The sequence below is a fragment of the Carassius auratus genome, unplaced genomic scaffold, assembly GCF_003368295.1.
Source record: "Carassius auratus strain Wakin unplaced genomic scaffold, ASM336829v1 scaf_tig00025066, whole genome shotgun sequence".
NCBI lineage: Eukaryota > Metazoa > Chordata > Actinopteri > Cypriniformes > Cyprinidae > Carassius > Carassius auratus.
Genome location: NW_020525392.1, coordinates 27540 through 99628, shown reverse-complemented (window position 1 = coordinate 99628; position 72089 = coordinate 27540). Strand labels below are relative to the sequence as shown.

Here is a 72089-nt window from a genome sequence, read left to right as displayed (position 1 = left end):
TTAATGGCTATAATCAACTGTCTGGCTACCAACCTTTCTCAAAATATCTTCTTTATGTTCAACAGCTGAGAGAAATTCATCTCCCACTATGAAAAAAGTAGCTATTTTAAGAATTGTCTACTTGAAGGTTCTTTGAGGGTAAATGGAGGTTCTTCATTGGCGTTGATGGTTCCATCAAGAACCTTTCACTTCCATTGAAACTCTCCATTCACAACAGCTTCTTTACACTGAAAAAGTTATTAAAATGTTCTTCACACAAGAAAAGTAGTTCCTTAAATAATAGTATAGTGTAAGGTTCTTGGGCAACCATAAATGTTTCTTCTACATTCTTAAGAATTGTGGTTTTTTATTGCAATTTATGGAACCGTTAGCATCCATGAAAACTTCCATTCCACAAAATGTTCTTTAAAGAGAAAAAAACCCTGATAGTTCACCCTCATGTTGTTTCAGACCTCTACCAGTTTCCATCTTCAGTTGAACATAAAAGAAGATACTTTAAATAATGTTGGTAACACAAGTAGCCATTGACTTCCATGGTATTTTCTTCCCTTTCTTCAACGTCTACCAACATTCCTCAAAATATCTTCTTTTAATGCGAGAACTTCATCTTCAGACTAAGATTTTTTTTTAAGAAGTATTCACTAGAAGGTTCTTTCAGGAAAGCAATATGCGTGTGGTGTGTGGTGTGTGTGTGTGTGTGTGTGTTCAGAAGCTCCATCGGTTCATGTTCGAACGATAAAGATCCCAGTGAGAAGTGGCCAGGTTAAGAAGTGCATGAGAAAGTCATCCGCTCTGGAGCAGCACGCGGCCGACACTGAAAAAGTGCAGCACCCCTCAGCGCCGTTCGCCCAGATGTGAAAACAAATGTTATCACCTAAAGACTAATAGATGCGAGGAGCTTCACGGAAACTCTGCAGCCGTGCCGAAGCCCTGGGGAATAGAGCTCGGAGAAGCTGGTAAACGCGGCTCTTGAACTCTCCAGAGCGATTCTCTTTTGTTCTCTGCGTTGCAGGGGAAACAATGGAGATGTCGGCATGATCGAATAATCCTGCCCGCTCCTCTGGTGACGGGGGCCCTCGAACTCGGCGCTCTACAGAACGGGTTGCGAACGGGGTGGGTTTGTGCTGACATGAAAGATGTGACGGCTGGAAATAACAGTGGTAATGTGGATAATTGAGGGCGGGCACAGATGAATGAGGCTGTGGGGTAACGTGTCGTTTTAATGACAGGGACCAAAGCTGGTTCGCGTTCTCTGCCGTCTCATTTCGTTCCGGAGTGTTTACGGAGCTACAAACGTTGTGTATTTTTCATGCTTCCAATTACCCTAGTTTGTGTCTTTCCCCTGTTTTATTTTTGCATCTCCTCCTCCTCTAAAGTCGTGATTAAAGCACAAATTCGGCCTTAACCGGACCGGTCTGATTAGGATTCATGCGGTGGTCTGTGAGTTCAGCGCGGGAGAATTCCTTCAGTGGCTTCGTCATGTTTCGCTGTCCCACTCAACTCCTGCTCTTTGTCCTCGACCTCTCTTCCCATCAGCCCCTGCAATAATTCACCCGCTGCATTAGTAATGGTGCATTAACTGCGTCTGGTCGCTGAATGCACCCTCCTCGTAGCGTTTACAGACCATCTCATGCAGAGATTCTCTCGCTAGTAAAAAAATAAATAGACTTTAATATATTCTAAATGCATTTATTTAATGCTAAGTATATTGCTCAAATACTTTTTTATATTTATGTACTCAATAAAATGTCATGCAATTGAATTTTAGTGTAACTTGTAAACATAAAGTCTGCTAAATTGAAAAAAAAAAAATTATGCACTTCAATTGTGAGGAAGTAGTGCTGAAATACAATTAAAGATATACAGCACTGTGCTAAAGTGGAATTATTGCAATTATACTTTTAAATATTTTGCATTTAAAGTCTTATTTTTTTCAAAGATCAAACAATCCTCATCAAAAGTGACATTAAAAACATTTTATATTTAATATTTAGAAAAGTGCATTGTGCACAAGTAGTATCCCGAGTAAAGTTATAATGATATATTTTTAATCAAAAAGAGTCGAGTAATCTGTCAGTAAATGTGTTAATAGATTTGAACCATACTTAGTATAAAATAAATGCATTTAAAATATATTAGTTTTTAACTGGAGCCATTCCTCTGCTATCTACATTCTTAAAAATAAAGATAATTTTTTTTATTATAATAATAATAAAAATTAAAGGGGGTTTTCACATTAATGACATAGAAGAACCCTTAAGTTACCCTTAAGTTCTTAAAATAAGCATTTTTTTCTGAGTGTGAAGTACATTTTAATAATCTGAAGAACCTTTAGAACTACTGTAAAGTAAATTTTTTCAAACTAAGTATGTTTTAAATATATTAACTCATTTACTGACCGAAAACTCGAGAATTACTGATATAAAAATTACAATTAAACTTTACTTGGCATACTGCTTGTGAACTATGCACTTTTCTTAATACAAAGTATAAAATGTGTTTTAATGTCACTTTTGATGAGGACTGATATACTTGCATATATATATATAAATATACTTGCAATTGTTCCACTTTAGCAAAATAAAATAGTATATCTTTAATTATACTTTAGCACTATTTCTGCATTAAGTACAAATTTCATTTTTCCAATTTAGCACATTTTAATATACCACTTTAGTACACTAAAAGTACAATTGCAGGAAATTTGATTAAGCACATAAATATAAAAATGTTTTTGTAGTAGTTTGATAAAGGTTCATTGTGGAAGCATTAAGGACCCTTAGTTTTTTCAGTGTAAAGGTCGTGCCGGAGCTTTGTGCTCCAGTTGCGTGTTTTAGACCGCTGTTGTGTTTTCGACAGCTGTGTGGCATTACTGTTGTGCATGTCAGGTGTGTTTTTTATGGTGTTTTTTCATCAATTAAAGGCAACCTGAGGCATTTTCCATGACAAAAACTTTAAAGGGAGCTCATGACTCCGGCTAGTCACGCAGCTGATTTGATTGTGCTAAAAACATGCAGAATACGCAGACTGTATAAGTAAAGATGTACTGGATTTAAGCACAAGCCCTTAGATCTCAGCATTTCAGTGTCTCCTTTGGTAAATTTGTGATTCTGCAGACAAACTTTAAGATAAACAGACCTGAAATAAAAACTCTGTCATCTAATTATCTTTGTGTTGTTTCTTTTTTCTTCTTCTTTAGATCACAAAATGAGACGTTTAGCAGAATGCTCAGACTGTTAGGATCTATAAAACAACATAAAAATGGGAATTTATTTATTTATTTTTATAAATGAGGATTATGTCATTATTGATTGAAAAATCTTTGTAAACCAAGGTGAACTTTCCTTTTAGGTTTCCATCTTTTGTTGAACAAAAAAGAAGATATTTGAGAAATGTTGCTGATTGCCAAACAGTTGCCGGTAGCCATCGGACTTCCAATATATTTTTTGTTACCAACATTTCCTCAAAATATCTTTTATATTTTCTTCATACAGTACTGGTTTGGAACAACATAAGAGTGAGTAAATGATGAAAAATATTCATTTTGAGTTGAACTATCCCTTAAAAAGCTTTAAAACACCATAAAAGTATAATAAAATTATGTTTTAAGGAAGATTTTGACTTTATTGACTGAAAAATCCTCTCTTTTCAACGACATTCTGCAAAATATCTCCATTTGTGTTCTGCTGACAGTTTGATAAAGAAGAAAAAACACGACTTACAGTTTTGTATTTTTGGTGCGCTGTCCCTTTAAGTTTAACATTATGTAAATGTGAAGTGAAAGAGAGAGACAGGAAAAGCAGCGGGTCATTTCCTGTCCTTTGGGACGCTCTTCTCTGCCATTCTGAAGGGTATGAACAACTTGACAGAGAAGCGGAGCGAGGGAGAGACTGCTGACTCACACCGCCTCTGTTTGAGTGTGTGAATCCTCTGGAGAAGCTTCTGTGAACACCAGGTGTGGATAATGACCCGTGACCTCTGACCTCCCAGGGTCACCCCTCACCCTCCCAGTGCTGCCACCCTAAAGAATGTTAATACAGTCCAGAGTTCAGCCGATTCACTTACCCTCTTCTCATTCCTGCTAAGTCAAGCATTACTAGTACTAGTGCTAATATTTAGTTTGCACATAGAAACACCAGTCATTAGTAGCTGGGTAGATTACGTACAAATTGTAATTCATTACTGATTACAGATGACACGATGGGAACTGTAGTTAGTAACATTTTTAGGTAATGTAATCTGACTACTTTTTAGATTACTTTTAGATTACTTTGTTTTAAATGTACCATTAATCGTACCATAATGATTTAAAAAAGCAAATATGTCAACATCATTAAATGCATTAAACCATACACCAGCAGTAATTAGTTGTGTGCATAATTATTTGTTTCATGCATGGTTTGATTGCTTAAGAATTGGGGGGGGGGGTTTCACTCAAATTCCGAAGCATGGCTTTAAAATGTATTTACAAGACAATTTTATGTTGTGAGTATAGTCAAATCTAAATGATGGTATGACACACACAGCAGGAGTTTTAGAAAGGAAAATCTGTGAATTATAAATGGTTTACTGTATGTAATCCATAAAAAGTAACTGTAATCTGATTACGATCTTTATAAAATGTAATCCGATTACGTTATCCAAATGACATGTAATCAGTTACTAAAATGTGAAAGCTTAGAGAACAGGAAAGCTTTTAAATCTGCTTTCATTTCGACCCGTTTCTGTTTTATCCGTTTATTTTCGCAGGGCATGCATGAAAAGATTGAAGGAGCTCCAGGAGCGAACGACTAATTAGAAGGGAAAGCTAGTTAAAACTTAACCACTGCAAACAGCTCTTTGCATATGGCAAAGAAGCCGCCAAATGTGGTTTCCCGTTATCATAACTTCTAATGAATCTCTGTTGGCCTTTAAACGGGACGTCCCAAGCCAACAAAGGCTTTATTACAGCAAAGTGCTGATTCTAATTCTCTTCGGGCTCAAATAAAATGATCCAGCCAAACGAGGTATGATGAAAAGGAATGCCAGCCAATGTATACAGCAGACTGTAAAACGCTGCAACAGCTTTTAGTTAAAAAAAAAACCTCTCTCGTTAGTTTTGATTTCAAAGCCCTGACCTCTTATGATTTCACATCAACCTGGCATCTTCGTTTCGGACTCGTTTCGGAGCCAGTAATGTGTCAGGGACGTGGTTGGTTTGGGAGATGCTCCGATTGGCACGGGCCAGTATGAGGCAACGATGCCTGGACGAGGAATATTCTCTCCCCGCGCTGTCAGCCCTAGTTTACGTCCCGGATGGTTTTTTCCTTCACAACGTCCATCATCTGTACGAGTTCAAAGAGCGTCTAGCTGCAGGTCTTTGTCAAAAGCCCAGTTGGATATCTTTTATGTTGGGGATGTAGGATTTCTTATGATACTTTGATTATTTATTTATTCCCTTACTCTTGTGTGATAGTGCCAATATTTTACACGATACTGCTCAGCGCGTTCTGAAATTCCTTTTTTGAAAGTCTTGGCTCTTTCCCAACTCTCTCTCTCTCTCTCTCTTTCTCTCTTGCAGGCCCTCATCACATCTTCCCGAATTTCCATTCTCCGATCCCCGTCGACGTGCGTCACCACGAGGGGAGATACCACTACGAGCCCCATGCGCTCCACGCTCTACACGGGTGAGCCTCCAGCCCTATCCATCTCTGGCTCTTGTTCTCAGCGTTTCTGAATATAAATAATCTCTGCGCTCGCAAAGAAAGCATCTACTTTGTTTATCCCCGCGGTCAATCAGTGCAGTGCAATCAGGTGATCCTGAAATGAGATGCTTCATAAAAAGCATACGACTGAAATGGATGTCCAGATTGAAAACAAAATCTGAGCTACGTCATTCGGTTCTTGATTTAACCGTTTAGAAAACATATTAACTTGCAGATGCAAAACTCAAGGCCGGGTAAATCTCAAAATCCCGGAAAGAGATTACTGCAGCTCACTGGATCGAACATCTGGAGAGGAGAATATAAACTTTTCTTCTCTCATCTTCGTCTCGTTTAATTCTTTGAATTACCTTTAAGGCATTGAGCAGATACTCTTTCCAGTGCAACTTAGTTCATAAGTTTTTGTGTGGGACATCCCATGTCTTCAAGTATGTTGTGTGTTGATAGAACCTTGGGAGAATTTGATGAGAAATGTTTGAGCTTATGTTGAGATCGCTGACTTATAAATAGACTTTAGTACGAAATGTTGTGCTCGTTTGAGAATTTCATGAGAAATTATTGAGCTCACATTGAGATCTCGGACTGAGATCTCTTCTGAAACTAGTGGAGACGTGAAGACAAAGGAAAAATGTGAGATTCAGGACGCTTCATTGTGTTTTGTTTTGTTAAAGTTTAAATTTTTCTTAGTTGTTTCTCCACAAATTCCTCAAAGCCTTAAACCATTCATTGAAATTATGCGTTCAGTCTGATAAAATTTGCCTGTTGGTAGAAGCTCGGATCATTTGATCTTGGGAGAATTTGATGATAAATGTTTGAGCTCGTTTTGAGATCTTTGTCTTTTTAACAGATTTTGGTAGAAAACGCTGAGCACATTGGAGAATTTTTTATCAGAAATGATTGAGTTGATATTGAGATCTCTAACTTTTGATTGAAGACTTTTTTGGAAAAAGCTGAGCAACTTGGTGGGATCTCTTCTGAAACTCTTGAAGAGGCACATGTGAAATTACAAGGAGACACAAGAAAAATTGGGTTTTCAGCTCAACTTTATCTCTTTTGTTTATCCTCAAAATCTTCAACAAGACAACCCTTGATATAAACTACATGTGTGGACCTTACCTTACCTAGGTAAGATCATTTGATCTTGATGAAAAGATGATGAGAAATAATCTCTTATTATGTTCTTAGTGAGTATCAATTTTATCTCCAGCGACTGAATTGATTGAGTTCATACTGAGATCTCTGACTTTTGATAGTAGACTTTGATGGAAAGAGCAATGTACATTTCTGAGATCTCTTCTGAATGTCTCTAGGCGAAAGATTTGAGAATGAGGCAACTTTGATTTCATTGGTGTCTAGGACAAACAGTTGAGATTTTTCTTTCATGAAGATTTAGTCGTGGCTCTCCAAACAAATATCTTCCTTACCCGTCCAGCCCAAAGGTCTTCGGTTTTCCCAGCATCCTCCAGTTCAGGTGTGCCGAGCAACGGCGGTAATATCGGTTAACTTCCAGACCTTCAGAGCTTCGCACGTCCCACGTGAATTTCCAGCAGATCGGCTGCGGCGGTGTTGTACAAAACAGAACATAAACTGGGCCGTGCTAGTTTTTGAAGTTACACTTTCTTGTTATTCCTTAAATACAACACCACAGAGCTTTTTTTCCCTCCTCGTCTTTTTTGAAACGGGGTCTGGAGGCTCGTAGGAAGGTTTATCTTAAAAGAGCAGAATAAATCGATAGAATCCTCGAAGTAGCGTTGTTACATTTAAATTCACAGATTTTGATGGTGATACATTCGGGCGGCCCGCTAGCAGCTAGCCTATTCATCACACATAGAGCCGTGTTGGGTGGAGACTAGCTGTCTCAACACTCGCTCGCTTTGATTAATGTGATTTGATCTTGACAGTGGACCCCTAATTCATCAAGACCTTGATCTGGCTGTCTTTTCCTCTGCCTGAGCCAAATTCATCTAATTACAGGCACATTGTGCAGCAAATTAAGCGAGGTGTCGCCTGTGGCAAGCAGGGACACTTTGTTACAGTCGCCGGGCGACATGTCAAGGGTCTACGAGCTGATTGTCTAACATGACATCTCCATACAGTTCGTTTTATCATTGTTTGCATATAAAATAATGAGGGTGCTGGTTATTTTGTCAGAGCTGTCAGCCAAGCGGCCGTAGGAAGCTTCCCCTATGGATATCTTGCTTTCGTTCTTCATTTTTTTCCCTGCCTTTGACAAAGCGAGGAGGAGAAAAGGTAGCTTTTTTTTTCGGAGCTGGCTCGAATGACAACGGACGGTGCGATATATCTGCGTAGAGGACAGGAGCGCCGTGGGAATTCTCCCAGGCGGAGGGAAGACTCTTCCCAACGAACCTCCCACTTGTCAGCGTTGGTTCTCGTCCAAGAGAGTGTCGGAAAGCTTCCGGCGAGGCGTCAGGATGCTTCCACTGCTCCAACACTGCGGGGAAAAGTGTCATTGGGTTGAAAAAATACTTTGCATCTGAGGCTTAGTCCAGTTGTCTTTAACTTTTAAAAACGAACAAGAAACATGTTGGCTGTAATGTACTTACAATGGAAGTTTAACTGGAAGGTGTGCAGCACTGTGAAAATGGTTTTAAATGCTGTTGAAAATGAAATTTATGTGTTTTTTCTTCTTTTCTGTACAGGGGTAAGTTGAAGCTATTTTCTGTGTTAATTGACCTAAAGCTTGTAGAGAAAAGTTGGACTAATATATTCATTTACCATATTAAAATATAAATAATACTAATAATATTGATAATAAAAATAATGTATATTTAATTTAATAATGTTCTGCCCTATGAGCAGAACTTAGGAAATTTATGAAATTTGGCACACTTGTAAAGATGGCCATTAATAGTGATCTGACCAATTTTGGGGTCTCTAGAACCAACTCTATAGCACCACCACCAGTTCAAAAATTCAACATTGAAATGTTAATAACTCTTGAACCCCAATTCTAGAAAAAAATTTACATAGTACACCTGATCACTCACCTCATGCTGATCACATTGAATATTTTACATTAAGTGGACCGAGCTGCAAAAATGACTACATTTTTTGACCTACTAGTCCCAAAAAAAAAAAAAAACGTTATGATGCTGTGAGCTTAACCAAGGTAGATCGGAAATTGGTTCAGAGGCTGTATCTCAGCCAAACTTTGATCAATCAAAATGAAACTTGATGCACTTCACCAACAGCAAGGTATGTGGGTCCATGCCAGAGTTGGGAACAGCGCCACCTATGGATCATGAGATATGAAAAATTGCTCTTTTGGTTTATAACTTTTAAGCGGTTAGTCAGAAAATCATGGGGTTTGTGTCTTTGGATTCCTTGGGTCATGCTGAATAGGTGGATATCAATTTTGGATATCCACAGGACCAGCTTAACCATGTGTTCACCATTTTGTCATGAATTGCAACGTCTTTTAAACCATTTGACATATAACCACAAAAATCAGTAGCATGCTAACCAGTTTCCTTTATCTCAAAAGTGGCTCTTCAGCTATCAGGTTAACCGTAAGCTAAGTTTAGCATGCTAATCTGTCTAACATGCTAAGCCATGCTTTTGTGAGCTCCTTCTCACACCTAAACTTCTCCTCTGTTGAATGTGTGGTGGGTTTGAGTCTCGTGTGGTGCAACGTAAAAAAAAACGTACTATGTTGTGCTGTTTTGATTATCATCCAGATCCGCATTGTTCAAATATATATTGCTTCTAGATAATAAATAAATGTGTTCATTTCCTTTTGAACTTCTGTTCATTCTGAGTTAGTTTTCAGCTACACTTCTGAACCAGCTTGTTGGTTGGTTTAGATTTTTGTTCTTCCTGTTCTACACTGCGCTACAGCCCCAGTATCACTGTTTGCAGATATATTTATGTCTGATTTCTGATTTACACGTTTCTAAACATCATGAGCTGGGGTTGATTGGTTTAGGTGTCAGTCAGATGGTGTAAGACTGAAATCTGGAGTCAGGTTTTCTCTGTTGAGGTTTGTCGTGAAGCATCAGTCATCTGAAGCAGTATTAGTATGTAGGCCGCTGTCCTCTGCTTGTGTTTGTACGAGAGGAAGTATGAAAGCATTGTTTGTTCTGTGTGTGTGTGTGTGTGTGTGTGTGCTGTGTCTCTGTGGCAGAAATGTGATTTATCTAAATCAGAGTATCAGCCCCCAGGTAGAGACGAGTTCCTGTCATAGAGCAATTCATCACTGGCACCGCACACACACACACACACACACACACACACACACACAGATACAGCCACTAGTACATCAGTGTACAGTAGTTTTCAGATGCATACTGTATGGAGTAGGTTTAAGGGATAGAAGATATTGTATGGTCAGTATAAAAGTAATAAAAGTCTATGGGAACTCACAGAAAAAAATTAAATATGAAAATAATATTTTATGCTGAAATATTTAACACATTTTATATATAATTAATATTTACACAGATTTTCTCAAAATACCATGTATTAATTTATTCATTAATTAATAATTTATGAAGTCCTTTAAATGCTTAACGTATATTATTTGTATTATTTAGACACATTTTATACCATATTTCACACCGCATATATGCATATTTTATAGTGCTTATTTTCAATGCATTTTTTATTTAATAATAACTTAAGTTATTTAAATGTTTTATGTATATTATTCTTGTTACCATACATGTATCACAAATACCATATAATGATAACAAATTAAATAATTCGATTGTGGAAAAAATAATAATAATAATAATTTGTGGAAAAAATAATAATAAATATGGCATTTGCTATGTAAAAAAAGAGTAAAAAATAAAAAGACATAAAAAAGATAGGAAAACAATTTGGTTTGGGTTTTTAAGACAACCTTGATGAAAAGTTTTGATCCAAAAGTTTTGATTTAAAAAAAAAAAAAAAATCATTTTTTTTTACATAGCAAATGCCATATTTATTATTATTTTTTCCAAATAAAAATGTAGAGCTATAAAATGAATGCAGAGCAGCTCAGAGGATTGCGTTCGCATGCTTTGAGCAGACTCTGAGACACCTGAGAGATTTCTGAGCCCTGTTTCTCAGGACTGAATGTGGAGAAGCGTTTGAGATGTTGGAGAGTGAGTGTGTACTGTATGTGAAGCTCTGGAGCCCCGCGGCGCGTGTGAATGGGTGTTAAAGCAAACTAAAGCGCTCAGTAATCCCAGCGCATGGGCACCTGACAGCCTGGCACGCTCTGGAAACAGGTGCTCTGCCCATCTGCTGCTCCACACCAACAACGACCTCGTGATGAACAATAGACGCAGAAACACTGGACTCATGCAATGCTTTTATTACTCAGGACAATACGACGGCAGATTAATAGAGGGCATGAGTGTGTATTTATGTGCTGTGATTGTGCTTTCTCGCTGTTATGGCAGGAAGATAACAGGTATTTGCTGTCATCTTTATGCAAAGGTGCTAATCAAATCACAGCCAAAAAAGTGAATGTGCCACACCATAAATATTAGGACGGCGCTCCAGTGCTGTGTCCAAAATCACTCCCCGGCGATAATCAAGTGCACATTTTATTTAGTATTGTCAAAAATGAATGTTTGGAAATGTAAACAGTACATACAAAATATAAATGTCTTTTTTCAAGTGTTTTAATTATAATAATAAAAGAAAAGCTTTAAAATATTTCATAAAATGTACATTTCAGGGGGGAAATCTGGTCATCTAAAAAAAAAAAATTTGAATTTTGTGTTAGTTAAAATTTAAATAGCTATTAAAATATTTCCAAAATGTGTAGCATTAATTTTATCAATATGACTTTTTCAAGTGTAACATTAAGTGTAATTGCAATTTATATTACATTATATATTATATTGTAAGTATTTAGTATAAGTATATATAATATACATAATACATATACATAAGTTTGCTTATTTAAAATTTTTTGTTAGAATATTACACTTTTTAATCAAATGTTATATTTTATTATATAATTTATGACTTTTAAATGTAAAAAAAGTAATATTATAAGAGCACAAATAATTTTTTTGTGGATAATAAACTTTTATATATTTTATTATATATTCAGTTTATTTGTAACACTTTCATAAAAAAAAAAAAATATATATATATATATATATATATATATATATATATATATATGGTTCTTAATGTCGTCCTCCTCAAACATTTGGTATGTGGTTGAATTTGAGCGAGACTTTTTCTTTATTTTCCCGTCTGGGAATCATCAGAAATCATCAAAAGCTTAAAGTGAAATGATCCTGAACTTGAAGGAGGGATGGAAAAGAGGTAAATGAAAGTGTGTCTGGATTGTGTTTGAGAGTTTTTCCCATCACACCTCGAGTCAGACGAGTCCAGCACCAAACCTGAGGAATATTAGTTATGGCAAACTCTCATAAACGAGACGCTGTGTGTCAAACATTGAATCATGTGACAAACAATCCCTCTTAAAGATCTGCTGAGTGAATACAGTAGATGAGATGTTAAGCAAACACAGAGGATCATGGTTCTGCAGCTGATCGATGCACCATCTGTGCAAACAAAACCGAAATCACAATGTGGCTCAGTGCAGGTCTCAGATCAGAAAAGACTGGTGTAATTAAAGAAATATATGCTTTGCATCTTTTTAAAAGCATGCAACACTCATCTTTCCAAAGAAGCTGTTGAGAAGCATTTATAAACAAAACAAAAAAAGGAACTTTGTAAAGTTTTCTGTCAAAATACTTTTAAAAATGAAGAAATAAATATTTTTTATTGTAATTTTTACTGTAAAATTAGTAGTAGTAGTAGTAGTAATGCTCAATTTATATATATGGTTTTATTTTACAGTCAAATATTATGATATCATATTATTTAGTAATATTTATTTAGTAATTTGTATATATATATTTATTTCTGATAACATTTTTAATTGCAATTAAAATCTTAGAGTGATTTCTCTGATAAAAAATGTGATTAGGATTTGAAGGTTTAGGAGAATAATCGAATCCTCTAAAAAAAACTAAAATCTAATTTTTGTCTGAGGTGTTTCACTTAAAATAAAATATTATAATAATAGTAAGTATTAGAATGTGCAATTTATTCATTATTGTGTGTGTATGTGTATATAATTTAATCATTGTTATTTAGTTTTTATTTATTATTTTGTAAATTTGTAAGTAATAATAATTAATAAATATAAATAAAAAATAATTTCCTTTTTTTTTTTTTTTTTGCAAATTGCTATTTCTTTTATTATAAAAATTGTTCACCATTTAAAATCTTAGGAAATTTTATTTTCCCAAAAAAAAAAAGAAAAGAAAAAAGAATTGTGTCTCAATTAAAATAAAATAAGTACTAAATTATTTTGAAAACGTTTAGTTAATTTTTATTGCAATTTTTTATTATTGTATTTTTATACATTAGCAGGAAATTTAAACGACTACAGTGAATTTACCATTTTAATATATTTTTTGTAATTTTAATAGACTTTATTATTAATTTTATTATTAACATTTTTATTACACTTTATTACAAATTTTTTAATTGCAATTAAAATCTAAGTGTGATTTATCGAATAAAAACTGTAATTTTTATTGTAAAATTATTAATAGTAGTAGTATTTTAATGCTAAATTTTTTATATTTTGTTTTATTTTACAGTCAAATATTATGATATAATATTATTTAGCAATTTATATATATATATTTATTTATGATAAAAAAAATTAATTGCAATTAAAATCTAAGTGTGATTTCTCTGATAAAAATTGTGATTACGATTTGAAGGTTTAGGAGAATAATCCGATCCTCTTAAAAAAATCTTTTTTTTTTCACTTAAAATAAAACATTATAAGTATTAGAATGTGCAATTTATTCATTATTGTGTGTGTATGTGTATATAATTTAATGTAATTCAATGCAAATACAATTAAAATGCAAAATATTGTGATTATGTATCAATATGGCGAAAAAGAAAATGACCATCGTAATCAAAATTTGATAAAATCCAATAAAATGTGTTCCTTGAATCATGCATCCTCATAACCTCTTTGCACTCTGGAAGAGGAGAAGAGACGTTTATGATGGTTTAGAGCGTGAGAAATGACGAGCTGGTTGTTTAAATCTCTGAAGCTGATTCTGTCTGTGTGCTGTTTGTGTCCAGCGCTGCAGGTTTGGGGGGCAGCCCGGTGATCTCGGACATCTCTCTGATCCGTCTGTCTCCGGGATCGGAGTCCAGCTTCCTCCCGCCGCACTCGTACGTCTCTCCGCACGTGGAGCATTACCTTCGCTCGGCTCACAGCAGCCCATCGCTCTCCATGATCTCAGCCGCACGAGGACTGAGTCCAGCTGACGGTCAGTCACACTCCAGCACACCGCACTCGCTTTACATCACTTCACTAGCTTCCTTAAATACTCATACTAAAAACAACTGTATTATTAGATATCAATAAATAATATATATATTTTTTTATTTGGTTTTTTTGGGGCGGGGGGGGGTGGGTTATACAGAGAAATATTAATATATTATAATATTTAGTAATAATTATTTTTTTATTTTATTGTTTAGTTTTTATTTATTATTTTGTAAATTTGTATTTTGTAATAATAATAATAATATCTATAAATAAAAGAATAAAAAATATGTCTTTTTTTGGGGGGGGGGGTTTGTACAGAGAAATATTAATGTATTATAATATTTTGTAATAATTATTATTTGTTTTTATTTTTATCTTGTATTTTATGTAGTTATAATCATAATAAATATCAATAAAAAATAAATATGTATTGCATTTTTTTTGTTTTTTGTACAGTGAAATATTACTATATTCTAATATTTAGTAATAATTATTATTATTTTGTTTTTATTCGTTTTTTTGTAGATTTGGATTAAGTAATAATAACTAATAAATATGAATAAAATAAAACAATAATAAATATGTATTTTAATTATCAAAAATTGTTTTTCAATTTTGTAATTTCTTTTATTATAAAAATTGTTTTCACAATTAAAAAATTTAGGAGAAAAAAACTCCAAAAAAAAAAAAAAAGTGTTTCAATTAAAATAAAATAAAATAAGTAACTCGTTTTTATTGCTATTTATTATACATTAGCAACAAATTTAAATGACTACAGTAAATTTACAATTTTTTAAATTATTAATTTAAAAAAATAAAGAAATTAATATTTGTATTCAGCAAGTATGCATTAAATTGTTCAAAAGTGACAGTAAAGACATTTATAATCTTGCAAAATGTTATGCTCTTTTGATCTTTCTATTCATCTGTGAACCCTGAAAAATAAAATGCATCACATTTGTTTCTACAAAAATATTGTGCAGCACGACTGTTTTCAACATTGATAATAATCAGAAATGTTTCTTGAGCAGTAAATCATCAAATTAGAAAGATTTCCGAAGGACTGGAGGAATGATGCTGGAAATTCAACAGCGCATCACAGAAATAAATTACACTTCAACAGATATTCACAAAGATAACAGCAGTCTGAAATTCTAATAATTTTATACCATTTTTGTAAAAATCAATGCAACCTCTGTGAGAGGATAAAAGCCATTAAATCTTTCAAAAACATTGCATTAACATAAATTTAACCTCAGCCGAGGGTTTGCAAATGCCACATTTTTTAAACTAATTTCTAATGATTGTAATTTTGCTGTTTTGTTTGAGTGTGTGTTTGTGTATGTATTTGGGTTTGGCCACTTTCAAATGCATTCAAACACGTGAAACTATCCCGTCCCCGCGATCTGCCCTTCGAGGGTCTTTCTGGAAATGAATGCGAGGCAGAATTTCCTGATTTCCGTCCCGAAGCGCCAACAGGCCTCTCTCTCCTCAATTACAGGCCGACGGATGACATATAAATCACGCTCCACAGTCTGTCAGCCGTAATGTGTTTGCACCTTTAAACTTAAATAAGCAGCGCGCCAGAGATCCCGACAGCGATAAAGACGTAAAACAGCAGCGAGAAAGAGAAATGGGGCTATTGGAGCCCGAGCGAGTGCGGATGGGTAGACGAGGCCTTGAACGCTTTCCAGACGCATCTGACCCGCTTTCAGCCCGACGCACACCCGCCGCTAGCGCTGGCTCCTATTTTAAGAGCGTGTTTGTTATTCAAGTCAGAATCTAGAGAAATGAGAGGCTTTGGGAGAGAATCCAGGACGCTTTCTGATTGTGTTCATTGGCAGAGCGAGTTATTTCTATAGTGAAGGATAGTTTTTATAAGGTAATGTTTCGTGGTTCAGTTGATGCAAGTGCCCAGTGCATGCTGGGAGATCCTCAAAAGGTGTTATGTGACACTCTTGCAGTGCATCGACCAGCATTCAATGGGTTTGCATGCTTACATGGAGCGTGTTTCTGTCTAAAGCGCTTGTAACCTGTTCTTCAGCTGTCTCTGATTGCTGCTGACACTTTTATAAGACGTTTAGTACGTGCAGATGTCAACATGTGCTTAGTGAGTCCGTAGAGCTTCACTTATAAAGCTGCTTAATGTTTCTTGCAGCAAAAACAGATGATCATTTTCCTCCATATTATATACATGGCTATTTTTCTACTGCGTTTTTTAGACTTTGAGGTTATATGCAAATTATGTCTGTTCTGATTGGCTGACGCTGCATCAGTGTTTTGTAACTAAAATTATTTAAAAATGTTTTTTGTTATTTGAAATAAATCTGAAATAATAAATAGGCTTGAACTTTTTTCAGTTAGTGCAACATAATAAAATGTAATAAATTCAATCACATTTAAGCTTAAATAGTACTTTTAAGTTTAAAATAAAAATACAAATAAAATGACAAAAAGCACATAAAATTATTAAGAGATGACAGTCATTGAGAGACTATTAATTTTTTATTGAATTCGTTTTTATGAATATTTGTAATAATTTATTTATTTTCTGCTTTCGTGTCAATTCTAAAGTTTTAGTAATTTAGTTTTTTTTGTTGTTGTTTGTTTTTTAAAATGATTGAATAGTTTTATTAATTTTATTTTTATTTTAGTTATTTTAGTACTTTAAGTTTATATATATATATATATATATATATACATTAGTATATAATTTATTTATTTACTTTAATGGTAAGAATTTCAGTCAGTTTTAGTAAGTTAAAAATAATAACCCTTAATGTTAAATATGGTACTAAAATTACTAAAACTTAAAATATATTAAAGCTAATATTAATTAATATTAAGGAATTCATATTAATATGAATTATTTAAAAAAGATTATAAAAATGGCAAAAGCCTGTAATAAAATCAAATCCTAAACTAAAATTAAAATAAAAGCTGAAAAATATATTAAAAAATAAAAGCCAATTCACAATATCGAAAAAAAAAAAAAATACTAAAATAATATATAATACTATAATGCTATATAAATAATACTAAAATAATGTATACATTTTATAAATCACAGTTTCTGAAAACTGAGGAAGTGTATGATGCAAATGTGATTCAAGAATCAAGATTGTATATATTATATAGAGCATATATAACCATCAGTGAAATGTGAGATGTGGGCGGGTCATATGTTAATGAGCTCATAGTTGTGATTATCCTGAAGATTTATTCTTGTTTCCATGAATGCATGACTCTTTAACTCTGTCTTCTCTCTCAGTGGCTCACGAGCACCTGAAGGAGCGAGGTTTGTTCGGTTTGCCCCCTCCGCCTCCCGGTGCGACCCCCGCAGACTATTACCACCTGATGACGGGCCACAGGACCCCGTACGGAGAGCTGCTGATGCAGGGGGGCGGAGCCACTTATCTGCCCGAATACTTCACTCCGGTGGACGGTGAGTCCCAGAGATACACATGCATGCACCGTAAAAAAACACTTTAACAACTGAGCGAATTTAACAGTTAAATACTGTAAAATGCAACAGTAAAAATCTGTTAAATGCTTAACAGTAAGTTCCCTTACTATATACGGTGAAAAACAGTATTGGAAATTTCATGTAATTTTACTGTAGTATACCGTTTTTGGAAGTGGAAACATTTTTATAATTTACAGTAAATAACCGTAAATTGACATCCCCAGAATTCCCTGTGTTACATTTCAAATTTGATTTTATGACAATGTTTCTTCATAGTTTTTTCTCATCAGTTTTGTATATTAGGGTTCCATGTTACATCTAATGTTGTTAAATGAATGTTTATTGCAGTTTCATGCATTAACATGAAGGTGTTTAGTGACACTGTGCACCTTCTATAGATGTTTATATTTATAAGCTGCTTGTGATGGGCTTGTCATGGGACCTTCTCATCACAAACTGTTTCTGGTGGTTATCATTGTGTTACCAAGGTACAAAACCGATTTCAGTACATTCATTTAAATCTTTATAAGAAACAAACAAAAAAAAAAGCATAGATGTCAGGGCATGCCAAAGCTTCTCCAGGGCCCCAAAACACCTTCAGACACCAAAGGGTTAAATAGGTTGGTATGTTTACATTTTATAAATTAATGAAATTACGGTATTTAAATGTGAATTTAAAATTAAAACCTAAAATGTTTCTACTGTATTTTTACGGTAACGTTCTGACAACCTCAGCTGTCAGTTTTTTTACCGTAAATTTTATTAAATAGTTTTACATTGTGTGTTTGTCTGCAAAACTGTTGAAATGCATGTTATTTGTTGCGCTAAGAGAACTCATGTTTCTTTCCATTTACTTTTAGCATTTTTATCAAAATTATTTTTCCAGGATAATACTTCAAAGGGCTTTTTAAACACACATTTCTCTAAGATTGTTACACGGCAGACAGTAAAATAAATCAACTCTGATGACGCTCTCCAAACACTGGCAGGATGCTTCACACGCCAGACACTTCTGTTATTTCTCCTCTCGAAGGAAGCTTTCTGTCATCCAGTGCTTCCTAAATTGCCTTTAAAGGAAAAGTCTTTCTATTGATAAAGTTTTAGTAGTCTTTTTATGTAACTATATAGTTTTTATTCATTTTTATATTAGGTTTAGTATTTGTTATTTTAGTTTTTTAAATGGCTCATCGGATGCAAAATTCACTTTTATCAGTAACAGTTTTTAAGCTTTTTTAGTTTTTAAACTCAAATGGAACTAAAAATGGTACTAGTACTGTTATGGGTTTTATTAATATTTGTATTAAATTTTTATTTTCATATTTTCTGTTGTCATTTTAATTTTAATTAAAGATTTGGTAATTTTGTTGTTTTTGTCATTTTTAATGTTTTTTTTAATTTAGTTTTTTTTTCACTTTAATTTTAGTCTTAGTTTTAGTTATTTTAGTTTTTAAGCTTAATATTAGCTAAAAAATAAGAGTACTAGTACAGTTATAGTTTTATTAATATTTTAAATTATTTTTATTTTATATATATATATATATATTTTAGTTAAGATTTTTGTCATTTAGTTGTATTTTGTCATTTTTATTCATTTTAGATTTTTTTATATATCTATATAGTTTTAATTCATTTTATTTTTATTCATGTTATCTTAGTAACTGGTTATTTTGGCAACTAGCTGAAATAAAATAAGTAATTATTTTATAAATTATAACATAAGTATTTTTACTATGTAGTCCAATTTTATTTATGTATTTATTGTTTTTGTTATGTTTTGTTTGTTTTAGTTCCCCTGTTTAGGACAGACAGGAAGTGTACATTATTCTGTGGGAATAATGCATTGGACCAAATTATCCATAACTGCTCTTTAGTAAAACAAGCTGTGAGGTTCAAAATAGGGAAGCCGGAGCTGGTCATACAATTTCATACAAAAATTACTAATAAAAGAAAAAAAAAAGTACCTTGCCTTAACTAACCAAGTGACCGGGCAAGTAGTAGATTTTTAGCTTTTTTGTTTATGTGCATTCCACTGGATAGCTCCGCCCCCTTTTGACATTTTATTGGTCCAAAATTTGGCTCCTCATTAAACATTAAGCATAAAATATCATGAGATTGGCTGTTTTTATGTTTTATCACACAGCAAAAACTCATCACTTCACGCCTGGTAAATTAAAGATATTGTAAAGAACATTAGTCATGCTATCATATTCATAATTATTGATTTATTGCTTTTGGAATTTTTGTGCATCTGAATCACAGTCAGTGAAGCATCACATTATTAACAGGTGGATTATGTTGTGCTTATTTAAGTCTCTTCTGTATTTAACACAGTTCTTTGCTATTCTGTGAATCAGTCAGAGTGAGAATACCATGACGAGCCGCTGTGAATAATATTCCACAGAGAGACAGAGGTGTTATTTCAAACAAACACATGGTGATATACTGTAGGTCTCTGGCTCTCTATAGAACAAACATTTGTCTCCTTCAAACAATCCGAGTTGAAAAACAAACACTCTCGGTCCGCTCTCGCTCTTCAGCGTGACGTCCAGGCGTGTGTGCACGCAGATCTCGGGCTTTGCTGAAGCAACATGAATGAATAGCTCATTTAGCTGAGCTAACTCCATCTGGCTTTGATCTGCATCCCGTCCAGAGCCGTTGATGCTTCCCGACAGCTTTTACACAGATGTGTTTGGACGCTGACAGTGGAGCGTGTCCCGCGCTTTGACGGGAAACAGCGTGAGTCAGTTACAAAGAGATAGAAAGAGAATGAGAGATATGATAAGTCAAGCAAAGCCAGCTAGAAGTTTCTAAATGCAACTTTAGAGTTTGAAAAAACACTATATTTTCCATGGTTATATGCCGTTTAGTCACAATTAAACTAGAGGTACACTAACTGTATAAACACTGGAGCAGTGAGAATTAGTGTAACCATCAAAAATATTGCAAAAATATTGCAAGCATTAGATCCAAACAGATTAGGAAAGTGGAAAAAATGTACACAATTGGCCAAATTCAGCATTAAGTCCTGTGGATGTTGCGAAAACTGTTGTTTTTGTGTTAAATTTTGGGGAAACTTGATTACAGTTACAGTTTTTCGATTTTTTTCACATTTAGTGCCACCTATTGGTGAAAATTGCTGAAATTTGGTGTGAGTTCTCAGATTGTCCTGATGTGCATGTGCGAATTTGGACATTGTCACATCCAATAACGTGCATTTGTTAATATGAATTTAGCTACATGCAAACGCTTGGTGCATATCGAAATGCAATTATATAGCTAACTACATACTCATATATGTGTAATATGAATTGCAGATAAAGTTGTTTTTGTACTAAATATTGGGGTAAACTTGATAACAGCTACAGTATATTATATATATATATATATATATATATATATATATATATATATATATATATATATATATATATATATATATATATATATTACATTTACAGTTTTCTTAATTAGTTTTTATTATAACACCATCTATTAGTGGAAATTTGGTGTGTGATCTCAGACTGTCCTGGTGTCCATGTGTGCCAAATGTTGTGAAGTTCAGACATCGTCACATCCAAATCCATATTTGTTCATAGCAGTTAGAAGGTTGTAAAAGCTATTTTGGAGTTAAAAAATACCTTATTTTCCATGGTTATATGTTGTTTGGTCATGATTAACCCAAAGAACACAATGGTGCATTAAGTGTATTAACAATAGAGCAGCCACAGTTACTGTAAGCATCAAAAATATAGCAATTAGTAGCAATCATAAGGTTCAAAATAAATTAGAAAAGTGTAGAGTGTCACCACAATTGGAAAAATTCAGCATAAAGTTCTGTGGATATCGGAGATACAGTTGTTTTTAAGATATACCACCACCTATTGGTGGAAATTGCTTATAGTTGGTGTGCAATTTCAGACTGTCCTTTTGTGCATGTGTGCCAAATTTTTTTCGAAGTTTTGACACTGTCACATCCAAAAACTCATATTTGTTCATATGAATTTAGCTACATGCGAAAGCTTGGTGCATGGACTCAAAACGCAATTATATGACTTGTTACATACTAAAATGTATCTAAAAGTAGATCTGTCCTCTATGGGGTTGTGAGATTACTATAATAAATCAATTAATGCTCAGGCGAGGTAATTTTGGGGTAAACTTGATTGCGGTTAAACTTTTCAGATTTTTGCTATAGCGCCACCTATTGGTGGAAATTGATCAAATTTGGTGTGCAATCTGATATTGTCCTTGTGTACATGTATGCCTAATTTTTAGAAGCTTGGACATTGTCACCTCCAAAAACTCAAGTTTATTCATAGGAATTTTAGCTAAATGCAAACCTTTGGTGCATGTTATCAGAACACAATTATATGGCTTACTACATACTCAAATGTGTGTAATATTTATGCATTTAGCAGATAATATGTATCTGAAAGCGGATCTGTCCTCTATAGGGGGGAAAAATCACATTAAAAATTTCATTTCCACTGAGGTGAAGGTGTAACAGAGACAAATGTCGCTGCCATCGCTGAGCGCTCCTGATACGTTTGGCCAATATGATAATGCAAATTCCACCAGAACGAGGCCAAATCCACATTTGGTCACACATCAGTGGCTCCAAAAGACTCCAGTAAGACATTGATGTTGTGAGTTTTATGTTTGGTTTTCTTGGCCTTTTGTATTTTTAGTGTTTGTTCTCTCTGGATTTGGGTCCTGAGGCGGCTTTTAGCGCTAAAGACGTGTTAGGAGCTCCGACCGATGCCTGAACATGACAGCAAACCATTAGCTCATGCTAAGAGTAATGACCCCCACAACAGCAAAGCTGAGGGATTATTTATTAGCACTGCGGTCTGTGGGGAACCAGTCCACGCACACACAAATAAATGATTTGTGTAATCCTGCTTGTGTTGGCATGGCACGTGATGAAATCATTATGGATGTCCGGTTGCCAGAGTCTCTGGATATAACCTTTAATCACACACACACGCACACACACACACACACACACCGGGGGTAATGCTTTGCACCTGTTGAGTTCGCTGCAGTTGTCTCAGTAATTCTCCAGTGAAATAGCAAACAGATCAGTCTGAAACATACTCTACACAAGTTAGCAAGCTAGCTGCAGATATTTGATGATAACTATATCGTTCAGAAAGTGTTTTGAATCCCAGTTGATCTTACTAAAACGATCGAGAGCCGTAGAAAAGCAAACCTGCACTTATTTTTCACACACATTCCTTTTCAAATCAGAATCATTTCTGTAAATTACCCTCATTAAACAAAGTCAGGTCTGCAAGAGTTTGATTGTTATCTGGGTAATTACGGTAATTTATTGGAAAGGATTAATTATCTCAAATCAAATCAAAATGAGGTCATGCTGAGTTTGAGATGGAGTCGATTAAGACAGTTCACCTAACCAGTTTATTTTTACAGTAATTCTATTCTGCCTTGAATTCAACGAGTCTCTTTTCAGGTATGCTTTGACTTGATTTTTATTTAATTTTTTAACTTTAATTTTTTTAGGCACTTTAAAATGTTTTATATTTTATTTAAAACAATATTTACAAATATAAATAAATAAATAAATATATATATATATATATATATATATATATATATATATATATATATATGTGTGTGTGTGTGTGTGTGTGTGTGTGTGTGTGTGTGTGTGTGTGTGTGTGTGTGTGTGTGTGTGTGTGTGTGTGTGTGTGTTATTTAAATAATTTTAAGTAATAAACTAATATTTAGATATTTTTAAATACTGTAAAACATATTTTACTTAATATTTTAACTATTTAAATATTTAATGTTATTCAATAATTTATTTAAATTGTTTATTATTGTTAATATTTTATATATAAAAAAAACATTTTTAAAGAATATTCTTAAAATATTTTATCTAGGATAATATTTAAAATATAACATGTCATTTTATTACTAAGTATTAATGAACTTTAAAACCATTTTCTTAAACAAAAAAACAAAAACTGCTCAAAACAGTGATCTGCAAAGATACAGAAAGAACAGAAAGAAGCAGATACTATCCCAAAACTGGTGCCTTTTTGTTTTTGTTTTTTCCTAAAGTTTGTTATGAATTCACTATCTGTGTAATATTGGAGGGACGCCAGTTTCCCAGTGAAGTCTTGTTATCTGCGTACAGTATTTTCTGTTCTCCGTGGCCAGGAATCAGTCTTGAGCTCTTATTGATGGGGTCCGGCTCTTTCCTGCGGAGCCGTGAGTCGCAGAGGGTGTGTGAGACCATCGATCATGCAGTCGTGCTCCACACACACACACACACACACACACACAGTTCCTGAAATAGCTTAGTGTTGGGCGAAACTAGAAATGACACGCTGAGATTCTCCTGAGCAAGAGAAAGAGAATCAAACAGAAGTATTGATCACCTGATCAGATGGTGAACTGCTGTTCATGTTAGCAGTATGCTCTCTCTTTCTATCACACACACACACACACTATAATTTGCTGTTATACTCCATATAACTCCATATACAAGTCAGAAACTAAGCTTTTTTTGCACAGGCCTATCTAAATGGTTAATGGTCCCACCTAGTGATCAACTGTGAAAATAACAAATTTTACCTCTTCCCAAAAGGGAAAACCACAAACAATCAAGAATGCATGTTTATATGGTGTCATGGCTTTGCAATCAAAAAATGTCATTATAATGGAAGTCAATGGGGCAAAAACAGCCACCAACAACAAATTAGGGAGAAAAAATTAAATCTAATTCTGCACAAAAACTTACAATGCATCAAAGCCAATGTTGTTGCTACTAATCTTTGACATGCCCAAGACTGTGATAAAAAGAAAAAAAAAAATCCAGCCACAATTACTTTTATATTGAAAATATGTCATTTTGAGTATTTTTCCCCCAAATCAGTGACATAATTTATGAACTTGGCAATTACAGAGTTAAAATCTTGGATTTTTTTAAAACATTTGGTAGTTTTGATCAGGACTGAGGTTGATTAACAGATTTATGAAAAAAAAAAATGAAAAAAAAATATGAATCTGATACATTTTTACAGCAGTTTAATTAATGGTTGTTTTCATCCCGAACAACTCGAAAGGGTAGTGAATTTAAACAATCCACAAGGGTTAAATCTGGACAGGGCTTGCCTATTTGTTTTTCAAATAAAAAGGTTATATTTTTTGGCAAATATAAAAGCCTTTTCATAACAAAAGTGAAATGAACATGTCTCTGGCCGAAGGCAAAGTCAATTTACATCTGTACAGTAAAATGCAGTCATTTCAATGCAATAAAAAGAGAGACAAATGTTTATCTAGAGTAATTTTTGCTTATTAGTATGGTTGAACTGGATCATCGAAGCTCAGAAGCAAAGACATTGGTTTATAGAACGGGATTAAATGCATAAATATTCATTGTGTTGTTTAAAATGTATTTATTGTAGGTTTGCATTATATTCTGAGTTGCATTATTTTTATTCATTTTCAGGAATACTGAATCTGTGTGTTTTTTTGTGTTTTGTGTTTTTTGTGAGTGAGATAAATTAATGCATATTCATATTTATATATTTTAAATCTCCACTAACAGATTTCTCTCAACATGGGGACAGGAGAGCTGTCAAACAATAAACTGAAAAAAAAGTAACTTGCGCTACTTATTTTAAATGAAAAAGTATCGCGATACTTTACTAGTTACTTGATAAAAGTAATCTGATTACGTAACTCGCGTTACTTGTAAACACTGTTGATGACTTGCACAGTAAACATTTATTAAGAGAGTTGATTTGATGTCTGGACAGTGTCGCGGTTTCCCAGCCCTCGTCTGACGCCGCGCTTGAGTCGGAAGCGAGCTCTGTCCATCTCTCCGCTCTCAGACGCCAGCATCGACCTGCAGACCATGATCCGCACCTCGCCCAACTCTCTGGTGGCCTACATCAACAACTCTCGCTCCAGCTCGGCCGCCAGCAGCTCTTATGGACACCTGTCCGTCGGAGGCATCAGGTAAACAGGGTTGCCAGATCGCAGAAAAAAATCCAGCCGAAAGCTTACTCAAAAAAAGAATGAAAAATAGTCATATTTTTGGGCTCGACCACAGTTGACAGCAGCTTTGATCCATTAATGCACTTTAAAACAAATATTCAGATGTTTTGGATTTATGTACTGTGTGCAAATTTAATTAACTAATCTGTATTTTATTAAATTTGTTCCTTTATTATTTTTCAGCACTTTTCATTAAATACAATATAGAAGGAAATGCTTTCCATGTGTTTTTTCATAAACTCATAAACGTTTTGTTCACAAAGCAGAATTTTAATTTAAATTCAATTTTATTTTGCATTTATTTATTTTGTATTTGATGATTTAATACAACTGTAACATCAAAAATCATGTCTAATTATATATTAATACAACTTTAACAATTTTATTAATCTTTTGTAATGTAATGAAATATAATAAAACATTGCATTTGTATTTTTTCACTAAATAATAATTTGTAAAAAATTACAAAACTGTATGTTTTTTTAAGCACGTAATAAGTTTCCGTTAAAATTTCTCCACGTTTGTTGTCGAGGTTTTCATGTTGTCCCTGGAGCACAAAAGCAGTCATATTTGTAGCCAACATTACATCGTGTGGGTCACAATTATACATTTCTCTTTTATGCTAAAAATCATTAGGATATTAAGTAAAGATCATGTAGTAAACTTCCTAGCGTAAATATATCAAAACTTCATGTTTGATTAGTAATATGCATTGCTCTGAATTCATTTGAACATCTTTAAAGATGATTTTCTCAATATTTAGATTTTTTTGCTCCCTCAGATTCCAGATTTTCAAATAGTTGTATCTCAGACAGATATTGTCCTCCTAACAAACCACACATTTCAGCTTTCCATCACCTTATGACTGGTTTTGTGGTCCAGGGTCACATTAGGGAGATGCAGATGCTGAAATCACAGATTTGTCTATAGACAAACTTTAGGCAGCCGTGGTGAAGTACATTATAAAACCTGGCGACACTGCAGGTACAGAGCGAATTAAGTGTTAGTGTTTTTTTGTTTGCTGCAGTCCGTCGTTCCCGTTCCCTCACTCCATTAATCCGGTGGCGTATCAGCAGCTGTTGTCCCATCAGAGAGGTCTCAGTGCGTTCGGACACACACCGATCCTCCAGCCGTCTCCCAGCTTCTCCAGCAGACCCCCGCTGAGCCTCTCATCGCTGCAGACGCCCCCCGCCAGAGACCCCCAGAGCCAGGTGACAGCCACTCTCTTACACTGTGTATTCACTTCCCTTTATATTCATTTAATATTAACATTCATTTTTTATATTTTTATTTTATATTAAATTAATATTTTGTTTTATTAAAAATTTTCACTTATATTAATTTAATATTATTAACATTTATTTTATATTTTTATTTTATATTAAATAAAATAATATTTTCATTTATATTCATTTAATATTAACATTCATTTTTATGTTTTTTTATTTTATATTAAATTAATATTTGCTTTTATTTAAATTTTTCATTTATATTAATTTAATATTATTAACAGTCATTTTTATATTTTTATTTTATATTAAATAATATTTTATTTTTATTTTCATTTATATTCAATTAATATTATTAACATTTATTTTTATATTTTTATTCATATTAAATTAACATTTTGTTTATTTAATTTTATGTTTAAAAGTTGCTATACAAATATGTAATATTAATAATGAAAAAAAATATAATAATTGGTTAAATAATTTATTGTAAACTATTATTATTATTATTATTATTATTATTTTTATAGCACCTTTTATTCATGATACATATATATAATAATTAGTAATAATAGTGATAATAATAATAATAATAATAATAATACATATTTGATAGTATATTATTCTATTTTATATTATTATTATTCATGTTAATTTATGTATAAAATGTGCTATAAAATAAGTGTATTAATAAAATTATAAAAATATTAATCCATCTTAAATTATGCAAATTATTAAAATGTATATATTTGTGTAGCACCTTTTATACATTAAGTGTTTATATATTTATAATATGTATTTATATATTTCTATTTTATTTATAATAGAACTCTCTCCCTTTCCTTCCCTCCTTCTTAAGAACACAAATGGCGACTCTGCAGTCAGCAGCACGGTGAACCCCCTGAACAACAAGAGGTCAAAGGTCAAGACAGAGTTGGACGAGCCTCGACCTGCGTCGCCTTGCTCTCCGGTAAGAAAACACCGTGGCTCTGTCACAAAACCCACAGAAGTTAACTGGAACCTCAAGGACCACACACAAATACTGAGTAAATTAAATGTTAATATTAATATAAAAAATACATTTTGTTAATGACTTTCAATTTAAAGTGTAATGTTTACTGAAGCTTTTATTTTAGATTTTAATATTAATATAAGGTAGAATATTAATATTTTATATTAATAAATATGTCATTAAAATATATCTATTTTAATTCATGAATTATTTTATAATAATATTCATAATATTAATTTATATTAATATAACGTAGAATGGATTATATTAATATATAATATTAATATAATTAAATGAATGTATTAAATTATACATATATATTTGTGTGTGCAGTGTATAACTGTAGAATTTTAAAATCGTTTTAAAGTAGTAAAATAAATTATATTAATTTCCATTTTAATTCGATTTAGCTATTTTATTATATATTAATTAATTTAGATTAGTATTCACTGCATATTTAATATATTAAACTTATATAATGTACTTATAATTATACTTATTATTTTAATACGAATATAAAGTGGAACATATTGCATTAACATGAAATGTAGAAATGTAATATATTTTATACAGTAAATATTAAACTAGATTAATATATAAAGTTAAAATAATTATACATATTACATATTAATACAAAAATATGAAATCAATAATGTTTGTGTGTGTAGTGTATTTAAAAAAATAAATTAATATATGTATTTATATATATGTTAATTTTCATTTTAATTCGATTTGTTATAACTATTTTTTTTATTAAATAATATACATTTTTAAATCAGCATCTCTTGAATGCTTTTTTTCTAAGGTTGAAGTCGTGCATTCCTGGATAGCTTTGAGATGCTTCTATTAAATCTGACTTGTAATAATATATGATCCCTTAAAATGCTGTCTAGGTAGGCAGCTGACTATTATAGAACAGAAGATGGTAAACTTAAAGAAACGGACAGCGAAAGGCCCATGCATCCTGTTATTCCAACCAAAAAACTGTGTATTTTTCTCTGGGAAACGCTCCATACTGATCAATGACGGGCCAGAAGGCCCCCGGGAGCCGCTGGCGTCCCCTGACCCCCTTCTTCACAAAAACTCCAGCTGATAAGAGCTTTACACGCGCTTGCTCGCTTGCCACGTTTCTCTTGCGGCCGTGTAAACTGTGCCAGAGCACTTCATTTTAATGAAATATTGGCTGGCCGTTATTGTCACCTGAGAGTTTTTCTCTCTCTCGTGCACGGCTCATCTTTTGACAAATCTGCGGCTGCTCTTGGCGGTGAGGCAGGTTGGTGCTTGATGCATGGGGAATAAGGCGGCTGGCGTCGTCTTGGGGCCAACAGAATTGATGAAGATAGCTCACAGGGCAGAGATAAACATGCTGTAGTCAGCATGCTGTGTGTGTGTTGCATCGCTACCCACAGCAGAGTAGCGGTTCGATCGCTCTTAACACCACACACGCGTCCCTACAAGCGCACAATTAATGCTTCGTCTTCATACTACGATTCTGGCAGAGTAAATAATATATCAGCATTCAGAGATTGCTGATATAGAGCACCGTTTCAACAAAAAATGATTACATGTTTTTGTTGATATCGATTTCTATGTCAATTTGGTTTTCGTTTGCAAACTAAATTCAACGTCTGTCCAGTGTTTGGGTTTCGACGTCAACTCAATTTTTGTTTTCAAGCGAAATGTTATGTCTGTCTAATATAGCATCATAATGTCATCGTTCGGGGAGTGCCGTTATTGAGCACAACGGCACGTTTCACTTGACGTTTTTCTTCCCAGTGGCCACTAACATCATGAAATGTTGATATTTTTGAAAATAGATTGAATATATTCACGTAGAAAAGTGACGACTGATGACATTGATATTTTGTTGGTTTTAAGTCATGGGACCCTATTATACTCCCGGCACAATGCGACGCTAGTTTCACCCCGGCGCCGTTCGCATTTTCCCATCCAATGCCACGTCGTTTAATTAGCAAATGAATTTGAGCCCATTTGTGCGCCCATGGGCGTGCTGGTATAAAAAAGAGGTGTGTTCAGGCAAATTGCTGGTGCGTTGCTATTTTAAGGAGCTGAAAATAGACTGCACCATAGACCAACTCAAACCTGGTCTAAAGTCAATGGCGCAATATTTTTTTGTCATTTAAAGAGCGCGTTGGTAGAAAATGTGCCTCTGGGCAGGTTTAAAGTGCGCGTTGACTTGTTATTACACACAGGGATGCGCATCACACAAACATGCCAAATATTAAAAACAAAAGGATTACAGTGTAAAAGAATATTATTGTGTAGGCTACATAAATATAAAATGTAATGATGCATAGTCATTGTGTGTATTAGAATTGGGCTACTTATTTCCAATTCAGCTTATTACTACTTATACTGATGAATAAAATTCTACTTCATCCTACGCCTTCTTCACCTCGGGAAGCTTTGCTCTATCCCTGTTTGTCCAGTAGATGATCTACTCGCGGGCTTTAACTTTGCGCAAGCAGATCAGTTTCTTCACTTGAGAAGCGTTCAGCTTTTCTGCCAACAAATTCCGCCATGTTAATAGCGATCCGCCATGGCGCGAGCACATCTCGCTCTTAAAGGGAATGGGAGATGACACTCTGATTGGTTTATTGAACATTACTCCCATTACTTATTAAGAGAATAGGAACAAGCCATTCCAGAAATGCGTCCAGACCGTTTTTCCGTCGTTAAAATGGCAAAAGTGTGTTAGGACATGCCCTGAGTGCACCTGCGCAGTGCACTTTACACTTTGCATTTAGATCGTTAAAATTTGGCCAATAGTATTAATCAAGATTTTTGAAAAATTATGTTGAACCAATGCTGGATTATTGATGTTAACATGATTTTTATTTGCAAACAACATTCAACGTCTGTCCAGTGTTTGGGTTTTGACGTCAACGTTTATTACAAACCCAACAAATTTAAACAGTGGCTGCTAAAGTCGTAAGATATTTGAAAATAGGTTGAATGTATGTCTAAAACCAACGTCAGTTTCACATAGTATTGACAAATGACTTTGATATTTTCTTGGTTTTAAGTCAAAAAATCTAAATTCAATATCTGTCCAATGTTGGAGGCTAACATCAAGCCAATGTTGTGTTCTGATGTCAAAACGATTTTCGCTTCCAACCTAAATTCAGTGTGTGTCCAATGTTGTAGGTTGACGACAAGTAATCATTGGATTTTGTCAACACAATTTTGGTTATCAATCAAAATTTTATAATTGTCTAATGTTTGTGTTTTGACATCAACACAATTTTTGTTTCCGACTAAAATTTTACGTCTGTTCAGTGTTGGAGGTAATGTCAAAACAATGTTGCATTTTGACGTCAATCTGATTTTCATTTGCAACTGAAAATTTAACATTTGTCTTGTGTTAGAAGTTAACATTAAGTCAATTCTAGGTTTGGATCTCAACCAAATTTTCACTTCCAGCTAAAACTCAACATCTGTTTAATTTTGGAAGTTGATGTCAAGCCAAATTGAAATTTTATGCCAGCAAATTTTCATTTCCGTCCAAAATGCAATGTCTGTCCACCATTGGATTTGACATCACACCAGTTTTAATTTATAACCAAAATTCAATCTCTGTCTGTTGTAGGTTGACGTCAAGTCAGCTTTGGGTTTTGATGTCAACCCAATTTTACATTTTAACTTAAATTCAACATCTGTTCAACTTTAGAAGTGGATATCAAGCCAAACTTGAACTGTTTTGTCAAACCAAATATCAATTCTAACCAAAATTCAACTTGTATTCAAAGTTGGAGGTAGTCAACGAGCCAACATTGGGTTTTTAATGCTGACTCTTATTTTAATTTAAATAAAATGTTGAAAGTTGACAAGTCATTTTCACTTTTCAATTTTAGAAATTAATTTAAAGCCAGTGTTGGAGATTGACAACAAGCCAGCCTTGGGTTTTGACGTCAGCTCGATTTATCATATCCATATAAAATTACTAATGCAAAATTTTATTTGCGTTAATATTGCGTAAACTAAAGACTTGTATGAAGAAGGTTCTTTGATGTCCTTTCAGTTAATGGTGAAATACTACGGCCTTCCTCAGAATCACTTCTTTAAATACTTACAGGTTAGGAGCTTTGTGTACTCCCAAATGAAAACGTATACAGAACCTCCACTGTCAACTATTGAAAATTACACTTTAAAGCATTTGAACAGCAGGGGTAACTTATCTTCTTTTTACAATTTACTTCTTGAGGGGTCAAAAGAAAATTCTCTATCTTACCTATCTGCTTGGGAAAATGATCTCCAGGAAAATATTTCGAAAGAAGAATGGGAAGAAGCATGTTTATTTGCCCAAACCCATAGCATCAATACAAGATGCAGACTACTGCAGTATAAATGGCTTTTTAGAACATACATTACCCCAGTAAAGCTAAATAAATTCAATCCAAATATTCCTGACTGTTGTACAAAATGCAGAGAAGAAATAGGTACACTTTATCATTGTATGTGGGAATGTAAAGAGATGCAGAAATTCTGGAAGGAGACTCTTTGTTTGATCTGTCAATTAACAGAAGAAAATGTTCCTCTTGACCCAAAACTGTGTTTATTTCATATGTACCCAAGTACCCTGGTTGTGAATACAAAGAAGCGCAAACTAATAGATTTTAGTTTGCTGCAGGCCAAACGTGTCATTGCATTAAAATGGAAAGAGACTCAAAGACCCTTTTCTAATCAATGGATCAAGGAAATGTCCTCTAATCTTGCTCTGGAAAAACTGACATACATCATCAAAGGGAGGTTAAAAGAGTTTTATAGCATTTGGAATTCCTTTCTACACTTCTGCAACCAAGTAAACCTGACAGGAGAATAGAACTCAAGGAAAATATCAAGGTTAAATAGTAAATTGCTGCTGATATTGTATGTAAATAACTATTCCCTGTAAAAACCTTTTTTTTTTTTTTTTTTTTTTTTTGGGGGGGGTGTGTATATGTGTAATTTTATTAATTTATTTGTTTTTATTTAGTTACATATTTGTGTATATTTTTTTTTTTATTTTTTTTTATTTTTTTTATTATTATTATTATTATTTCTAAGTTTTGTATGCTGTCCTGGAGTCATTTTGTTTTGATGTGATGTTCAGATGGTTGGATGTCTTGTTTTAATGTTGAGAAAACCTAATAAAACATATGGGAAAAAAAAAATATATATATTGCGTAAACTGGTCAAAAAGACGTGACAGTCATTGAACATTCTCATCATACTGTAAGTTTGTGTGCAAATGTTTTCACGAACATGATTCATCAATAATTTTCAACTAGAATAAAATATAAATGTACAAAAATGTAAGAAAAACTGATACCGCATGTAACACCAAAATCACAATTCTGGTTGTTGTTATAAATTAGTTAAAATGAAATTATGTTCATAGATACTGAATGATAAATAGATTTAATTTTATAGATGAAGAGTAAAAAAAGAAAACTTTTATATGAGGATGTTTCGGGTGGGTTTTATGCAAATTAATAATTAATGCATTTAGAATAATCTAATTCATTAACAATAGGTGGAATTTTTCAACAGAAGATCTCGTGTAATAATCCAGTTACAAGTAATTCACGCAATTAATACCAAATGAGACCCGTTGTCTCTTGCTAACGAAGCGGTCTGCTAAAGAGCGTTTATGCTATAATGCTGCTGTTCCCCCTTAGGACCATCTGGGCGGCGCAGTGGACCTGAAGGAAGACTTGGACGACTGCAAACAGGAGGCTGAGGTGGTGTACGAGACCAACTGCCACTGGGAGGGATGCAGCAAAGAGTACGATACGCAGGAACAGCTGGTGCATGTAAGTGTGTGTGTGTGTGTGTGTGTGTGTGTGTGTGAGAGCGGTTAGGGGATATTCCGACAGACGGCTGACACAAGTGAGTGTTACAGTTCTTCGTTTTTTCTTTCAGTTTTTAGTGTTCCTGTAGCTCAAGTGGTAGAGCACTGCGTTATCAAGCGCAAGGTTAGGGGTTTGATTCCCCGGGAACACATGATATGTATAAATGTATAGCCTGAATGCACTGTAAGTCGCTTTGGATAAAAGTGTCTATTAAATGCATAAATTTAATTTAATATTCATTTTCAGTTGGAACAGGGTCAACTTATCAATGAATACCAACAGAATCAACATTTATGAGGTTCTATACACATCCCATTTTTTTGGATCTTATACAAGAAGAGCCCGCCTCACCTACATTTATAGTGAGAAATCGGCCAATCAGATTGGACTTGACATTATGAAAAAGCGTTTACTGTTTTTGTGTGTAATGTGGTCCACAGGTGTCCCGTCTTTAACCTAATTTGCTGACTAGTTTTTGATTGAGGCAGCTGAGTGGCACAAGGTGTCATTGACCTCTGACCTCTTGACCTGTGACCCAAAAGGTGTAGGGTAAATCTGTCTCAGCAGACGATCTGAATCGTCCATGTGGAACCAAGCAGCTTTAGAAAACCACAGGCTAACACTGCATGTGTTAATAAATGCATTATATAAAGACAAAAAAATCAATCTAAAAAGATTTGGTTCAATAAAAGTTGGTCAACATTTACAAAATGTATCATAATGAATATTATGCATAGTTTATATAATTAATATATAACATTATGATTATTATGATAAATTTTTTTTAATACTGGAGGTCAATGTGCAGTAGGTTAATGTAATTTTCATTTCAAACCAAATTTGACGTTTCTTGAATGTTAGAAGTTGATGCAACGCCATAATTGTATTTCTATTTATAGTTATAGGTAAAAATCTGAATCTTATTTAGAATAATTTCATATTTAGATTATTTTTTTAAACATCTGTATATTCATAATCATTCAGGAGCTTGAAACAATCCACACAGACACAAATCCTCCAACATTATGGCCGCATCTGTAGACTTTCCATCATGTTGTATAACACTGAACTGCTCCAGATCACTGATAAAACACTCACACACACAAACACAAGTGTGTGTTCCTCTTTAAGTCTGTAAGGAGCCGTTATCAGTGTGTATCATTTGTGTAAACAGACGTGAGTGTGTGTGATCTAGTGAAGCTCACACTCAGTGACTGAAGGGACAGTGAGAGTTAATGCTTCAGTGTCATGGACGGCTCTTTCTCTCCGTCTCTCTTTCTGCTTCACTGATCGACTGGAATCCCTCAGAAGAGCCACAGGACAAGTGCATGCTGGGATAGATCCAGCCCATCTCAGTGAACACACACCAGACAAACACCTTTGACCTAATTCAAACTTTATTAGCAAGCTTAAAAGAGACACAAACCAAAACACCAGTTGATTTAAAGACACTGAGGCTTCAAACATGATTAAGAAAAGTGAAGAGAAACGATCCTGCAGCGTTTGAAAGGCACTGGAGCCGCTTTGTGTGCATTACCAAGAATCCCTTAAAACCCATTTGTGTAAGTACACAGAGAGTGTTAGTAATTGCATATCTGTGTCTCTCTCAGATCTGAGGTTTCTCGTTTTAAAAACACACTCTCTCACAATCACACACCATCACATTTTCTTATTCCCGTCTGACAGATGTAGAGAACACAGACGCTCGTGATGGATAGCACTGCTCTTCAACTGGCCAATAGGCAAATAGGCTCCTCAGAAGCTCAGATTGCTTTATTTTCTCAAGTCTTGCATCCAAACGATGCCAATTATGGTGTTTTTTTGCGCGACACGTGAAAACGGCATGGCCAATTAGATCTTAAACACAACGCTGACATTACAAAGGGAGAAAAGACATCTGAGACAGTGAAAGTGAGCTGTTGTGTTTGTGTGTTCGCAGCACATCAATAACGAACACATCCACGGGGAGAAGAAGGAGTTTGTGTGCCGCTGGGACGAGTGTTCGCGCGAGCAAAAGCCTTTTAAAGCGCAGTACATGCTGGTGGTTCATATGCGCAGACACACTGGAGAGAAGCCACACAAGTGCACTGTGAGTCCGTCTCACACACACACACACACACCTACAGCTAACTAGCTGTCTGAATATTAGGGCATACTGTTGACCTAGTAAAGTTTAACTCACCATTATAGAAAACGTGCAGTTTAAGAGCATTAAAATTTGTTTTTAAATGTCCCTAAACTAAGAATGTTGTTTTATATATACTTAAAAAAAAATTATTCAAAATGACGCAAAATTACAGCTAAAACCACTTTATTTTTTTATTTTACAAGATTTTTTTATTTTAAAAATGTATACAAAATTTTATATATATATATATATATATATATAAATATATATATATACATACACACACATACACATTTAAATGTTCAAAAACTACAGGCTAAAATAAATTGCATTTTTATACTTATAAAAAAATACTTATATAAAAAAGATATATATATATATTAAAATGATGTATGCACAATAAATAAATGAGTAATTAATGTCTCAAAACACAGCCAAAAAAAAAAAAAAAAAACATGCAATGTCTTGAAACTACAGCTCAGAAAACTTGGATTTAAAATAAGTAAAAAAAAATACATACATGCTTAGAGTGAATCAGTAAACAATTTCACAATAGTACAATATAAATGCATCTGTCAGATGAGCTTTATGAATGTGTGTGTTTCAGTTCGAGGGCTGCTCTAAGGCATACTCACGTCTGGAGAATCTGAAAACACACCTGCGCTCACACACCGGAGAGAAACCCTATATGTGTGAGCACGAGGGCTGCAACAAGGCCTTCTCCAACGCCTCGGACCGAGCCAAACACCAGAACCGCACACACTCCAATGAGGTAAACACACACACCTTCATCCAGCACAACTCTGCAGTCAAAGTGCTTACACAAACATTTACAGAATTCTGTATGTCGTACATGTCTCTAATATGAAAATATGAAATATTTCCTTTTTGACTTTTGCGTTTTAATTGAATTTAGTTCAATTGTAATTGAGTTATTGAATTAGTAATATTTTTGCATTGAAATTTTCTTTTTTTCTTCTTTTTTTCTGAATTTACTGTTACAGCCAATATTGTAATACATTTTATTTAAATAGGCATACCATGCTAAATGAAAATAAATAAAACAGCAGCACAACAAATGATACCTTGATGTATATAATTTTTTTTTAATCATTTAAATAAAAAATATATATTTTACTACTAATAATATTATACGAATTAACTAATAATAAATATAACTAATATTTTAGTAATAAAAATATATAGATTACTTTAGATTTTTTCATAATTTGCAGTATTACAGCCAATCAAAATACTTTTTTTTTATAAATTGTTAACAATAAATAACACAGCAGTACAATGATGCTATAATGGTGTATAAACATTTTGTAAAGTAAATTAATAAATAATATTTTAAATATGTTTGCATTTTAATAACGAGAATGACATTTTCATGGTAATAATAAAATTCATTCATTTAGGTCATTATAATAAGGTAGGTGAATCATGAAAATACTGTTGAAATGCAAACCATATTAAATGTTCCTACAGGCTTAATTTTCTTTTAAAAATAAATAAATAATAATATTGGGGTGACCTAGACTTTATCTTGACAGATTATGTAACATATAAGCTGTTCTTTTACAACAGTGGATAGTGGATGGTTACCATTAGTGTTTCCTTGGAAAACTACTTAAATTTAAGTTTATTCTTCACAAACTGCTATCAATCAACTAGCGACATGAGGGTGAGCAGCTTATGACAGAGATATTCCTATAAACTCAGAACGAAGACGTGGGTCGACTCCATTAGATCAGTTAACGTCATGGGAGTTTGGGGTCTGTGCCGCCCCACTAGTCGTTCTTCAGAGGAAGGATCAGATAATCTACTTCACTGTGGCATTAAGTATCTGCTAACTGCCTAATGCTACGTAAATGTGCCATTTTCAGCATACGCTAACAAATTTAGGCCAGAATTAGATTTGTTTACGCATTCCCCTCATCATGTGTAGTGATTGCTCCTAGACGCCCAACGCTGTCCCATTAACCGGCAACGTGTGCACAATGTGTGCGCGTGAATAATGAGCTGTGAAGCTAATGAGTACGGCAACCCACAATACATTAGTGAGAATCAAGCACTTCCCCAATGGAGAAACAGACCACCTGCAGACCGCGCATAGAAAACGAAACCTGGCGCCATTTCCGTTCTCGGTTGATCCATCATGAGCTTAAGGAGGGAGAAAGATCATTTCGTCTCAACTTTATTAGTAAACAGCCATGCATCACAAACGCTTAGCATTTGCACAATCAGTATGTCAGCGCACGCGCCGTAATTTATTCCTCTAATTGTGTATTCATCCACCGCTCCATTTGAAGATAATCTGACTTAACAGGAAGAGATAAAACTCTAATTCAAAGTCGTACATTTGACTGTTAGAGGGTCGTGTGAAACCGAGTGATATTTATCTCCGCAGAAACCCTACGTGTGTAAGATCCCGGGCTGCACGAAGCGCTACACCGATCCCAGCTCGCTCCGGAAACATGTCAAAACCGTCCACGGCCCCGAAGCTCACGTCACCAAGAAACAACGTGGTGACATGCCATCCCGACCTCATCCGCCTAAGGAAAATGGAGAGAACGAAGCGGGGACCAAGCTTTCGGGACGAACGGCGGAGGAGAAACTCGAAGCTAATAGCACGACTAGAGGAGTCGAGGACTATCTGCAGGTCAAGTCCATAAAAACGGAGAACTCTATGGTAAGATGTAGTGTGAATGAGGCCCAAAACAAACTCTACACAAGTATGCTTCTGGCCCGAGAAATGATTGTGTTTGATCTTTATGGATGCATAACAATGTATGGAATTTGAATAACAAGAGTCATTTTTTGCATGCCTGTAATCTGCACTCCCAAATATATTATTCATTGCTGATTAAATATACATTAAAATGTTTGTGTCCATCAGATGTTATGCTAATCCAGACATACTAACAATGCATGCTGCAGAGATCTGTCCATCTTTAACGCCTCTCTATACATTTGCTTCTTGCTATCTCTTTCCTGTTTCTCTCCCATACACTTTCCGTAAGGACAGACTTTACTGAGGTGAGCATGGATCCTGTTTTAATGTCTTAATATCAGCTGGTTTCCACAGTCATGTATTGGGCAGTTGACAAATGACAGGATTTTGACCTCTTCTCCAGCATCAAAATATATTTGTGTACAGGAAATGAATCTGAAAGTAACTGCACATGCATTAAAAATATATATTTTCAAACTAGCAAGTTCCTACTACTTTTCAAACAAGTTCAAACAAAAAAAATCCTGTTGGTGTCCTGATTCGCAATATTTTCAAGGATCCCCAAGAGATTGGCCATTTAGAACTTGATTTTTTTTAGTCACTCAACAAGACGCTAATTGATTATTTAAGTGTAATATGTAAATTCATTACGAGTCCATTTTTAAAATACTCTCCAGTTTCCCAGGATATTTAAATTGGATTTCTATACATATTTGTTTATATTGTCTTTTCTGTGTATTTCAGCTGTCCATTTACAGCATGCATGGTGAATGTCTTGTACATGATTCTCTACTTATCATTTTTCTCTGTGGGGTTATATCATGAAAAACTCACACACAGAGCTGTAAAATCAGATTCGGGAAACAGTAAGATAATACACCTCTTCTGTCAAAGATTTGGACCCCTTCATTGTGTAATTGCCTGAGATCTGTTGGTGCACAGAGGGCTTCTAATTTCCCATGGGCTTCCACCCCAGCAATCCAGCCCAATCCCCCCACAGTCCCGATATCTAACGCTCCCGCCCGGCACTCAAGGATAAAAGCCATTAGTGGATTAATATTATACAAGTGAGACTGTTTTTGTGTCCTGAACAAATAGTGCCAGTGATCAAGCTATGATTAAGAACGGCTCCCTTCGTTCATGTGGGGATAGAATACATTTGCTTCATTCTAGAGAAGCACTGTCAAATAACGTGACAACAAAGACGTGCATACCTTATTTACGTTGAGAGCATTCCCCTTTGTGGATTCATGCCAGGCCACATGCATAATGCACAAAGAGGTTGCCATAGGAAATAACGATTTGTCAGGCACTTAACCTAGCTTTTTGAAAAGATCGTGAGGGGGATGAAAAAGACATGTTATGTGTCTAGAAGAAGGGTTTTTCCCAAACCTTGATTCAGTATGCTCATTATTTGCAATTTACACTTGGGAAAGTGATTGTAAGGGTTGTGTGTTTGCATGGTGCTGTGTATGCATTCTGTCCCTTTTAGGTCCTTCTCTCCATTGAGCTTCAAGGGTAAACAACTTTCCATCTGTCCCCCTCAGATGTATCAGTCCAGCCCTGGTGGTCAGTCATCATGTAGCAGCGAGCCGTCACCACTTGGCAGTGCCTCCCACCATGATGGTGGAGTAGAGCTGATGGGACACAGCGGGGGCAGCATGGGAGATCTGAGCACCCTGGACGACATGCCCCTCGTGGATTCCACTGTCTCCACAGGGATGTTGGGCCTCCATCTTCGGAAGAACGCCAGCCCTGCTTACAGACTCGCGCATCTGAAGCAGGAAAGGCTGAAGTCGGTGAGGGACTCATGCTCCTGGGCAAATCAAACTCCTCCTGCCCCCAGCACCAAGCTTCCACCCATCAATACTGGTGAGTAAACAAACGGAAACGAAAACTATGATTTGATCACATTTCCACCACAGATACATCCCCAAAATTTAGTTTTTATTTCTCTAAATGCAGCTATTCTCTGATGCAGGTTCTTTATTGGAAGGTTCTGGTGGTCTGTGTGATCCAGGGCTTTCCATCTCCAGCCCACGCTTGGGCGACCTTTGTCCTGGAGAGACTACGGTTCTGAGTCAGCTGGTGGAGCGTCGTGACAGCCTAGCCAGCACTGTGAGCTCAGCTTACACCTTCAGCCGTCGTTCATCTGGAATCTCGCCTTGCTATTCCAGCCGCCGGTCCAGCCAAACCTCACAACCTGGTGGCCGTCTTAACAACATCAGCTCTGCCGACTCCTACGACCCCATTTCCACCGATTTGTCTAGAAGGTCCAGTGAGGCCAGCCAATATGGAGGACTCCACAGTCTACTCAGTCTGACTCCTGCCCAACACTACAGACTCAAAGCCAAGTATGCTGCAGCCACAGGAGGTGCTCCACCCACCCCTCTCCCTAATATGGACTGCATGAGCCTGAGGACTCGGATGGCCCTGTTAGGGGAATCCCATGAAATGGCCATGCTCCCTATCCATCCCCCTTCAATTCCCAGAAGGAGTAGTGATACCAGCATTGCTCACCGTAGCGTTTTGCCCCATGAGGTGATGGGAAACATCACTCGAAGAGCGAGCGACCCAGTCAAAAGAGTAGGCACAGAGCAGCATTCCCTCCAGCAACGTTACAACAGCATGTCCAATGTGAACCCCTATCAGTCATTAACCACTTTTGCATCTAGTCGACACTTTTCAAAAATTAACAGCCAGTCCGAGGGTAACGTAACCCGCCACCCATATCCACCTCGACCTCCAAGCATTTCTGAGAATGTGGTGATGGAAACCATGGCAAGTGACATGGACAATCAAATTAATGGTCTTGATGATGCAGTGATGTTGCCTGATGATGTCATTCAGTACCTTACATCTCAAAATGGAGATTCTGTCCAACATGCAGGGACCACGTACCGCCACAACCCTGGACAGAGCATCCACAGCTTTGGCTCCCGACAGCAGTCCCATTCCCAGAGACGCCTAGCCTTGGTGGAGGGCAACATAAATGCAGTAACGCGACAAACTGTAGCTCCGAGCTCCCAGCAGACGTTTCCAGGTTCCCCCAGTGTCACTAAAAGCCAGATGCCGGTGCAGTGGAATGAGGTGAGTTCAGGGACAGTGGATTCATCTAATGGCCAAACCAAGCAGGGATCAGGGCAGGGAAACCTCACCGCACTCCAACAAAAACAAAACCTCTGCTCTTTTCAGAACATCAACTCCAACCAACAAGTTGGGCTGATGAGTCACAACCTCACTCATGCTGCCCAGCAGAGTCACATGCAACGGAATAGGGAGTTTAATTCCCAGAGGATCAACCAGAGGCAACCACTATGCCCGGCTAACACAGAGCAGGCTAACTTTCTTCATCAGGGTTCTGCTTTGAATGACATCAGTGTAGGTTTGCTAAATTCGTCTGGTAAAATGCTGACGGCACAGTCTGGCAGCATCCAGAATAACAGGGTAAGAGCTCAGCCGGTGGCTATTCAAAGCAATGCCACTTTTCCAAATAATCAGGGAAATTATTCCCAGACGAACATCAACCAGCAAGTCTATGGCATTCCCGCCCAGAATCCCACACTGAACGGAAACCACGTACTGCTACAGCCAAGGCCTCCTACAGAACCCTACAGCCGCCAGCTCTCAGGGCCAAAGACAACTGCAGCGCAGCAACTTGGTTACCCACAGACCAACTTTAGCCCCACATATGACACCTCCGAGGCCAGTCCTAAAAAATCGGTTGATGTGGGTGTCAACCGTACAAATACCAATGGCATGTTCTACACTGGGCAGATTCACATGTTCCATTCCAGCAGTCTGGGAATGGCAGATGCAGAGAGCACAGTCATGGCCTCTGTGGGCTCCCCTGAAACAAATCAGGTATCCAGCACAGTGGATTCAAATGGAGCAGAGCATCCACAGATCGACTTTGATGCCATTCTGGATGATGGCGATCACTCCAGCCTCATGTCTGGAACTTTAAGCCCCACCATCCTCCGCAGCTTATCCCAGAATTCCTCACGTCTCACCACACCCAGGAACTCATTGACGTTGCCCCCGGTACCTGTGGGAATCGGCAACATGGCCATCGGAGACATGAGCTCCATGCTGACTGCGCTCGCAGAGGAGAGCAAGTTCCTCAATATGATGTCATAGGAAAAACAGGAAGTACAAGCACAAGATTTAAAGAGACAGCTTTTAAGGTGTAGGACTTCGAACAAGGACATAATATTGCGCAAACGTTTTTTTACATGCTTTTTAAAAGTGGATTATGTATAGTATTAGTGTTAAACTTTGGTAGCATCTTTTTGTTTTGTTCAAGAAGCCATACTTTGCCTTAGACCAGTGTATGTACAGCACATGTGAACAGACAGAGAATTTGATAAGCGACAGTCCTGTATTTTTATACGACTTCTGAATTGATGACATGAACACAGGAACAAGTGCCTCGTTGTGCACAAGCATATGCAGGAATTATGTTACACTAGCAGTATGGGACTATATCCTTTCTGTCCTCTTCAATGGATATAAAGAGGTTTTGTATATTCTGTAAATGAAAATGTAATATTATGCTTCCTATCCTTGTTTGTACTAGACAGGAGAGAGGTTCTAAATAAATATGCAGATAAAATATTATGAATATTGATGTTCAGAATCAGAAATCAGAAATCCGTCATTTTGCTTTGATTTACTGAAGACCTGAATGGAATCACAGGAACATAATAGTGCTCTTAAGAGACTGCAACCCTCAAGTCTGAACCAAACTCTCTGAACAGACCACACAACCAATTATCTTGGATTGTTTAGACCAATATACAGAAATAAGTTTAAACTGTCCTGTTGTACACAGATTCCTTTTACAAAGATCATGTAGATACATTTTGTACATTTCTAATGAAATACAATATTGTTGTTTTTCTACTACGGTGTTGTTTGCTTCTTCATTTTATATGCAAAACGTTCATGAAGAATATTCAACCAGGAGTTTAATGCCTTTGGTTTTATGTAAAGCCATTTACATTGCATTCAAGTCCTGAGTGTTAATGGATGAAGAACATAAATGCAATCTACTCTTATCCAGTGCTGGTAATGTATTTCTCTTGCTTGTATGACATGTAAGTCAGTAGGCAGCAGTCACATGACTTTAGAAATTGTTTTTCTTTTCATTTAATTTGAGAGCAAGCTACTTGAACTGAAAGCGCGGCTTGTGCATACTGAGCAGGTTCTGGAGTAAACCACCATGTTTTCTCAAATGAACAGTGGCAGACTGACCTCAGAGGAGCGACTGCCTAAACCACATAAAACACACACTTGAAGAAGGAAGCAGTCCAGGGACGAGGTCTTCGGAGTAAAAGCCTCAGGAACAAATGGTTTTATTCTGACAGTGAATTCAGCCGAGGCCTTGTTTGATCTCTAGTTTCTGATGGCTGGAATTTCGTATTCTCTCTGAGAAATGAAAGAGCAGGGAAAATAGCCTTAGGAGGAATAGCCTGAGGATGGAAAAGAAAAATCGGGGGAAAAGCGTTGAAGTTTGAGAGCGGACAAAAGGGATATCGCCAGAGCACGTGCAGTGGGTTGAAAGGCATTGTAAAGACGCGACCCTAGTGACCTTCTGAGAGAACTGCATCTGCCTTAACGATATAAGACAATTAAAGTATGCATGCAATCTAAAGCAATTTGTTTATAAAGATGATACTAAGATTACTTATGTCATATTTGCATGTTTTTTGATCATCATGGTCATTTCTGACATGCTATTGATTGCCAGTGACAATTTTTTTTTAACTTATTTCTGACGTAATTCCCGTAGATGGATTTTCTCTTTGTAAGAATTGTTACATCACTTACATCTCATCCTTACATCTACCTTGAAGTTACCAGGTTTATTGGTTTTACATGATGAGAGCTGAAATCCATGTCATCTTTACAAGCTTGCACTTTTCTGAGAACTTTATGGCACTTCTCATGTAACTCCAAGCATGAACTGTTTTTGTGGCATTATTCCTCATCTGGATAAAAGTGAAAAGTAATGAGGCTATGAAATATTATATTCTAAAAAATAAATATATAAAATAAACATTGTACATACATGCATATGCATATACATACATATATATATATATATATATATATATATATATATATATATTTGTGGGTGTGAGTGTGTGTTTATCCAGATCCAACATCTGCCATACAGATGTCCATTGTGCAAGTGGAATGCATTCGCATATACAGTACATTGTACAGGCTTATAACGGTCAACAAAATGTGTGTTCCAGCACTCACCCCCATTCTTCCCTGCCTCCCGCATACCCCACAGGTGTTTTTAACCCCACTTAATGAATGACACTCCCATAAACATTAGATCACATGATTTTCCCATTACATGGCTCCTACATACCAGCCCCTAATTATTATAAATTAATAATTATATGAAATACCAGTAGGAGGCATTTATAAATACAAGATCTCAAAAATGCAAAAGAATATTAAACTTTTTTCTTTCCATCAATCATAATGTTTACACATTTACAATACATCAATTCTTCAGTACTGAATGAGTCCTTATAGTCCTTAAAATCCATAAAAGAGTGTCAGCACGGAGTGAGTTTACCATCAATGTGAAGTGAGAAATATGTGGCATGTCAATGTAATACGTGTAATAAGTCCGTCTCTGTGTTAAAAGTAATTCAGTTTCAGGAAAATATCAAATATCCACCTCTTGCAGAAGGCAGATTTTTGTCACTGGTCTGATCAAACGGTTTGTCTTGGTCTGAAGTCTCACTTGACGAACAAAACCTTGATTATCTCGAAATGTTTGAATCACTTTCCCCCGTTATCCATGAATTACGTGGTGCCGAGTCATCAACCAAAAGCACAATATCACCTGGAACGAAGTTGCGAGATGGAGAAGACCATTTTTGCCGCTCTTGCAATTGAGGCAAGTACTCCTTTATCCATCGTTTCCAGAACAGATCTGATATATATTGCACCGGTTTCCATCGATGACGAACATATATATCATCCTTTTGAAAGATCCCTGGAGGTAATGATGGAGTGGTCTTTAACAGCAGCAGATGATTAGGTGTCAGTGCTTCCAAATCATTGGCGTCAGAAGATTCCTTAGTAATGGGACATCCATTAATAATAGCCTCAGCTTCACATAGAACTGTATGAATGGCTTCTTCGTCGAGAGTTTGTTTGTGTTCTTAAGGTGGTATTAAGTACTTTCCTTACAGACCTAATCATTCTTTCCCATATACCTCCGTGATGGGAACCAGTTGGAGGATTAAAAATCCACTTTATTCCCTTCTGCAGAAGCATATTGTTGATCCGAGATTGGGTCCAGCCTTCAATTGCTTGTCTTAACTCACGTTTCGCTCCCACAAAATTTGTACCATTGTCAGATTGCATTTCCAAGACTTGTCCACGTCTGGAGATAAATCTTCGCAGTGCATTAATAAAGCAATCAGTATCCAATGATTGTACCACTTCAATATGAATAGCACGAATGGCTAAGCATGTAAAGATAACTCCGTTTCTCTTGACAATACTTCTCCTGCTCTTAATTTCAAAGGGTCCAAAACAGTCGACTCCAACGAACGCAAATGGAGGTTTATCTGGAGAAATTCTATTCACCGGTAGGTTCGCCATCTGTTGATGCACTGGAGCTGCTTGCAAACGCTTGCAGATTATGCACTTGGACAATATCTTCCTTATGACTAGACTGGCACCAGGTATCCAGTACCTCTGATGCATCCTTGATAGCATATAGTTTCGACCACTATGACCCACCTCTTGATGAATGCGTCTAAGAATAATATCCGAGATGTGAAAATCCTTAGCAAGTATAATGGGATGTTTTGTCTCTTCAGGCATAACTGCCCAACTCAAACGTCCGCCAACTCTTAAAACACCATCTTCCAGGATAGGATTAAGCTTATAAATGTGACAGTTCTTTTTCACATTTTCTCCCTTTTGCAAGCTTGAAAGTTCAAAGTATTTTCTCCTTTTGCAGTAACCAATTACCGTTAAATCAGCTTTACTTAGCTCTGCCACAGAAAGCTCACTTCTGTCACATTGTGCTTTAAATTTTTCCATTTCCTCTTTTAAGTGTTGTCTTTGGTGGTTTTCATCCATGCAAGACTGCATTAAGTACGTACTTAGTGATTTCCTCTTTTGACTTAGATTGAAGAGCAATTGCCTAAATCTAAGGTTCCAGGCCACCGACCTCTTCAAGTGAATCCAAGAGGAGAAATACTGGATGAAGAATGTTGTAAAGTCTGTGTTCTCTATTTGTACAGCATTGACTGTAACACTTGCCTTTATCTCTGGATCATCTGGTGAGCATTCCCCCAGGTCAATATGATTAACTGGCCACTCCTGTTCAGGCAAAAAAAAAAAAAAAAAAAAAATTCTTGTTCTTCAGGAATGCTTCCACTCTCAAACCTCTAGAAGCTATATCTGCTGGATTCATTGCAGTATTCACATACCGCCAATGTGATGATCGAGACACCTTAAGGATTTCCGAAACTCGGTTGGCAACAAATGTTCAGTACCTAGAGACTTCATTTTTGATGTATTTAAGTACAGAAGTATTGTCGGTTTACAATGAATCCATTCGACTTGCCAACTATCTCCACAATGAATCCATTCGACTTGCCAGTGTAGCAGCAATGAGTTCCATTCGAGTTATAGATACTAGCTTCAAAGGAGCTACTCCAGCTTTCCCCATAACAAAGGCAACATGTGCTTGTGAGTCAACATTATGCAAAAGCAGATAAGAAACTACTCCATAACCATCTTCACTTGCATCAGAAAAGTGGTGTAATTGTGCTGTTCTTACCTCTCCGAAATCCATTGGTTTGAAGCATCTATTGATTTTGAAGCTTTCCAATTCACGCAATCCATCCAACCACTTGATCCATGCCTGAGCATTTGAAGCTGGAAAAATTTCGTCCCAGCCTAATTTCTTCCTGCACAAATCTTGCAGGATCTTTTTTGCATATAGTATTACAGGAGACAGAATTCCTAACGGATCATAGACAGAACTCATGCTAGCCAGGATCCCTCTTTTGGTCAAAGGTCTTTGCTGCAGCACAATCTTAAACTTGAAGGCATCAGATTGTATGCACCATTGTACTCCCAGGACTCTTTTCACCGGAAGTAAATCTTGTTCCAAATCCAAGTCCTTCACATGTTTTGCTCCGAATTCCTCTGGGATTTTTGCCAGAACATTTCGATTATTACTCATCCATTTTGTCAACGAAAACCCTCCTTTCGCACAAATAGCAACAAGGTTTCGATAAAGAAAAACAGCCTCTTCCTCCGAATTCATTGACAACAAACAGTCGTCCACATGAAAACAATGCAGGATTGCCTCGGTTACTTCCTTGCCGAAGTCTTTATTGTCTTCAGCACACTGTCTGAGGGCAAAGTTTGCACAACTGGGTGATGAAGTAGCACCAAAGAGATGCACAACCATACGATGTTCGGCCATATTCCGCGTAAGGTCACCATCGGGCCACCAAAGAAATCTTAACATGTCTGTATCATCTTTTGGTACCCTCACCTGGTGAAACATGGCTTCGATATCAGCTGTGATCAGAACTCTTTCCTTCCTGAATCTGGAAATCACCCCGATCAAAGAACTGGTGAGATCCAGACCCTGTAACAATTGGCTATTTAAATAAATACCTCGAAATGTAGCACCACAATCAAAGACAACCCGAAGCTTTCCCCTTTCTCGGGTGACGGACACTGTGATGGGGTATGTACCATACCTTCCAATCGCCATGTCTTAAGTCCTCCGTTGGTACTCTCTCTGCGTAACCTTTAGAGATAATGTCTTTCATGACAGCGGAGTATTCAGAATGAAATGAAACATCCCTATTTAACCTTTTCTTTAGGTTCAGAGCACGCTGTTCAGCAATTGTCCTGTTGTTTGGCATACAAACATTTTTCTTCCTCAGAGGTAAACCAATATTATAATGACCATCTACGAGCTGTAACGAGTTTGTTACCATCTCAATGATTTTGTGATCTTCTCTTGAAAGCCCAACCTGTTCGTTTTCGTTACACTCTGGAAAATCAACATTGAATTGTTGCTGCCACAACTCTCCCAAGTTTGAAACTGAAATACAATTGACCGTAACGTCAGGATACTTAAAGGCAGACTGGTCACCACCATCTTCTCTTAGTGGACCATTTACTGTCCATCCCAACCTGGTTTTAATTGCATATGATCTGTTGTTGACACTGCAGATCACTTGAATCGGCTCCATAACCCTTGGAGCATTGATTCCTATAAGAAGTTCAACATCAGAGTCAATTTGGGTAGATGTGAAGTATACTTGGATGTTTAAGATTACACACTTTACATGAAAGGCGACTTCTACAATTTTACTGATGTGCCCTGTGCACATACAGCCAAAACAGACACCATACTCTTTTAAGAATGCAATCTTCTCTCTATGGCTCCTCTTTTCCAATAGAGGGCACAACTCCAAAGCATGTCCACATCTGCAAAAGAAACAACTCTTGTTGCTGGGTATTATTTCTTTTTTGTTGGTTCCAACTTCTGACTTATTTTCCATTTCTGTGACGGTAGTAGCAAAAATGCTGGCAACTTTTTATAATCTCCTTTGGATGATCCCTGGTATATTGTTCATGAAAATATAAGCGATCGCTAGAGCTTTCAGTTTTACGCTCCACACAACTTTCAAAAGATTTCATAAAGGCATGATATTGCAGAGGGTTTCCATCAAACACTTGAATTTCCCTTTTCGGCAAAGATGACAAACACTGTTGTTGAATCAGTAAAGATGTTATTTCATTTTGCTTATCCATAATATGGAGAACTTGATCCTTATTTTCTGGACATAACCACTTGGATTGGTTTTACTTAATTTTGAGATCTTCATATTCTGGGAATAAATTATGTTAGAAACGTTCCCCTTTGGCTTGGCACCTTCACTTCAATCACCACTCATAGATAAAACAATTTATTGCGTCTCAGCTCTAAGAGTAAACGAATTTGCATCAGCACTGAGTAGCTGTGTTGCCTGTTGTCCTTTATCAAAATAGGGATTCGTTAAATCAGAACGATGAGTCACATCACTTTTAACACGATGCACACTAGAATCTTTAAGCACTTTCACTTTTGCCATAGTTGCAGCAATCTCCATTCGCAATTCAAAATCCTCTTTCTGTTTCCTTAAGGTATGTTCCTTTTCTTCAATTCCGTGTTTTTCCTTCATTAAATTTTGACATACCAGCAATGCTGCAATGTCAACCTCTGTCTTAATGCAGGCCGAAGAAGTTGTTGATGTGGTTGAACTTCTTGTGGCAGCACTACGTTGACTTGATCCTTGGCTTTATATCATCTTGATTCTGCATGGAAATTTCAGGCATATTCTGGGTTTCTGGATCATTCGAAGGGCATTCAACTGTTTTCAACTGTTGATCCTGGTTATCCTCATGGCCTTTCTTAATTCCATGTATCCATTCATTGGTCTCTCTTATAAATTCATCACTGTTTTTATAGATGCTTGAAAACCACTCATTTTGTTTGATATGCTCATCAATAGGCAATAATAGGATCACTGAATCATGAACTGTCTCTTTAAAAGTTTGCTCCAAAGCTTCAAGTTCAGACTGCACAGCTGAGAGTTCTTTGATGGCTGCTATAGAACTTTTAAATCACATTTACTTTTCTATTTCGTTCTTTCTGAAGTTGCTCAAGTTTATAAGTCAAAGCCTTTGCTGTGAGTTGAACTTTTCTTCTACATTTGTCCGGTTTAAGTTCAACATATGCACCGGTTTCAGTCTCACTCATGATTGACAAGCGAACAATTCAAACACCCCATATCATTGGATATGCATCACAACTTCAATAGACTCACAAAAGCCCAGCAGTCTAAACAACGATTCACCAAACACACTCCAACAGTGCGGCTAAATACAGCATAAGACACTTCCCAAAACAAGCAGACACAATCCAAAACAACGCATATCAACAGATATTTCAACCCCAATAGATTTGCAAAAGCCCAGCAGTCTAAACAACGATTCATCAAGCACACTCCAACAGCGCTGCAACAATCGTAAACAAACTGCAAACTGCCAAACCGTTTCAAATAATCCGAAAACACAAGCAAATACATGAAAACCCAATGTCCTACCAGTTAAACAGCGGCAAACCAAACATATACGAAGCTGTAGATCCTGCTGCCTTGAACGTCCAATTGTGTGATGATTCTTAGCAGCGAACGTATCCAAAGACATCGGTCCCGTTGCTTTGGAAGTCCAATGTTCACTTGTCAAGTCTAAGCGTGAGGGCCTGGCTCCTGAATCCGAAGTAAACGCTTTCACGTTCTCAAACAAACAATTTTTTGACTAACTTGTAGCGGTGCAAAATGATCAATCCAAGGAGCTGAGTGGAGGAATAACTTTCGTGACGGGTTTCCATTAAAAGCTTAAACGTTGTTTTATTTGTACAGGCTTGTAACAGTCAACAAAATATGTGCTCCAGCACTCACCCCCATTCTTCCCTGCCTCCTGCACACCCCACAGGTGTTTTTAACCCCACTTAATGAATGACACTCCCATAAACATTTGGTCACATGATTTTCCCATTATATGGCTCCTACACTATATGTAGCAAGTATGCATATATCAGTGTTCTAGTAGTATACTTGTGAGTGTACTGGTCCAATACTCCTTGGGACTAAATTGGCAAACTTTCTAGTATATAAAAATATACTTTTAAGTATACTTTAAGTATAACAGTAGCAAACTTTGAGTAGACAACTTGTTTACCTCTATGTCTGTAATTTGTAACGCTATTATACTAAAAGTGAACTTATAGGTGTACTGATAGTTTACTAATTAAATACTTTGTACAATTTGAAGTATAGTCTCAGTAAACTACTACTTTAGTAGTTTTATACTGCAAGTATACATATATATGTATTATATTATTATTAATAATATAAGTATTCTTTAAGTGAACTTGACATCATACTTTAAATATACCATGTCCTTTTTTAGATTCTGAACATACAAATCATCCAAAAAAAATAAACATAAACCGTTAGTCTAGTTAAATACAAAATGGCGTCTGACCTGACGTGAAGGTAAATACTGACGTTTCTCTTAAAAGTATCTCAAACAGTGTCACTTGAAACTTTATATGGGACAGGAATAGAGCATCCATTAACTTCCCCTCAGAGTCCAACGAGAGCTGCAGAGAAAGACAGACGGATATAATAGGAGAAGGAGAGCGTGGGCTTGTGGGATTTGGTAATGGTGTGTGTTGAGAGCGGGGCTCAGGAGATCGCCGAGCTAACGATGCTGTAATGTAGTGCTGCTGTCCGCGTGAGCAGCGGTGTGACGGATTGTGTGAGCAGCGAGAGCAGACCGGAGAACTACACACACACACCGGCAGATCAATCAGTTAAAGACACGGGCAGAAACAGACGCTAATTAACAGACTGCATGCCGAGACGCCGCCGCTAGTGAGCGCACTGGGCCAGAGATTAGCATTTTTCAAAACAAAAAAAAACACATTGGAAATGACGTCACCGCGGGGTATGTCCGTTACACGTCTGCGCCTATATTATTTTATCAAAAAATGCTTCTTACCTTTTCTGTTTTGTCTTTTTTCCAAGTACATAGAAATAACATTTAACTTGTTTGTAATTCAAATAGCCACTCAGACCGCTGTCTCAAGAGATAATAAGCTCATCTCTGGTAAATCCCAGTCTTTGATCTTTAGTAGCTACATTTCAGCTATTATATCGATTTACTCAGTCGTTTATATCGGATTCCCTTAGAAATGTCATCATTTATGTCCATATATGCACATTTTTCCAAGAATAAAAAATTCTGATTCCAATTGAAGCTAAAAACACTCATGACATGGCCTCAGAAAATATTTCATAACATTCAGTTTTACAGATTATATAGCCTATTGATATTTCAAATGAAGCTTCGGTAGACTTGTGGCCTTAGCTACACTATGTTTCTAAAAACATATCCTACATCAACAATTTTTTCATATATTTAAAAATATGTTTTTAATATTTAAATGTTTGTTTTTATGTTTGAGCTTATCTCTATTATCAAAACAGTCTGAGTAATTCTGATTCCTGAACAGTAAACTTTGAAGTGTCAGCTTTGTGACCATATGATTATTATGTATCTAGTCAGAAAGAATCATGAACAGAAACCTTTTTATTTTGGGTATGTAATTTCTGTCTCCATGCCGAAAAATGGGGTTGACCTGTAAGGGGTTAAACTCAACACAAAAACGTATTCCGATACAACAGGAATAAAGTCATGAATTCAAGTCATTTCTTGATTAATATGTATTTCCCAGCGCACGTTATTCAACATAGATTTAAGCCATCACTATAATGCAAAGGAGAGCAAAATAGAAAATACAATATTACTTTAATTATTATTATGACTATAGTGAAAAATAAATAATAAATTTAAACAAATTAAATATCACTACTATTCATCTTTGCACCAATAAAACCTGCAACACTTTGTTTTCTACCAAATAATATTTAATAATATCTAATTATTATATTAAAATGCAACCTGGAAAGGTTTTCGTGACCTCTCACAATATCTCGGCAAAAATCTTACGATTTATTCCTGGAAAATGATGCATGATGGGATACACTAAGCTAGATAATGTGGAGGAATACTGAGATTAAAGATGGAAAATTTTTTTTTTTAAATGTTTTACTTTATTGTAACATAGGCTATATCATAAAATATTTATATTAGTGCAACCAGTATTACAACATAATTATTGTAACTTATTTGTAACATTTGAAATGTTAATTCAGTGCAGTATTCACTGTAACTTTGACATTGCTACATTTTAGTGCAATAGAAATGATGTATATGTATATAACAAAATGCACTCTCTGGCTAAATCTCACTGGCCTCTATTGATGTCATCAACATATTTACTCATTGCATGACCACAATCAGCAAAACTGAATAATTAGCAATATAATGGGGACCAAAAATATTTCATAATTTCTCATCATTTTTCCATAATGCAGAAAATGCACCAAGACACCAGTCAGCACCATTTTTCAAGCTTTATAAATGAATCCCTTCTTTACGGTCGGTCACTATTGTAACTCAAGCATGGGTTGATCTCTTGCTCCTGACCTGCGGTACACACTCACACACAAACCGTCTTCTGTCAGTGTCCAGAAACTCAGAAAACATCAAAGACAGATCAGATTCTGCTTTCATCTGACCACATGTCCAGGTTACTGCCGATGTCGTTATGAAGCTACAAAACTCTAGAGATTAAACTTTCTCTTGTTTCTGCATGTTAGAAATTATTTCATGTATTTAATTATTTCAAAATATAATAATAGAAATATTATTATAGAACAGCAGAACTGTTGGCGTTTGCTGGATCGATTATGAGCTTAAGTGCAATTTGGTTCAATTCAGTTCTGGAAAAAGAAAAGAAAAAGTGTTTAAATCAGTGAAATAAAGTATTTGAGTGTCCCAGCATAACACTTGTGCTGTTGTGGTCTCATCCACTTGTAGAGGTGAAGTGCATTTAAAGTGTTTTGTGAGTTAAAATGCAAATTAAAAGAATAAACGTTTGATCCTAGAGACCTATTTATCTACATATACACACACACACACACACACACACACACACACATATAATTTCTTTTTTATTTATGAACCATTATGCTAAATATTTTAATAGCTCTAAAATAGGCTGAAATAATAAATAAATCATTTATTTAAGTTACATTTTTAGTTTTATATATATATATATATATATATATATATATATATATTTTTTTTTTTTTTTTTTTTTTTTTTTTTTTCATTAACCATTAGGCAAAATATTGTGGTATATCTAAAATAGGCTGAAATAATCAAACATTTATTTATTTATGATTTTTTTTTTTTTTTTTTTTTTTTTGGCCAATCAGAACCAGGGTGTTTTAGCCTGTGGTCCAGTAAAGATTTATTCAGGACTTTATTTCAGGGTTTGTGGATCTTCTGTCCCACTTCCCCAGCTCTGTGTCATTATTACTGTAAGACGACATTCACACGGCCCGTTTTATTCTTCTTTGATGGATCATGTGCTGGAATCCTTGATAGGTCATTCATTTCACTATAATAATAACATGTAAATTTCTCCTCTGGACTCCAGCTTGGGTTTGAGGAAAATCTAAGTTCATTTTTGAGTCATTATAAGTCCAGAAACATATTGTATGCAAGAGTATATAGTATATAATAACACTGCATACTTCACTTGTATTATTACAGAATTACAGTCTGACTGTTGAATCTCAGAAAAACCTGCCACATTACATTACACCCCAAAAGTCCTTTTATTTATGTATATAATAATCATTATTAGTGTGTTTTTCTTTTAGATAATGAGTGAAACTTTGTTTTTTTAGCATTTCTTGTGCTGTTGCCTTCTTGATGAATCATTTCAGAATAAATCTCTGTTATATTTCTCATTTGTAAGTTACCCTGGATAAAAATGGTCTGCTAAAAGAATAAATGTAAATATATTTTTTGTATTATTATCATTATTATTGCATTACAGTAAATATAATTGTGGAGGAATGTGCTTATTTGTTTATGTATTTATTTATTTAATTGCAATGCAATATATATTAACAGTTCTGAGTGTGTTATAATATTATAAAAAAATATATATATTTTTAATTTTATTTAATTATTTGTGTTAATCACTGTGCAAAATATCTTAAAGTTTCAAATTAAAATATTATGATAAAATATGTATTATTATTATAGCCAATATTGCATTACAGTAATAATAAACGGCGAGTGATATGTTTTTTATTGTCTGTATCTGAAATAATGATTTCCTATTTATTTAATTATTTTTTGCATTACATTAATGAGAATTAATGTTATGCTTTAGATTTATTGATTGATTGATGGATGTATGCATTAATCACCATGCAAATATCCTAATAGTTATAAAATAGACTAAAATAATAAATTTCTATGTTTTTTCAACAAGACAAATTGATAGACATATTGATAGACCTAATTTATTTCATCCATCTGTTAATTTGTTTTCAATTTTGGGGTGAAATATGAGCTTCACGTGTTCTTTGTGAGATTAAACTGAATTGTTCACTGAAACAAGATGCTGAATTATAATCCACAGACAGATGCATTGGGAAGCAGTGTTTGCTGGTGTGGAGCTCTACAGGATTCAGAAACGCTCTCATCTCAGCTGACAGCACTCGAACCCTGACGAGCTATTGTGAGAGCTAATTAATGAAGAGAGAGAGAGAGAGAGAGAGAGAGAGAGAGAGAGAGCTTCTGGTGGCCTGCTCTCTCAGATCTCTCTCTCTCTCTCGGTCTCAGAGACACTCCTTCAAGCAAAGCCCCGGAGAACCAGGCTCCTGATCCACACGAACAGTGACGTGTTGACTGAAAGACTGCTGATGAAAGGGAAAGACGCCTTTAAAGCAGCTGAAGCCCTCAGAGGTTCCTCATCAGGTTGATGATCTGAATGGAGACGGCGAGCCGAGTCTTTAATCTATCACTCGAACGGATTCTGGGTGTTCGTCTCTGGTGCCATCATGACACTGTAATGTCATGTCTCTTCACCTGCTGTTAAAAGAAAACCGCATGTGGCACATTAAACTATTATGATACTCCAGATCGTTAATAGAGGCATACTTTATTAGACATGAACATAATCTGACTGAACGAGCCACATTCTGTGCTTTTGTAAAATAAAGCAGTAAACAACAAAGCATGTTTTCAGTAATGAGAATTGTGCAGGGATGTGCGTATTTATTTATTCAGCATTAATAACAATGCAGAATATCTTAATAGTTCTAAAATAGACAGGAATAATAATTTCTTGTTTACATATATATATATATATATATATATATATATGCATTAAAGCAATGATTTAAAATGTAAAATTTATTTATTTACTTGTTTAGTTTTGAATTAATCACTAAACAAAATATATTTATAGTTCTAAAATAGGCTGAAATAATCATTTCTGATTTCTATATTACTGTATATTCTTTTTTTATTATTATTATTATGTATTTTCTTTAATTACAGTACAGAGAATTGCAGGGATATGCTCTATTTATTTATTTAGATAGTTCAACAGGCTGCACGTTTCACCTTACATTATGTTAAACCGACTTAAAAAAGAAAAGTAGTTTAATCTCTTAAAAGATTTTTCTTTAAAAAATAAAAGTAAATCTGGTGCATTATGAAAAACGTCATTTTGTTTGTTTTTTTAAAACAGTGAAAAGATGCAAATATTAAAGGGGGAAAATTAGTAGCAGTGATGTAAACTTTTGAACTGGATAATTTGTGTAAATTGTGATAAAGCCTATATATATATATATTATTTTTCAAAGTTTTTAATTATATTACTGGAGTATTTTTCAGTGTAGGACACAACTAAGATATTAAAGAGATCATTTAAAATCTAAAATATTTACTAAAATTCCTCAAAAAATGTTTCAAATGTTTCATACTTTGGAACAGCTTAAATATTCACTGACAAGTGAATAAATATATTTAAGTTATTTTTGTTTTAATATAAAAATATTTTTTTAAATATTTAAAATAAAAATAAAAATTTGTAATCTGACACCCCACCAAGCCGGAATGATATCGCTGGAGGTCAGACGCAAGCTAATGAAGTAATGCAGTAGCTCTCTCTAAGGGGATTTTTTCAAAATCCTTTTGCACATTTTATTTATGTTCAGTAGTTTTTTCTAGCTCAAGAAAATACATACTAATAAAATTATTTATTATTAAGGTCGCCTGTTGACTGCTGTATATAAAACCCCTTCAATAGTTACTAGGCTGGCCACCCCCTCATTTAGTTCGGGAGTTCGGAGCGGGTTCGCGAATCATTTGAGTCATTTCGGGAGTTCGGAGCGGGTTTGCGAATCATTTGAGTCAGTTTGGGGATCGCGAATCATTTGAATCAGTTCGGGAGTTCGTAGCGGGTTCGCGAATCATTTGAGTCATTTCGGGAGTTCGGAGTGGGTTTGTGAATCATTTGAGTCAGTTTGGGGATCGCGAATCATTTGAATCAGTTCGGGAGTTCGTAGCGGGTTGGCGAATCATTTGAGTCATTTCGGGAGTTCGGAGTGGGTTTGCGAATCATTTGAGTCAGTTTGGGGATCATGAATCATTTGAATCAGTTCGGGAGTTCGTAGTGGGTTCGCGAATCATTTGAGTCAGTTTGGGAGTTGGGAGCAGGTTCGCGAATAATTAAAAAATAGAGTGTTAAAATAATAAAAATAAAAGATATGAATTATTTATTTATTTTTTTACGTCAGGCATCACATGTACCATTCACCAAAAATCCCAGAATGAATTGCACAAAGCAAATAGTTACAAACAAACCATACATCAATGGAAAGATAATTTATTCAGCTTTCAGATGATGTATAAAAAAAAATGTATGATCATTCTGACTGGTTTCGTTGGTCTCTTATTTGTTTTAATGTGTGATTAATGTTGTATGTTCTCAACATTTCTATGTTGCAAAACAGCATTAAAAAAATTATTTTAAGTTCTTAATAACAATTACTGGAGTATTAAAAACTTTTTTCCAGCAGCAGATTTAGATATTTTTTTTCTCAGTGTAGACGCAATTGAGATATTAAAGAGCTGATCAGTGATTTCTGGTTCCTGTGGTCTGAAGCCCAGAGGCAGACGAGACTCATGGCAAAAGCTCACAAAAGTGACGGAGATCCTGCAAATTTAAAGCGGAGGCCCTCAGGGGCCGATTTTAAGACTTATTAATATCTCATGGCTCTGTCCCACTGACTTCTGCCCTCCTCATTATAATACGACAGCAGTCAGCCAATCAGAGCGTGCGGCTGATGCCGGGGGTCAGGAGGGCGGGTCTGGTGAATATTAATATTCCTAACTGCATAATTCTGTAGTGCCCAGAGGTCAGCGATGGGGGGGACGTCTAACCAACACCAGGAGAACCAGAGCCAGAGAAGACTACAGAAGCTGTGTGTGCTTTCATTATAAACCCTAGTGAGCTCCCTACCTAGACAGCATCTTAAGGTATCATAGAGTCCTTCTAAAGTACCTTCTTTTAGTCAGTCAGGCATCATTTATTTCATCAAAAATCTCAGAATGCACTGAAAAAAAGCTCAGTAAACATGTAGATAATGAGTGAGTAAATATATCTAAAAATAGTTTGTAAAAACATTTTATTTCTTAAATAGTGTAAAACAAATTGATTAAAAAAAATTAATATAAAGTAAGGCATTGCATGTATCTATAGAGTTATAAATATACTTAGAAATATATCAACATTTTGATTTAACAAAAATATAAAATAATAATAATTATTAAAAAAATAATATTTAAAAAAAGAAATTATTATTAAAATGTAAGAAATATTTTTTTAAATACGTTAAAATAATAATAAGTTTATTATATCTTGAAATCAAATTATTTAAAATGTCTGATATTGTGAAACATAAACATGAAAAATAGTACAAATTAGGAGACAAAATGTTGGAATTGCCTTTTCTATTTTTCATCCTATAATATCTTTTTTATATGGAAAATAGATATAAACTTGCCTTCTCAGGCTTATTACAGTTAACTATAACTAAGATTAAAACTATAACCATAAAACATTAAAAAACATTTGAAATAAACATTAACTAAATTAAAACAGAGAACTTAAACTTTTTTTTATTTCAGCTGGTTATCAAGGCAACACGTCTCATTTTTGTTAACTAAGTACTAAAATAAGTCAAACTAATATTTTTTATAATCTATAATTATAGACAAAGAAATTAGACAAAAAAAATTAATAAGACTGAAAAGTAAAGACAAAATATAAAATAGAAACTAATAAATGAAAATTCATGAAAACTATACAGTAATATTTAAAAATAATAATATTGAAAATCATTATAATAAAAATATTCACTGAAGAATAAATAAATGCATTATCTTAATTATAAATATATATATATTTTTAAAGTTAAGCATCATATGTATCCTTCAGGAAAAAAAAACATTAGCACAAACCCGCCCAAAAAACTAAAAAATATTGCTTTACATTATTTATTTATTTTTTTAGTTTTTGAGTACCTTGAATATCACTTTATAAATAATGTATTATTTATTAATGCAGTGCATTATTTAATTTTATGAAATACTGGGAAAAAAAAGAAACAGTGTTATTAATAATTATATATAATAATAATAATAAATACTAAAATAAGTATAAGTTAACATAAAATAAACATTAACTGAAATAAAATAAAACAAACGTTTTCAGTTACTTATTTACTTATAGGTTATTTAATTATTAGTTGAACATGAGGCACTAAAGTAAATTAAACTAAAATATAAATTAGTAAAAACGGTTACTTTTTTTTTAAATGCACAAAACACAATTATTAGAAATTTAACAAAAATCTAAATGAAAACATTTAAAATAAAAACTAATTAAATGAACAAAAACTACAATAGCTTCTCAATTATACTTAAAAAAATAATAATAACTCACTCTGTTTATAAAAATAAACAGCACAAAACCAAACTGAAAAGTATTACACAAAACAATAATGAAGAAGAATCATTTCTTATGTATATATTTGTTTCTATGAGTTCAACAGGACCAGGACAAATGATTCAGTTCTCCTCATCCATAAGTGGCACAGTTTTTCTGTCCCTAAAACTATTTTTCTTATTCTGCCAGTGATTTTTCGCCGTGGCCCGCGAGACGATTCCTGGACTCTGGGTCTGTCAGTGTCATGAAATAATTACACATAAATATTCATGCCATGTTTCTATGCAAAATAGCATCTGTTTTTGAAATAACGTACCATCTGTTTTGGGGACTTTTAGGGACAATTGTGATAAAGAGCTCTTGTGATACGCATTATCCATTTTGATCTGAAGAGACGCGCTGTTGGATGTCGAGACGTGTTTCAGTAATAGATCTTCCTAATCATGTCATGAAATCCTTATCAAACAAGTGGAGATTTCCAATGCTTTTCTTCATTTATGTCTTATTTTTACTATTTCAACACACTCAAACAAAACAAACTCTGGGGTTTTAATACATACAAATATATATATATATATATATATATATATATATATATATATATATATAATATTATTATTATTATTATTATTATTATTATTATATTTTTATAAAGCATATATATATATATATATATATATATATATATATATATATATATATATATAAAATTATTTATTAAAATTTTTAATTATTGTATTTATTTTTTAATATATATTTTTCATTGCTAGATCGTGTTAGTTAATGCATTCACTGTTTTGGTTTAATTAATGATTAATTAATTTTAAAAAAATAATTACAATAAAATTACAAATAACACAGTTACTAATACTTTAACCAATGTATTAACGAAAAGGAAAAGTATAAAATTGAAGCACACAGCACTCTGAAACTAAAATCTTTTTTTTTTAAACTAAAGACATTTTTTGTCACTTGAAATAAAATATTTGTTAACCAAATATAAATACACTTAAACGTATTTTATTTCAACAAAATTTCAACAAAAATACTAAATATTTAACAATTTAAAAAAAGAAAGATATAAGAATAAAGTATTAAAAGGTAAAGTAAAAAAGCTGTGGTAACTGTAATTATATAATGAACTGCTTCCTGTTATATGTAGGTAAATAATTAAATATGACAGTATGCAGTGATATTTTTTAAAACGTACAATGTCAAGAAAGAAAATATTTTAAAAAATATTTTAAAAAGAATAAAATTTAAAATACATTTTTACAAATAATTATAAAAAATGGCAAATAACACATTCAATTTAGCACAGATTTTTTTAAGCAGAAAGACTGAAACAGTATTTTCTTATAAAGCATCCTCCAGTCATTTTTGTTGTAGTTACAACTTTGAAAAACAATTCTTTACAGCATACTAGAAAAGGAAAGTAATGTTGAGTGCAGTGCATTGTGGGATACGATATCTTACAAAGTGTATTTGTTTGCATACCGCATTCACATACTTTGCACGGTGTACACACTTCATACTGTTTATTTTAAAATACTAGGCACTATGTCATTCTGAAAATATTAGTATACAATAAAAAACATAAAGCTGTGAGAGCTTTCATATTAGAAATACTAGGAGTTGTGCACTAAAAGAGCTTGATGAAAATGAGTACATCTAAAGGAAAAAAAGAGCGGTCCCAGGACATACCCACTTACCCAAACAGCTCAAACTCACCCCAGCAAACCCAAAACACAGCGTCCACCGCGCTTTCATCTCAATGCCACACGGGTCAGAAACATAACAGTGGTTTGGACATAAATAATGCAGCTTACATCTTCACAAAGACACACTTCTTCTGAAGAAAGGCTTCAGGTTCAGAGCCCTTCTCTCTCATGAAACACGCATTGACACACTGTTTTCCTAATTAATGTTGTTCAGTTTCTTTGACAACATTTATTTTTATTTAAAGTGCTATATAAATAAAGGTGACTTGATAAAAACATTTGAGTGCGCTGAGGAAGCCAAAAGCCGTGTGTTTGTAAGAAACAAATCTATCATCTATGTTTTTAGCTCAAATATGAGTCTATAATCCATAATAACACTTACTCTGGTGAAAATGTGTTCTGGTCTGAATCAGGAGAGAAATCTGCATAAACCAAGCACCATATACAAGCCAAAACAGCTTTAAATGGCTGGATTTTGATGTGAGAGACAACACGAGATGGACTTTTTAACTGGAGGAAGCGCTATTAAGGATTATAGACATATTTTAGCCGAAAGCAATAAAGGTAAAAACGTCTGAATCCTGGTTTTGTTTCATCTTTTGTCTTCTCCAGATGTTCACTGATGGACTGGAGTGCTGTGGATTATTGTAATGTTTTTATCAGACTCTCATTCTGACGGCACCCATTCACTGAAGAGCACCCATTGATGAGACACTGATGCAATGCTACATTTCTCCAAACCTGATGAAGAAACAAACTCATTTACATCTTGGATGACCTGAGAGAAAACTTACATTTTGGGGTGATCTCTCTTTTTTTTTTTTTTTACGCTGTAAAGAATTCATTCTACCGTGCCTAATAACTAATAATTTTGTGGACTTCAATACATTAATGAAAAATATTGCCTAAATAATTGATCATTCATCCACCTCGTAAATAATGACATTATTTGCTCTCCCCTACACAAAAGTTTCGTAAAAGTAAGTAAAAAGTATCGTATCGGTATCGTATCGGTATCGGTGATACTGACCCTATATATATTTGGTATCGGATCAATACCAAATTTTGCAGTATCACCCACCTCTTCTATCAATAAAGAAAGAAGTTATTTTCCAAATCTTTAAATGTTATTGACTGTAATCCTGCAGCGTTGAAACACATCCAGCCTGCAGTCAACCAGCAGATGCTGTGCGTTAGATTAACTAGTTGGATGTATGACGCTAACACACTAGTGATCCGGCTCTGATTATCGCCACAGCAATGACCTTAAACCGAGCCCAGCGGACGCCATCTAATCTGGACCTGTGAAAAATAGAGCCGGACTCGTGCAGACGGCATCAGGCCTGATTAATGCAAACCAGCTTCCCCGGCCTGTCACAGGCTAATCATCAGCAAGGATGATCGATGATGTTTATTTTACCATGATGGAACGCAACCCCCTGGCTGAAGATAATTACAATAAAACGGACGGATCAAGCCGGCCGAGTTATTAAATTATCAAACTATAATTTGCATTAATGTCAGCGTTTCGGGGGCTTCCTGACAGCCGAATGCACGAGGATAAGAGAGAAGCCGTTCCACCTTCACAGCTGCTGCCCTTGACCTCCAACACCTTCCTCTTCCTCATTTCCCTCCTCACAGGATCCCACACAGATAACCGAAGCTGCTCTTTCGGTTGCACACATGCATACGTCTGGAAACTCATGTGCCAGCATCCATACGTCACTTCGAGGGTTCATGCAAAAAGAGCGGAAACAGAAATCTAAGCAAGAAAAAGACAATGCGAGGAGCAGCGTTCACTCCTCAGAGAAAACACAGAACACACACAGATTTTGAGATGGAACGGCATGCAGAGTTTTGCTTTAAAGTGCAAAAAAACGTTCAGACAACGTGAAATCAACGTTTTCTATTTATGTTCCCTAATGCACGTTCCTGATTCCAGAAGTGCATTTTTTTTTACATCAAATCAATCCATTTATAAACACAATAAAGCACTGTGCCTTTTATTTCACTTGGGAATACATCACTTTCTAGATGTGAAAGAGCTTGGGAATATAATTTAACCCTGTAAAGCCTGACATATGAAGTAATAGTGAACACACACACACACACACACATACACACAAAAGTTTTATGAATGGAACATTATTTAAATGTTTGCATGTTTTCGTTTTCTTTTGAGACCAGGCGTTTATGGCTCATAGTCTAATATAGTGAGAATATGAAGGGAAAGCAGCTCAGTTTTATTCAGACACTCAAACTGAGCAAAAATATGCAATTTGGTGCAATATTTAGAGAAAAGCGATGAAATTATGATGTTTCATACATAAATCAATGAGATCTTTTAAACAGCGTAACAGACACTTACATAAAATAATGTAAATAGGCCTAAAACTCTAATGTTTAAATTATAAAACTTGATTTTCTTGTTTTGATTAGAATTTATTTAAAGGTTAAAAAATCTAACAATGTGCTACTATCTTTGTTCTAATGCTATTTGTAGATTAAAGTGTCCGATGTTAGATTAATCAAATTGCTATGTAAAGGCTCTTAAAACGATTCTTGAATCATTCTATTATTTAAATTGTATCCAAAATATAATATTTTTAGAATGTTCGTTTTAATATTCTCTCAACATTATGGCAACTTAAGGATGTTCCGAGAATGTTGTACAAAGAACATTTTCTCCCGATGTTATGAGTCAACGTCTATCAAATATTAATAAAGTTATAAGTACAATTCCATAAACAATGCTTTAAAATTAAAAAAAATTTAAATGCATTGCTTTAAAAAAGTGTCCTAACATTTATCTAAAAGTCATTAGTGAATGTTATGAGACTGTTTGGTGTTGGGTCTTTATGGCTACCATAAAGTACGAAAATAACAAAAGGTAAAACATAATAAAAGATATTTTAAAGAATAGCCTATATTTTAAAAAAAAGGTCCAAAAATGACAGAAAATAAAATAAAATTAATTAATTAATAGAATATAAAAGCAGACAGTATAATATGTAATTAAATAAAATTTGTAAAATAAAATAAAATGAAATAAAAAATTAAAAAATTAAAAAAATAAAAAATTAAAAAATTAAAAAATTAAAAAATTAAAAAATTAAAAAAAATAAAATAAAATAAAATAAAATAAAATAAACCTTGTATTATCAGAAATGTTCAGCTCAGGTCTCTCCTTACAAGGATATTGTTTTTTTCCCAGCATAGAAAAAACCGTGTGCTACATCTGCATCTGGTACACAAGAGGTACTTTAACATTGACAAAATAAACGCTCGCTCCTCAAATGATCCTGAGGATCAGATGAGACTCTAAAACATGATTGATGGAGAATCCAGTAAAGCTGAGCTGTTTCAGTCCAGGAAGAGTTCATCTGGAGATATCACTGACCTTATTCTGACCTTGACCACAATCAGGAAAGATTAGAAACACACGAGAAGCCTGAGCTGAAGCTGGACGTTTGTCGTCTGTACACTGAAAGAGCTTAAAAGTGCACACTAGTAGTGTACAGTGTGTAGTATGGACAGTGTCTGCTGTTGTAGATAATTCAACACAATCACATCTACACTGTGTGGAGTTCAGATGCAGTTCTACACAGATCAGTCTCACGAGCGTCTCCTCGTCTTCTGTCCGCGAGCAGAACTGAGTTTAATATTCAGCCAAGGACTCACGCTGAAACACTTTAATGAAGTGTTTGAAGGGTCTCGCCGGGGAAGGAGAAGCCCAGCTGGACATGAACAAGAACGAGAGGAGAACGAAAGAGAGAAGAAGAGGCTAATGGGGCTGCTCCTCTTTAAAGTGTGATCTACCAGAGGAATCGATGAGCTCTGCTTCTGCTCTTCTGCTCTTCTGTTCGACTAGAGAACGAGAGAAACCTTCTCAGAGACTCTCCACTGGACACACACTTTATCCTGAGAGCGATCGGACAGGTTTACAGTCCGTTAGAGCAAAGGATGGACATCTGGTTTTTAGTCAAGTTGCTGTTTTTTTGTTTTCAAAATACATATTATTTAAAGCTGTTTACGGAAAGATATGATGTTGATGTTTATAATATCTTTATATCTGCATACAGTATAGTTGCATTTAGCAGTCACAGAGCTCAGGAAAAACATTTACTGACAAATTAATACACTTTTATATATGAGAAAATTATATATATATATATATATATATATATATATATATATATTTTAAAAATTAAATATGTTCGTAAAAATGGGAAATAAATATTGATTTTAATGTATGATTAATGTTTAAAGTCAAGTGAAATGTATTTAAACTGCACTTTATTTTACAATACACATGGTTTCATCTGATGTTAATGTTTATATTTATATCTTAATAACCTGTTTTAATGCTGTATTTAGCAATGTTCAGTAAAAAAAGACTAATGATTAATTTCAAATTTTAAATAATATTTATTTTTAAATGTTTTACAAAATAAAAGTACCAATACATAAATAAATTATATATATGTGTATATATATATATATATATATATATATATATATATATATATATATATATATATATATATATATATATATATATATGATTTAATGTGTGTTTAATGTTGTGTATTAAGTTAAATGTATATATTTTATGCATATAAAATAACTGGAAAATAATATATAGATTTTATTTTGATTATTGGTTCATTAATGAAATATTTATTACATTTATTTGTTTATTAAATAAAAAGCTTTGTGGAAATAAAACAGAAACTGTGGCTTTAATTTGTAACTTGGTTATTACAGTTAAGTAAAAATAAAACTGAAACTAAAATGTAAAAAAAATAATAATCTTAACTGGATTTTTTTTACTGAAATATTGTAATATGAAATATATGTTAAATGAAATATTTAATAAAATAAAAATTACTAATAATAAAATAAAAAAATACTTATTTCAGCTACACATGAAGGCAACATCTCTCATTTCAACAATATATATATATATATATATATATATATATATATATATAATAATAAAAAAATTATAAAAACTAAAATAGTATCTCAATCATACTAAGATTACAATTACATACACTATTTTTATGATTAAAAGCATTCGAGAAATAAACTAATATTATATTTTTTATTAATTTACAAACCAGAAATATCAGAAGTGAAACCATAACATACACTCGTGGATTAAATTCAATTAAATGTCCTCAAAAGCTGATATAACACGTGTTCTGCGTCTGCACTGAAGGAGTTAATGCATGCTGATCTGAACATTGTTTATTTCTGTTTTTATATATCACAAACACAGATCATTTACTGTGAGACATGAAAGGAGCAGCAGCGGCCCCCCGGTGACACCGTACAGGCTCTGACCATTAAACCCTGTTTATGGATCACAAAACAAACAATAACAAACAAGAGCAATCGTGTGTAATTAGCAGAGGTGGCAATTTCAACCAGATGTGAGCTCCAGCTGAAGCCCGGAGAGCGATGGACGACGAACGCTCCTAAACCAGCTCTCAGCCAATCAGGGAGGAGCCCCGATGGCCCCAGGGGTCAAAGGTCACTGGAGCTAAAGCAGATCAGAGAGGCCGAGGGCCTGTCATAAATCCAGCGGCTCAGAGGAAGCCATCCTTCACCAACAATCACACACGCGTCTTATACACTACACTGGAATCTGTGTTTATGCATAGAAACTTTGATTATATCATTTTAATATCAATAGTTCTCAAAAATTGTTGCATGACGTGTGCTTGAAATTGTTGTAAAATGCACATAAACAACCAATACTGCTTTTTTTCTGAACAAAACACAATATAAATACATGTAAAAACTATTTTGTAAGTGGTGAAGCTCAATTAAATACATTTGACAAAAAAATAAATATATATATATTTAAATTATTATTAAATTATATTTAATAATTTATTTTAGGGGAAAGAAAACACATTTCCAATCTTATAATGTCCTACATTTATGCAAATGCGAATGTTGATGGAATAGCCTTCTAGAGGTCAAAACTAGAATTATAATAATTTCATAAAGCTTAATTTTTGGATTATATATGTAAAAAAATAAGCAGTATATGTAATATTGATAATAATAATTATATATATATAAATTTGTTTTTCAAACAATGTAAAGTTTGTCTCTTGCTGATTTTTATTTATATGCGTTATATGATTTTTTCTTTGATTAAAATAAATGGAGGGCAAAACCTTTTTTTAAATCCTTTAATGAAGTTTATTTATATGTTTAAAATATATTTTCAAAACTATTAAAAAATTGCACAAGAAAATTAGTGCTAGAAATATATTTATGCAAATAAGTGTTAAAAGCATATATTTGCAAATATGTATTCTTTTGCATTCAGATTAACTAAGTTTAAATTGCTAATACTTTGCGATTTATCATGTTTGATTATATCAGAAATCAGTCGAATGAACTAAGATATTATGACAGATGATAAAAAAAAGTGTTTTTCCCGCCAAGAGACTCTTTTATATGCTGCAGCGGCCCAGTTTACTACAGTAAACAATATTAGAGCATGTAAGAAATAATACAAGACTGCAACAAGTCACATGAGAGCACATGAATGATCAGCATAACACGCCCCCTAGTGGAATGATTTGTGCAAATACACATCAAAACATAAATGCATCAGTAAATATTTCAAATGCATTTATAATGAGAAGCTCACCCTCACGTCTCTGCATATGTGAAGTCTTCTCATCTGTATGTGGATTGCCAGCAAATGCTTTGGATAGGATCCTGTTAAATGCATAAATGTAAGACTTGGTAAAAATGCATCATGTATATGTAGTTCTATAAGTAAGTGACATTTAACATCAGTTTAAAAAGCATTTCCATGAGCTGACAGTGTCAGTAAATAAACAGACGCGTAAACGCAGGCCTCAGGTGTAATCCAGCGGCGATTTAAATAATCCAGACGTGCCGTAAAACAGCAGAAACATAAAGATGTCTGCATGTGTGAAGAAGAGACGCTTTATTTAGTGAGTTCTCTGAAGAATCAAGGTCAAGAGCAGACCAAACCAGAGTCTGCTTTCAGAAAGGACACTTCAGCACTTCCACTGGAAATCCCCACGTCTTGAATTCATCCATCAGTATCTGGATTAGAAATTAGACTTTTCTTTCAGTGACAATTTACAAAGCATAAAAAACAGACCAACTGCAGATTCAGTGCAATGGTTTAGTTTACTGTTCAGAGTAAAAGGTGAAGAGAATACTTGAATCTTTTTAAGATCGTTGTATTCCTGAAGGTCAGAGGTCATGACTCCGATTCCCAGGGAATGCAAGAGCTAATAAAACACATTCCCTATATGCAATGCAAGTCATTTTGGATAAATGCATTTTGAAAATGCATGAATGCAAGTGTAAAAGCATCATAAAAGTGCTATATCTGAGGTCTTCTGAAGTCATATGATGCATTGTGTGAACAACAACCCCAAATATGCTCCCATTACCCTCAAATCTTGTTTGCGTTCACAAATGCTGACAGGAAAATCAATGCATTGACATCAGAGCTGAACCTGCAGTTCATTAAAAGGTGTATTTTTGATGAAATACAAGAGAAGAGTGTTATTGACTTACTGTATGGTGAGCTGGACAGTGTTGGGTAGGCTACGATGAAGTGTTTTACACATAAAGATGATTTGTGTTACTGACCTGGATTCCTGTCAAGACCACGCTGGGAAAAACATTAAACCTGCACGTCAGACGTCAGAGACCCAGTTCCTCTTAACTTTATTTTCTCCTAAAATATAAGCATTGAGAGTTCCCTGTTATCTGCATGCGTCCAAATCCAAATCGCAAATAGTTTTGAAAACATATACTCAAAATGCAAAATGTGTCAGAACGCAGTAATAATGTTTCTGGCTTTATTGCTGTGCTGAAGAAGTCTGGCTGTGGTGAGATGATGACATTGGGCTGATTCAGGCGCTGCTGCAATGCGACCGCGTTGGATTTGATATCTGCTCAATTACATCTTTATAATCAGAATGGATGACAGAACGGCCACCTCCCGGATCCCCAGAACACGAGACATCTGATGTCCGCCTGACAGGCTTCACATGGGCCGAGAGAGCCGAGGCGCGCGTGCATATTAATCAGCCCGATTAGACGTGTTAAACGCGGGCCAGTGTGGAGAGGTGGGTCTCTCGGACCTCCGGGGCTGTTCCTCGGTGACCCGCTCGGCTGCCAGCGTCTGCCGCAGTCCGCTCTTCCCTGCATGCACCGGGGCCGGTGGACTCCCACGAGCCCGCGCTCGCTCCCTGCCATCTGCCGTGATTTATAGAAAACGCCCGATGATTTATGGTGCAGTCATCGCACAATGAAGTCGTCCTCTTTCATTCGCGCGACCTCCCCGACCCAGCCGCCACTCCCGGCCAGCTTTGGGAAATATGCTCTAATCATACACTAAAAAGATGTTTAAACAGTGAGGTCTGGCGGAGGGAATTGAGTCCTTTAATAGAATTAATTTTCTCCGGCTGGGTGAATGTTGATGAGGTGGCGGCCACCGCGGAGAGAAGCGACCGCTAATGAGGACCCGCCGACGGGTTCAACCCAGCGCCGAGACTCGCGCCTCCGAATAAACAATCACAGGTGACCGTGAACCTCAAAAAAGGATTTTAGGAGGCAAAACCTGGAAATACGAAATCTCAGATGAGCATTAAAGCAATCATTCACTCATCCTCTTCATCCAAGCTCACAAAAATCAGTTGAAAATATTAGTTCTGAAATGGAACTTTCAAAATGTCTTCTTTTTTAAATATCGGTTTCACGAACATTCCATTTTTTGCAACAAACACGGGAATGTTACTTTTGAATGTTCACCGAATGTTCTAAAAGTGGTAGTGATGTTAAAAAAAAATCTGCAGCTAAAATGTAAACCTTTTGAGAACATAAAATCCAGGTAACTTTGAATGAACTGGATTTCTTTTGAAGAATTTTTGTTCATATATCTATCATATAATTTTCATATAAGATTCTAAGAACGTTTCCTGCTAACGTTCTGCCGAAGTTCTTGAAAACATGTTCCTTATACCTTTGACAGAACACTTTTTTTTTAAAGTTGTTTGGTCTTTATAAAGTTAGCACAAAAACATTGTTTAAACATAATTCATAAAAATATATTTTTTTAAACTCTTAGTTACATTTTTTGTTATTATTTCTATCAGAACGTTCAAAAAAACATTCAAAAGTTCCTACTGTGTTTACAAAAAAAAAAAAAAAAAAAAAACACGGAAGCTTCTCTTAATGTTCACATAAGCACAATCCTGAAACCTCCTTTCATTTATTTTGGAATTGCTCTTACACAACATCATTTTGGTGTGAAATTCTTGATTTTTATCAAATGTCAGGCTATATGAATCCTAATTTTTGTAGTTTAGGCATACTTATAGAAATGTAATTTTTAGTTTCCATTAATGTGGAAAAAGATGATACTTCATAAATCTGTGGCACAGGAATGGTTGAGCTCATAAATGAATCCTCATGATACTCCACCACTGATGAAGTCTACAGTTAATCAATTTCTCCATGTCAAGTGCTCTGTCAGCGGCTGATCTCTCAGACTAATACAATCACAGATCATCAGGCTCATCCTGCTATTTTCAGCTTGACTGCATCTCCATCGCAGATGATGATGATGATGCTCTTCCTCTGTAAGCAGGACAGTGATGGTGTGTCAGGACACATGTACCTCTCCAGACATCAGTGATTATCATCGTGTCATTCCTGATTCAGACAGAAGTCTGTCATCCCACCACGATCTCAGAGGACGAATGGACGCTTGGACCCAACCACGTTTATATCTGGGGCTAAAGCAAGATGTTTGAAACACGAGCGAGCTTCTTTCAGCTTTATAATACTCTTCTCTGCATAGTGCATGCAAATGTTATGCATGTAAAGTGTTTAGAATTGCATCATGATACTACTAGCACTTTTTGCAGTATGCATACTACATTTGAAAAAATATTACACTATATGCTACAATTACTTCTATTTGGTCATACAATCTTAGATTACAAACTTTTTTTAAAGATAACAATTGCACACTCTTTCCCTTCATGTTTAATGTATATTCCAAACACAGTGCTGTTTTTACTTTGTAATAAAAAAAATAATGTTGGAAATATTTAACACATCACATCAACTAAAATAGTTACATGGTTCATGTAAAATATTACATATAAAGGAATTAAAAAATGCAAAAAATAAATAGAATGAGTAAAACTGTAAAAAACATTACATTTCTAAGTAAAAAAAAAAAAACATTATTTGGGTAGGTTGTACAAG

At 34.8% G+C, this 72089-nt stretch overlaps 1 protein-coding gene across 1 annotated transcript; it reads left to right on the top strand.

Moving 5' to 3' along the window:
- The first annotated feature begins 17137 nt into the window (after nucleotides 1-17137).
- Nucleotides 17138-43403, top strand: LOC113078270 (zinc finger protein GLI2-like). Its single transcript, XM_026250600.1, has 10 exons — nucleotides 17138-17485; nucleotides 25297-25498; nucleotides 26565-26748; nucleotides 27626-27736; nucleotides 33460-33594; nucleotides 35573-35722; nucleotides 36369-36533; nucleotides 38175-38456; nucleotides 40046-40370; nucleotides 40480-43403. Exons 1-10 carry the CDS (start codon nucleotides 17278-17280, stop codon nucleotides 42636-42638), a joined length of 3921 nt encoding a protein of 1306 aa, XP_026106385.1. The 5' UTR covers nucleotides 17138-17277; the 3' UTR covers nucleotides 42639-43403.
- The last annotated feature ends 28686 nt before the right edge of the window (nucleotides 43404-72089 follow it).

Excerpts from the sequence above, each read along its gene's own strand:
- LOC113078270 (XM_026250600.1), top strand. The coding sequence starts at position 17,278 with ATGCATGACTCTTTAACTCTGTCTTCTCTCTCAGTGGCTCACGAGCAC. Across the intron at positions 17,486-25,296 it reads ATACTTCACTCCGGTGGACG|TGTCGCGGTTTCCCAGCCCT; the intron begins GTGAGTCCCAGA and ends ATGTCTGGACAG. Across the intron at positions 26,749-27,625 it reads CCAGAGACCCCCAGAGCCAG|AACACAAATGGCGACTCTGC; the intron begins GTGACAGCCACT and ends CTCCTTCTTAAG.